This window comes from Pleurodeles waltl, chromosome 12, assembly GCF_031143425.1.
Source record: "Pleurodeles waltl isolate 20211129_DDA chromosome 12, aPleWal1.hap1.20221129, whole genome shotgun sequence".
NCBI lineage: Eukaryota > Metazoa > Chordata > Amphibia > Caudata > Salamandridae > Pleurodeles > Pleurodeles waltl.
Window position 1 is genome coordinate 198,974,523 of NC_090451.1, and position 72,089 is coordinate 199,046,611.

The following is a 72,089-nucleotide window of genomic DNA, read 5'->3' on the forward strand; positions in this document are numbered from 1 at the left end:
TGAATTAGGAAGGGGTGACTTCTTCAAGTGCGTGACATTACTTGGAGGCTCAATGTTTTAATTGAATCCAAAGAAGAAGTGCGGGACAAGTTCTTTTCCTTATTATATATTTTTTTTCTCTCTTTTTTTTGTTGCAACCTAGCTACAGGATTAATTTGCATAAACATCGGGTTTTAAAAAACCCTTAAGTGACTAGTGGTGTTCGTAGTCGGCCTGGGCATCCATCGATGATTTAGGTGGAGAATAGACAGGCGTTGGACTAGTTCTGCCCACCTGAGTTATGGGCAGGGACGGTCGTGGGTATTTTAGTGAGACTTTATGAGAATAGATAGGCAATGTGATAATTAACACTGTGTATTTTTTCTTTACAGTTATCCCGTCCCTGCTGTTCCTTCCCCTTCCTTCCCTCACCTGATGACTCCAATACACCGTGGTTTTTATCGGTGACTTGGTGGTGTCGGGAGGTGGACCTTATTTGCATCACACCGAGTCTGAGGAGTACCTACAACGTGACAGAATAACGCGCCCACGAATAATACTCCTCCCGCTCGGTGTAATGCAAAATGGCATCTATGGATGACGTATTACAGGCGTTGGTGGTGGTGCAACAAGAGTTAGCTAATTCTAGGGCCGAGACGGCGACCCTAAGGGAAAAAGTAGAAAGGCTTACTAGGAATCCCTTCGATGCCTCAACATCTACACCGCAGATAACCGTGAACGTCTCCCCTCCAATCCCTTTGGCCAGTCCGGAACGGTTTTCAGGGGACCCCAGGAGAGTTCAGGCCTTTTTAACCCAGTTGTCTCTTCAATTCTCTTGTAAGCCTGCGTCTTTTCCCTCTAACCTTTCCCGGGTAATGTTCGCTATTTCTTATCTCTCGGGAGACGCAGCTAACTGGGCAGTGCCGTTAGTCAGAAACGATGACCCCTTATTAGCGGATTGGAATGCCTTTCGGGCGGCCTTCGAGAGGGTGTTTGATCATAGAACAACCACCTTTAGCGCTGATAGGGAATTATTGGAGCTGAGACAGGGGAGATCTGACCTGGTCACTTATCTTACGACCTTCAATAGACTGGTGGCGGAATCAGGGTGGCCAGAGGAGAAGCGAATGTCTCTCTATTATCAAGGCTTACGAGACGACATGAAAGACATACTAGCTCAAATAGATCCGCAGCCTTCCACTTGTACGGATCTTGTGAATCTTACTCTAAGATTGAATCACAGAATAGCAGAACGAAGAGTTGAGCGTAGAGCAGGTGATCGGCGACCTGTCATTCCAGAAAAGGAGGGGCAACCAGTTCCTAATCCCAATGATTTGAGTGGGGAACCTATGGAAGTGGGAGCCGTTAGGGCACCCCTGTCAAAGACCGAGAAGGAGACCAGGAGGGTACAGGGGTTGTGCATGTACTGTGGCAGGAAGGGTCATTATGTGAGAGAGTGTCCCCAAAAACCAAAAAAAAGGTTATCCTACTTCCCCACTCAAAAGGCAGCGGTTACTTCAGGGAAGACTTCAGAGAAAGAGGATTTGTCTCGTATAGATTTTCAACCGGGGTTACGGTTAACTTCTTTAACCCTTGCTCCACAAGAGGAAAAGGCGTCACATCTCTTGTTAGCAGTAGAGCTGGGGTCCCGAGATCGAAACTATCCAGTAAGGGCAATGATAGACTCCGGAGCCACGGGAAATTTCATAGATGCAGGTTTGGTTAAGAGACTGGGACTTCCTAGCATTCCCAGGAAGGAACCCGAAATAGTACTGGCAGTTGATGGTACACCACTGAAATCTGGACCCCTTACAGAACAAACTGAGGACGTTGAATTGGTTTTTAAAGGGGTATCTCCTGCCCATAAAGAAAGGATCAGGCTAGATATAATAGAGGCTCCTCAGTATGAAATAATTTTGGGGATGCCTTGGTTAAGAATACACAATCCTGTTATCAATTGGCAAACCAAGACGGTTAGTTTTCAGTCCTTGAGGTGTGAGAGCGTCTGTTTCTTGTGCGACAATCCCCCCACGTTAGCATTGGCTCAAGGGCTACAGTTGGCCACAGTGGTGGAGAAAGCAGTGATATTACCCTCTGTGTATGCCGAGTTCAAGGATTTGTTTGACGAAGGTCAGGCTGAGACGTTGCCACCCCATCGTATATATGACTGCAAGATAGATCTGATTCCTGGAGCACTCCTTCCTTCTTGTAGGGTATATGCTCTATCCAACCCAGAAACCAAGCATTTGAGAAATTATTTGGACCACTTCCTGGAAATCGGGTTCATTAGACCCTCTTGTTCTCCGGCAGCCTCCCCACTCTTTTTCATAGCTAAGGCTAATAAAGAGTTGAGAACCTGCATCGATTATCGAATGTTGAACAAGAACACGATAAGGAATAGATACCCTCTTCCCCTCATTCCTGTGCTATTGGAACAGGTGAAAGAGGCAGTAATATATACAAGGTTGGACCTGAAGGGAGCTTACCATCTGGTCAGAATCCGCGAAGGGGATGAGTGGAAGACAGCGTTCAAAACTCGCTATGGCCTGTTTGAGTACTTGGTAATGCCGTTCGGGTTGTGTAACGCCCCGGCGGCTTTCCAGTATTTTCTGAACGATGTTCTCAAAGAATACATAGACCATTTCGTGATCGTCTATATAGATGACATTCTGGTGTATTCTACATCCTTGGAGCGCCACCTTGAACATGTTTCCTTAGTACTTCAAGCATTGCGACATCACAGTCTTTATTGCAAACTGAGCAAATGCGAGTTCCATGTCCAGAAGGTTGAGTTCTTGGGAGTGGATTTAAGCCCTGAAGGGTTCGGCATGTCGACAAGAAAAATACAGGCCGTTCAAGGGTGGCCAGTACCCACTAGTGTGAGAGACGTGCAGTGCTTCCTTGGGTTCTCCAATTATTACAGGAGATTCATTTGTCGTTTTTCCCACATTGTGTCACCTATAACAAGGTTGCTAAGAAAGGGTGTGTCTTTTGTTTGGTCAGAGGAGGCAGAGAAGGCCTTTTGCTTTTTAAAACAGGCCTTTTGCTCAGCACCTATACTTCAACATCCACAGCCAGACGTACCTTTTATAGTCGAAGCAGATGCCTCGGACATAGCGATTGGGGCGGTGTTATCCCAAAGAAACAAAACCACCGGACAGCTTCATCCTGTTGCATTTCTATCTAGGAAGCTATCCGCTGCGGAACTCAACTATACGGTAGCAGAAAAGGAACTGCTAGCCATAAAAAAGGCTTTTCAGGAATGGCGACACTATCTGTGGGGGGCCCAACACCCGGTCACGGTATATACTGATCACCGAAACCTTCAGTATATGAAGGAGGCTAGGCAGCTTACCCAGCGACAAATGAGGTGGATGCTGTTTTTTTCAGAATATGAGTTTGTAGTCACTTTCCGTCCTGGGGTTGATAATCGCAAGGCAGATTCACTGTCTCGACAAGAGGATGTGAAAGAAATCGCTTCAAGACCTGATGAAGCAATCATCCAACCTGAAAGAGTGATTTGTGCCCTTCATGTCTCCCATTTCCTAGAAAAGGTTTCGAAGCATAAGTCTGCTGCTCAATGGAAGAAATGGGCCGAAGTAAGTCAGGACCGTACCCTTAAGCATGGAATACCGTTGCAAGGTAATCGTTTATATTTACCAACACATGAACTCCGAGTACAAGCCCTCAAGTGGTGTCATGATGCAGTAACGGCTGGTCATCCAGGATACACCAAAACCGCGCAAATAGTTCAACGACATTTCCGGTGGGAAGGTTGGGCTAAAGACGTTGCGACATGGGTGGCTCGGTGTGAGATATGTGCTCGAGCCAAGGGAGAAAACGCAAAAAGCCAGGGCAAGTTGATGCCTTTGCCCACTCCGGAGAAACCCTGGCAAACCATCAGCGTGGATTTTGTGGTGGGATTACCAATGGATCAGGGGTACAACGCTATCATGGTGGTAATCGATAGTCTTACCAAGATGGGTCACTTTCTCCCTTGCAGAAACCTACCTACAGCAAGCCAAACCGCCCATCTAATTCTGTCGCAAGTGGTGCGGTTACATGGCCTACCAAGAACCATTATTTCGGACAGAGGCCCCCAGTTCGTCGCTAGGTTTTGGCGCATGTGGTGCAAGGTTCTGCGCATTGAATCCGCCCTATCCACCAGTTTCCACCCACAAACCGATGGCCAGACGGAGCGCCTCAACCAAACCCTGAAGAAATATCTGAGATGCTATGCAAAGGACGCCCAGGAATCTTGGGTAGCGTTGCTGTGGCTGGCCGAACTATCATACAACAATGCTTGGCATAGCTCAATAAAGGAGTCTCCTTTCCGTGCTAACACGGGATTCCACGCGGAGATGTTACCTTTAATCATACCTCGGAATGTCACGGATCAACCTACGGTCCATGCTATGATTAAGAACCTCCAATCCATGCACAAAAAGATACGATTCAATCTGGAGAAGGCCAAGGAACAGTATAAGAAATGGGGTGATGAGCACCGGCGTGAGGCGCCGGTGTATCAACCAGGGGATCGAGTGTGGCTTTCCACCAAGTATATACGCTTCAAGATACGTAGCGTCTTTCATCCTCGTTACATTGGTCCCTATGTGGTATCACGCCAGGTAAACCCTGTGGCTTACCGTCTTAACTTACCTGCTTCCTTAAGGATCCATCCGGTGTTTCACTGCAGCCTTTTGAAACCAGCTCTTTCAACGGCCCAACGGGCGGTACCTCCGGTGGTTAGAGATGGGCAGCTGGAGTATGAAGTGCGCAGTGTGTTAGATTCCAAGCGGAGAGGGGGTAAGTTATGGTACTTGGTTTCATGGAAAGGGTACACTGCCGAGGAGGATTCATGGGAGCCGGAGGGCAATATCCATGCCCCTAGGGCGGTGCAACGGTTTCATGCTCGCCATCCCACTAAGCCTGGCCCTAGGAGGCGCGTTGGAGGGGGGCGTACTGTCAGGGGGTAACAGGCGCCTACCTGGCCGATCGGGATTTTGTAGTCCTTAGGGACTACATATCCCATGACGCTTCGCGCGGGAAGACCGCATAACTCCGGCACTTCCCGGAAGCGGTTGCGCGTTATTCTTTCCGCATTCCCCGTCGGAGGCACAACGAGGGCAGGGTGGACGGCGTTCCCATGGGGGAAGTCACCACGTCAACAATGACGAACTGAAGGCATCCGGAACCCTCACGGAGATCAGCATTTCAAGGCAGCTGGAGATACGAGCTGCCTCCCTTCGGGAATTGGAACCGGTGGTAAGAGGCGAGCCGGTTTCTTGCCAGAGGCTTTCGCCTTCCGGTATGGTTTTGGATCTAGTGATCCGACATTTGGTGTACTTCCGAGATGGTGCACAAAAATTAGAGATCCTCGTGAAACATGAATGGTGGTAGTTCAGGACAGAACCTTGGTGGTAGTTCAGGACAGAACCTTTGTTTTCTTCGTGGCAACTCAGGATCAAGACGTACTGTTTGCAGAAGTCAAACAGCCGGGAACATTTGTCCGTTTATCTTATTCTATGAATTAGGAAGGGGTGACTTCTTCAAGTGCGTGACATTACTTGGAGGCTCAATGTTTTAATTGAATCCAAAGAAGAAGTGCGGGACAAGTTCTTTTCCTTATTATATATTTTTTTTCTCTCTTTTTTTTTGTTGCAACCTAGCTACAGGATTAATTTGCATAAACATCGGGTTTTAAAAAACCCTTAAGTGACTAGTGGTGTTCGTAGTCGGCCTGGGCATCCATCGATGATTTAGGTGGAGAATAGACAGGCGTTGGACTAGTTCTGCCCACCTGAGTTATGGGCAGGGACGGTCGTGGGTATTTTAGTGAGACTTTATGAGAATAGATAGGCAATGTGATAATTAACACTGTGTATTTTTTCTTTACAGTTATCCCGTCCCTGCTGTTCCTTCCCCTTCCTTCCCTCACCTGATGACTCCAATACACCGTGGTTTTTATCGGTGACTTGGTGGTGTCGGGAGGTGGACCTTATTTGCATCACACCGAGTCTGAGGAGTACCTACAACGTGACACCAACATCAGGTGTAATTACATCTGTCATAGAAATTTTGAACACGTAAGGTATCTGAATAATTTCTGTAGGCCCGTATATATCAAAGGGAACCTTGTCTCACACAATCCCATCAGAAATCGGTATTGCTGTAACATTTACAGGGGGCAAGTCTCTTCAGACTTTATGTGAGGAATGATATGGAGTTAATACTTCATCAAGAGGCTCAACAGAGGAGCGATCAGGAATATAGTGACCATTTATGAGCAAAAAGAAAACAGTCACAAAACTAATCCATAAAAATAATGCTGAAAATGTCAAACAGAACCATAAATAGTTCCATGGGTATATCAAATAGTTCTTTGTAAGCCATTTGTACAGCTTACTTCTTGTTGAAACATTGTCAATCCCAGTAGTGGATGAGTATGAAGAAAAGTCATCAATGTCATTAAAATAGCCAGAGGTAGTCTCTGCAAACATGGGAGCCGGTGCATTATTTGTACTTTGGTCCACTTCATGTGGAGGCTCTTGGTAGACAGTGTCAACAGTCTGTGAGGTGTTTGTGTAAAAAACAGCCAAATCTTGGACAGGAGTGGTCACTGAAGTGGTGACTGGAACTAGCAAGAGTTAATTTTCTGCCCTCCCCATGGTCGAGGAGGTGTCTGGAACAGCATTGGACATTGTTGCATAGTCCGTAGTAGTGTTGTTCATCCTACTGTGTAGATGTATGTCCTGTTGGGTAGTGAGAGGGGATCGGGAACCACCCAAGGGACCTTTTGGTCTACTGTGAAGGATCGGCCACATGGAGACTCCTTGTCCCAACCTACATGATTGCGGTATAACCCATTCAGCAGCATAGGCTTCTTTTTCTGCTTCAGGAACAAGGTCGGAGAAAGAAGGCAAAATGACATTTTCCCCATGCGGGAGCTTACGGATGTGCTCAGGTGGCCAGTCTCTTTTGGCCAATAGGATATCACTAGTAAGATCATCCCAAGATATCACACTAATCATGTGTTCCACGTCTCCCCCTATCAGAATTTTTAAGTCAAAAACCCTGTTGGGTGGGAGAACGCGGCCATCCGCAGTTTTGACTGCGATAAAATCGCTAGTTGCTGTTGCATCCAGATGATCTTTCAGACTCTGGCGACATATCGTGACCTCTGCTGCGCTGTCTAACAGAGTCACTGCCCATGTCTTGTTCCTCAACAGCATTCTCAAGTATACTGGCATTTTTAGCTGTCAGTGCTGCCACCTTTTTCTTTTTAAACTGTGGCTTTTGCTGAGGAGTCTTTTCTTCTTTTTTAATGGTAGACTGCTGCAAGTCTTTCTTTTGTTTCACATATTCAGGACGTCGATCTGGACAGCCCCCTCTCTCGCTACGTCTATCCGGTGTGTCCTGAAAGGAACGAGAGGGACATGAATCAGTATATCTGTCTGGAGTTTTAATGTTCTCCCTATTTCTGAGATTGTATCTCCTTTCAGAGTTCTCCGGGTGTGGAGAATCATCTCTCTTATTTCTCCTATCTTTAAAATCTTTTTGTTTGTCCCAGCGCATCTTAGGGCCCTCTTGTGCCTGCTTCGTACCCTCCTTATGGGTGGTACCTTGTAGCTCTAATTTCTTTGGCTTGGCTCCCAAACCATTCCGGCCTATACTAGTATAGGTGTCGGAAATCATTTTCGGTAGCTGTCTCTCTTGTTCCTGGTGTGGAGTTTCCTGGAGACCCTGGTGTATTGCCAGTGCTACCGCTTCCCCTTTAACATTACTGAGTAATATTGAGGAAACTGCGTCAAAGTTACGCATTAATTTCATCCCTAAATCCAAGGCTGGTGCAGCCCCGTGTTCATTTTGTATTTGTTTTAACACTTCTGGTAAATTGGCAAGTGTCGGGGTACCATGTGTGGTAGTGTATATAGCAGCGAAGATTGTACCCATGTTGCACAGTCATCTACAGAGGGAACCATCCCAAAGGGAAGCACATAGTGAGCAGTCTATGTTTTTCCTGTGGTCCCGTGTGGGGAAACACAGCTTCCAGCTGATCAGTTTTCTGGACAATCCAGAACAGTATTTTTTCCCGTTCTGCGGGTACTTTACCCAATATAGTATGCACTGTTTGTGGATTAATCCCAGTAGCTAATTGGTAACCACAAGGTACTGGCGGTACTGGCGGTACTGGCGGTACTGGCGGTACTGGCGGTGCTGGACGCGCTGGTGTGGTGTTCAATGTTCGCATTACGAACTGAACTAATCGTCTATATAATGTCACTAATTCATTATATACATTTTGCAGATCTGCTATTGTCATATTTTGTATGTCTGGGTGGGGGTGTATGTGGCAAACATAGGCCACGTTGGTCCGTCATTACTTAAGAGACCTAGCCTCACTCTCTGTAGTACATGTGGTAGGGCGCCTTCAAACCAGTTCTGGTGTTCTTGGTATGCGAGCGATATTTCATGATACTGGTATGCTCGGTACTGTGGAGGTACGTTTGCAATTTCATATGTGAGGAATGTATGTGTTCTCTGGTCCACCTCAGGAAAGGTGACCTAACAATAGAATGTTTCTGTTTGGTATGCTACATTAGCTTCTATTATAAGAGTAACATTCCCACACTCTTCTGTAAGGCCATGCACTAATAAGTGTTGTGTTAGTGCTTGTCTAGCATTTTCAGGAATGTCAATGGCAGCAGCCATTTTTGTTTAGAAACGGAAAACCAAAATGGGGAGAATAAGTCTTTTTATGAGTTCGAGCTCGAACAACCTACAGCTTAATGAGGTGTCACCTTTTCAGCTGAGGAGGAATTTCCCAAAGACCACGGACGTCTCCGTATAATGGTACTTAGTGTACCTGTGTCTGTGAGACAGTGATAGTCAGGGTATCCGTAAATTAGTGCCTAAACACCATTGTTGGTGGTGCCATGTTGTAGTTTGGACTCTTGCTCTAGGCAAGACTGCTGGTTAAAGGATGACAGTACTTTTGCTTGTAGGTGACTATGCCTATCCTACAACAATTCGCAACTGTTGTCCCAACTTTACCGGCTCACTAGCAGCACTTCACCAGAAACACAATAGTAAAAGGTGATTTGTGGCAGCCTTTACACATGGACTCGAAAATAAGACATCTCAGGGAATGTCATGGCTAAACGGAGATTACTCCTTTCTCACAGACATGTCATTTCTCATACAAACACAAGCATCGACAAAGATGCAGTAAAGTTGAAATAGTTTTTATTTAACACAACTGCACTTTGCAATAAGTTGCATGGGCTGCAATGATTAGGATAATGAATAATGCAAGAAACAGGATTGTGAAGACGAGAGTCATTATTACAAAGACCCCCACCATCTTGCAATGCATGTAAAAGACATACAAGATGTAATATGCCCTAATACCTTAATGTGATAGGCCTAACCTTCTACCTAAAGAAGAGCTAGGTTTGCTAAACCTAATCTGCCAATGCCATGTCCATTAGAGGAGCCCCAACCCTCGTTACCTTGGAATGAGGTCTCTATCTCAGACTCTGCAGGGCCACGAAGACTGGGTCAGCGTCAAGACTACGTGCAGCATCAATATCAGCGATGGTGGCAATGCCCTCTGGTCGGAATCCCTCTGATTATCTGTCTAAAGTGTGATGTATTTATACAGATCTACCAGGACCCCTGATGTAGGTGTGTTCCCAAACAATAGATAACAGACATGCTTGGGACGGCAATTATTATAAACAATCCCTCGAAAGTACAGAGAGGGAAAATCCCTACGTGTGAACACCTACTGTTTGTTTGTCTTTATTGCTTGATCTTGATGCCTTAGCGCAGTGGCACTGATAAGGCAAATCATAACAAGTGGCCTAAATATAAACAAGGCAGCCATCTTAGATGAATTAAATAATTAAATGGGCTAAGACAGAGCAAGCTAAGTAGGTTAAAAGTCACTAGGTGACGGAGGGACGAGTCTGCAAGCCAGAGGCTAAGCTAACTCCTATTATCCCAATAAAACAAACTAGGATTCACCACACGCTCCCGGCCAACCCCAGAATAATTCTGCACGATCCAAGAGTGGTCATCCAGGATGATGGTACAATGAAGCTTACTCCTCCTAATCAGGAGTCATTGCTGGAGGGGGGCTCAACCTCTCATGACAGCACAATGGTGATAGATGACTCGGTTGTTTAACAGGTCTATGTATGGTGAAGACTATTAGATTCTACTATGTATGTTTTCTCCTCACAGAGGGTGCTGCGAATGTGTTGTATTAATTGCTACAGGCATTGCTGTAAGTTAATCCTAGGGAGACATGATGGGTGTTTTTAAAACCCCTATACTGTTGTGTGATATGGCAATATCTTCTGTTGTGGTAGGGGAGGACATGATTGTGGTAGGCAATGATTGGGTGTTATGGGGTTAGGCTGTGAGTCCAGTCACAAATAACAATAATGGATTTGAAGCATGTCTTTTTGTTGTTTCACTGCTTATCTGGGGTGGAGAGACATGCATAGGAACTACCTATGGGGTTCGCTGGCAAATGGAGGCTGAGCTCAAAGTGATGGAGGGATGCCTGGCTGCCCTGAAAAAAATGGAAGCACACTCAGAGGAGGGCTGTGGAGACTTTTTGAAACAGCACAGAGAAACTCACAGGCACTGGGAGGAGCTTGACAAGCTGACTCTTATGACCTGTCATCAACGGTTACACAGGGAGGGTGACAAATCAGGCTGCTTACTGGCCTGGATACTTTAGCGAGAGGTAGAACCCCATCCAGTACTACACCTTAGGAATGCTGCTGGCGTTGGGGTTACCATTCGACAGGAGAGCTTAGCTGCCTTTGTGGAACACTTCCGGGTGGTGTATACAGTCAGTCCAGGTGGTCCAGAAGAGGTGTTGGTTGATTTCTTGCAGAAGGTTGAACTGCCCCAGCTGGGACCCGCCCATAGACAGGAAGTAGAGGAGGATGTATCGCTGGAGGAACTGGGAGAGGCTATACGAGCGCTCAGCAAATCTAAGGCTCTGGATGGGGATGGAGTCTCAGTAGAATTCTATCAATCATACTCTATTATACCCAAGGACAAATTATTGGAGGTAATATTTGAGGCAGGGGAGTCTTGCCAAAATGATGCATGAGGGAGTTGTCTAACTTATGCTGATTCTTTGGTGGACACAATAGATCCATCGTCATATAGACCGCTTACTATGTTAAATTTTGATATCAAGATCTTTTGTAAGGTCCTTGCAACCAGACTGAAGGGAGAAATATGAGGACTAGTACACAATGTGGATTTATGCCAGCATGCAGCCCACTTTTAAATTACACTGCCTGGCCCCTGTCTTGCTCAAGACTTCTGGAGATGTAAGGGAAATGGCACTTGTGTCCTTAGACTTGGAAAAGGCTTTTGACACTGTTGAATAGTGTTACTTGCTGGCGGTATTGTCGGGTATGGATTTTAGACCCACATTTTGCACCTGGGTATGGCTTCTTTGTACTGACCCCACTGTTCATATCGGGGTGGGGTGTGAGCTCTCTGAAGCATGGGTGATGGGTATCGGGACCAGGCAGAGATGCCCCCTGTCACCACTCCTATTAGTGCTGGTGACTGAGCCCCTTGCCCTGCTGTTGTGCTGACAGATGGACCACTTGGGAATCCAGGTGGGAACGTCAACACATGTCATCTACTAATATACAGATGATGCATTGGTGTATCCCAGGTCCCTGGAGGAATTGGTGCCCTTGTTGATGCACCCATTAACATGTTTTGGTGACTTCTCTGGTTTTGAAGTCAAGTACCAGAAGTCACTTCTGTTTCCCTTGGGGGGATTGACTGACACCACTGGCTCGGCCTACAGATGTAGGACTCTGTTGGGAACTGGAGGGTTTCGATACCTGGGAATATGGTTCACACAAACACAGGAGGCTCATCAATGCTTAAACGTGGATAGGGTGGTGTGGGGTCTTGAAAACTCTGTGGCATTCTGGAATAGACTTCCCCTAGCGAGATGGGTAGAGCGGCTGTTGCAAACATTCTTTCTTTCTTCCTAATTGTCTATATCTTGTCCAAAGCTCGTTATTCAAGCTCGCGACCTGTCTATTTTGCAGACTTGATAACCTGTTAGTCTCTTTGATCGGGGCTGGTTGTAGTAGCAGGGTATCCCTTAAAACACTTAAGAGGGACTTGAAAGGCGGGGTGTGGTGGTCCCAGACCTGCAATTGTATTATTATGCAGCACATTTGCAGCATGTTGCTAGGTGGATGATGGACTCAGACGACTAGGAGAAGAGATTATTTCAGGGCGTGCTGAGGGGCGACACATTAACTAGACTGTTGATGAAGGGGAGAAGATTGACATACTCAGTTCTGCACCCACACTGTGGGAACAGGTGGTACGAAAGTAATCCACAGGGCTCCCTTAAATGGAGAATTGAGTTTGTTGGACCTCACACCATTCAGAGTTATTGATGAAAGTATGTGCTCGGAGCAGTGGATAGAGAGAGGCTGTCAGGTGGCAGAGGATCTTTATCTGGGGGAATGCTTCCTCAACTTTCAAGAGGCTCAGAAGACTTTCAGAGTGGGGACAGGACACTTTCTACACTTTACTAAACTGTAAAGTGTCTCATGGGAGGTGTAGTGTGATTTCCTGGCTGCACTGCGAGCCTTGGAAGTGCTGGGAGACCTTCTTCGATAAGGGGTCATTTGACCACACTGTTTTTCAGAGCTCTTATGGGAGTTTTGTTGAAGAAACTATATGTAGCATGTAGGGCCTGAGATGGACCTGGAGGATGCAATATCTGCCTCGAATTAGACGCATGCATCAGAGCTGGTATGCAAACTATTATGCAATAATAGATTTAAACTGTTACATTTCAGTTTCTTGCATTGCACCTACATAACTCCACAAAAATTGAACAGAATTGACCCTGCCAGGGGTGCTCACTGTGCACGATGTGGGAAGGAGGATGTTACCTTTTTACATTTGCTCTGGGTTTGTACTTGGGTCCAGACTTTCTGGAGTGAGGTGGTACCTAGGATTGCGGATGCTACAGGTTTGGTAATTTCTCTATCCCCAATGGCTTACTGCTGGGTGTGGTGACTAGGCTCAAGGGTCAAAAGATTCTCTACAAGCTTACTCAGCTCACCCTTCTGTTGGCGAAGAGGAGGCTGGCCTTCAGGCGGATGGGAACCAGGAGGCCACGAGTGGATCACTGGTTAAAAGACCTACTAGAGTGGGGGTGACAGAGAAACAACATATGCACATGGTGTGCACGAATGAGGGTGCAGCGGCAGAGATTATGGCCTGGGGACAGCCACTGGAAAGATTTGCTGATGAGGGAGACTCGAGTTCTGATACGAAGGCAGATGATGAAGGGTGATGTACCTGAAGGAACCACACTTGCATAATTATTGCGACGACCAAATGTGCCAAAAATATGTATGATACACCAAGACTCTTGCTTGCTGGTTTGGTTCATGTCTTAATGTAACTTTCTCCACTGATGCCTGTGCTGATGTATGTGATGTAGTTTCCACTTGTGCTCCTTCCACCCTGCAGCTCTATGAAGTGAGTTCGTAGCCTAGTACTGCACGGTTGTACGTGTATATTATTATTATTTTTTTAATTTCTTGACGCGAAAATCAATAAAAAACAGTTATAAAAAATATCAGGGTTCCATGGACACCTGAGGGCTCTGGACCCTGGTGCATTGCACCTGCTGTACTAATGGTAGCCGCCACCCTGTATCATGTGTGACAACAACATCAAGTCTTGACTTTTTGTGGATAAAACCAATTGACATGTTGTAAAAGGGTAAAGTGAAACTACAAATATTGCATTGAACAATGGTGGTGGATAAAAATCCAGAACTGGGGTCAAATAGCGTGTGGCCTTTTGCAAACACAGCTGTATATGTGTTATGTGATGATATGGTATGTTACATTATGAATAACTAGTCCGGATAACTTCTTCTTTGTCCTGTGATTTTTTTAGCGATAAATAATTTCTGTTGTGAAAGAGAAAATCTTAGCTGACTCTTTGGCGCTTTAGACTAGACTAGAAGTGTCCAGCCTACATGTAGGAGGACCAGAAACTTGCATCCCTTTTAAATATATTTACCTACAATTAACGTGAAACTTAAAACCACTGTCAACAATTATCTTGAAACATTGACATTGTTGTTCCTCACCAGACATATTCATGTTATTTACCCCTAGTGTAGATGGGGAAGCGGTGGGCTGGGACGAAACGACGTGCTGTCTGTGGGTAGAAAAGCTGTGCGCAGGAGAAATTTGGGCACCTCAGACCAAAGCCCAACGCACCAAAGCTATGCAGCTCTCAAAGAAATAACACACAAAAAAGTGTTGGCATCGCTGAACAATCAGTTAATCCAAAAGCTGATTCATTGTTCAGGTTTAAATGCATACAGTACGCTGAGAAATTCTGCAAATAGATTGATAAGTCGTTAAAACTTCACTATTAATTCATTTGAATTTGTAATATTTCATCTTTAAAGCTTACAGCATGGTGCATTCACATGCCACCCGGACTAAGGGACGTGCTAGGCGCAAAACACGCCTGTTGGGAGGGAACGCAAGATATTTGTAATTAATTCGTGAGTTGGTTGCTATAAGTTTTTAAAGGTGACATATCACACATGAAAAGGAACGTTAAGGCAAGTTTTAAAACTTATAAATTATCTCAGAATTTTTCAATGTCCCTTGACCATGTGAAGTTGGAAAATGCATCAGCTTTTGGGTTTCCAAATTTAGGAGCATCCGTCCATTTTTTACATTAATCTCAACTCTTAAATGTATGTTCCACCATTCATGTGGTACATATCAATTTACCCACCTACCATCAAGCAAGGACTGTATCTGGGACGCTGAACAATAGACCGAGCCCAAGGGATGGCAAATTAAATTCTTGGGATAACATTTTGGCTGGGCAGCTATGACCACTCATTAATAAATACAGTTGGGAGTTTCCTGTTAATGCTCTAAATTTTCTTTTAATTTTCTGAAGGAAGGTTTGTGTGCTTGTAACTGACTTTTTTAGCAGAGCATTTTGTTCCACTCTCAGTAAAGCTGTCAGAAATTTCATTCTGACTACATTAACACTGTATTCAGACTTGGCTCCTGATCAAAACAGGTAGAATTACCTGTTTTATAATCTTAGATGTTTGCTGTCCTTACTCACATTCTGTGATTCATCACTATGGGTTGAGTTGGTATTCGCCTTTTATTCACGAGACTTTTGGGCTTTGCCTAGGCTTCTTGACTTGCTTTGAATTTTGACATCTCTCTGGGTGTGGCCCTCTCAAGGATTTCCTTTAACGAGAGTGACTTTCTGAGAAGTTTTCATTGTTTATTGCTATCATTGTGCATGTTTTGTAGTTTTGCGGTAACATTTGCTCTGGGTTCTACTGGTGCCTGTCGTACAGGGTCAACATGTTAGCATTCTTGGTCCACATTTCTCATTAGGTTAAAATGTGATTCTGTGAATGCTCTGTAAGTCTCATGGTTTTTTTCTGAGAATGTTCTGATTAGGTGCCACACATGTCCCGCCATCCAGTGTCTCCCGCCACCTCTTTACCTGGGCCTCTAACTCCATGTGTTGATGTTCATGTCTAGGGTGGCACTTTGAGGATGAGAGTCGATCTTTGTGATACTTTCTCATCTGACATGATTGCGTTGTGTGATGGAAATCCCTTCTAGTTGAATTGCTCACGTCAATAGATGTGTGTGTGTGCTAATTACTGCCACACGAGGCAACACCTTTCATACTGGCTGCTTTGTGTTGTTATTGCACTTTTTAAACTCCACTCCCACTTGTCTTCCCGCTGATGTCCCACGTGGAAGCATTTGTTGCACAGCTAGAGTAGTGACAATAATGATTTAGCATTGAAGCTGGACCTGTGAACCATTCTTGTATTGCATGTCCTTACTTGCCTCAATGGCCAGGGAGGGTAGCCACCGGGCTGTGGCAGTGTTTGTGTATTGATCCATGGTACAAAACGTATTTCGTATTGTTTGTCCCCTTCTTTACTTTGAATACATGTCCTTTGGCGACGTCTTTGAGGACTAACTTACCGCTTCATCTTCTTTAACATGACCGAGAGGCACGTTATTTGTCCTATTAGTTTGTAATTACCCTCTTTAACATCTTCATGACATTCCCTTATTGAATTTGTTTCTTGAAGTATTGGGAGAGTTTCCAGTTTCTATTTCTCAGACTATTTGCTTCCTTAGTGTAAAGTATAACTTATTATCAGAACCCTGTTCAGAGGCACACAGCGCAAGCAGGAGCTATTGGGCCCAACTGTGGAGAGGTTGAGAGTTTTTACTCCTAATGACCTGGGGTTAACCTACTATAGGCACTTAGGCCCTCATCACAACCTCAGCAGTCTTTTCAAAAGTCAAACGAGGCTGCGGGAGCCAGAATACCGCCAGTGCTGGCAGTATTTCTGGTTCCCTATTATGACTTTTGCGCTGGGCCAGCGGACGGTAACAATGTTACCGTCCGCAGGCCCAGCGGAAAAGTCACATCAACATTGCTGCTGGCTCGTAATAGAGCCGGGAGCAGTGCTGATGTGCAGCGGGTGCAGTAGCACCGGTCACACTTTTCACTGCCCTAAATTTGGGCAGTGAAATGTGCGAAGGGGCTATGCCTGGGGAACCCTGCACTGCCCATGCCAGGAGCATGGGCAGTGCAGGAGCCCCACAAGTCCCCCTTACTGCCAGCCTTTCCATGGCGGTGTTTACTGCCGTGGCCAGGCTGGCGGTCAGGGACTCATAATCCCCAGGACAGTGGTGCTTGCACCGCTGCCCTGGGGATTATGACCGCCAGGCGAAAGCCTGGCAGTATTGTGGGGGGTTCGGCGGTATGGCCATGGCTATAGTGCCATGGTCATAATAGCTGGCGGAACACCGCCAGCCTGTTGGCGGTGTTACCGCCAGCTTACCGCCCACCGCCAGGGTCATAATGAGGCCCTTAGTACCCCGTTAGCACTTGCCTCTCAGTTGTAGTGTGAATTGAGCAGACCAAGGCTTTTGGGTGTGGGGGGTAGGTATACACAGGGGAGGTGAACACAGGTTCACAACTCAAAATAACTTCAGCTACAGCAATAAATGATTGTCTGATCAAATACTTGCTTCTATGAAAAACGGAGTATTTATATACCAACACCCAGTAAAATACAAACAATTCACAAAGTCCCTGAGGTCCGGCATCTAGTGTTTTAGCATATAGGTTCCTCAGTCCCGCTCCCATCTCACTAGCTGTAGTGGTTATTCCTGAATCATTATAGGCAACATTTAGCTTAAGCCTCACTAGTAGTCCAAGTCTCAGGAGTCCCACTCCAAAGTGCTCAAAGGCCGAGGGACTATATGGCTGCCAAGTTCTCCCAGGGCTTTATGGCCCATAAATCAGTCTTAACTGTGCTGAAGGACCTGCTCGACCACAGCCTCGAGCGTGCCCCATTTATGAGTGCAGAAGCTGCAGCGACTGTCTCCGGTGCGTTCGGACCCTTGAGGGGCAGAGGTCGGGTGTCCTTGAGTTCCTCAATTATGGTCCTGGGGAGGCAGTGAACAGTGGGGGTCCTCAATGATCCTCTGGTGCTGGTAAGCTTCTGTATATCCTCCCCAAAGATGGGAGGGGGTTGTGATGCTCCTGGTTCTATTCTTCAGTCTGGGCTTGGGCCTGCATGGGTCTCAAAGTAGGCCTCCTCCTCTCATCAACGGTCTTGACCAGATCCTGCTTCTTGCCTTTTCCCGGTGTCCCTCCCCTAGCATAAGTGGTCACCGACTTCATTCTGCCCACGTGCTACGGCCAGATTAACACAGCAGTAATCTTTACGGTGGCATGACCCGGCATACAGGTCACCGACTTAAAAAGAAAACATGGGCTAGGGTCCAATCATCATGGCAGTAATCTTCACATTGGCCCCACCTGGCACATGGGGTCACTGAGTTCAAATTTGCACATAGACAATGACTGTCCATGCACAACATTCACAGCTCAATCTACAGCAGCCCTCCTCTGGCATCAGGGTGTCGCCAACTTTAACCTGCACACAGGCAAGAGCCTGATTGGTGAAGCAGCCATCTCTTCACATCTCGCTAAAGGGATCCATTTGCCTGGATCCCCACAATGAACCTCCATCCTCCAAAGCTCTCCTCTTCCTCTTCTTCATAGGGCTCACCGGTCTTGGCAGACAGCCAGCCACTGGTGCTCCATGCTCCAGGTGCAGGTGATCTTTCCTGGGTGGTGTCCCCTTACCCAGCTTGGAGACTGGCATGCCTTGGTCCCCAGTTCTTGTCACGGGCAGAAGTATTGCAGAGCTTCTCCTCCTTGCACAGCCCAACTGGCTTCTAGACAGTTGCCAATTTTGGGGGCCTTGAGTTCCCCTTGTTATGATCCATTTCCAGGCGCTAAATGTGATTTAGAGTCTGAGTCTTTGAGGTTTATGTTGGGGGTCTGCTGGCTTTTGATGTGCCTTCTTCTCTGCCCTGCCCTTTCGCCAGAAAGAAGTCTGTCACCACAGGAGCTTCTCCAACACACAACACAGAGCATGGGAGTGAATTAATGTTCACACCTGGCCAAGGAGTGATTAGAGGTTCACATCTGGATGCCAGCCACTGTAATGTGTTTAGAAAAAGTTTACCCCAGGGTCTCAGCCTTATTCTTTATTATTCTCTCATCAGCCCCATCTCTTTTCTGAGATTTGCCCAGGCCCCTTCCCTGCGGGCTCTCTCTGAATAAAAGAAGAGGCTTTGAAGTATACTGAAGAGCCTGGCTCTCCCTTCCTCCAGTGTGTCCAATCCCACCCACATGAATGCAGCAACCAGCAAGTCTTTCTGGGGTGGATTTCTCTACTTCATGTCTTTCCACTTTGTCCTGGATCATCCAAGATGGAACATAGAATCTTTCATGTTTCTACCATTGACATGCACACATACAGCCAGTATATGCATATAACACACACAGGCCCTCATTACAACATTGGCGGTATTGACCGCCTACCGCCACAGCGACAGGCGCCAACATACCGCCACCATGGCTACCAACTGGCAACGCGTATTATGACCGCCAACGGCGGAACACTGCCGACATCATGGCGGCAGATTGCAGTAAGGCGGCGCTGCTGATAGCAGCACCGCCACGGCAGCAAAACATCGCCGACCATATCATGAGCAATGATACGGCCTGGCGGTGTTTTGCTGGCGGACGCTGCTGCTGAGAGCAGAACTGTGGACCATCTCCAGCTGGAGGACCCCCTGCAAGCAGGTAAGTCGGGTTCTCCGACCTGAGAGGGGAGTTGGGGGTGCTGTGTGTATGTGGGGGAGAGGGTGTGTGTATGTTTTGGGATGCGTGCATGCGGGTATGAGTCACGTTGGATGCATGCGTGAATGAGTGATTGTGAGTGTTGTGGATGCATGTGTGTGACAAGGTATGTTGGTGTGTGTTGTGGTGTGTGGGTATGTATGTGTGCATGAGTGGGTGGAGGTGGGTATGTGTGTGTGCATGTGTGTATATGGGTGTGTGTGTGGGTGTGGATATGTGCGGGGCAGGAGCGGGTGGTGGAGTACTCTGGGGAGGGGGCGGGGCACGGGGGGACCCCTGTCAGTGCCAGGGAAGGGATTCCCTGACACTGATAGTGCCTACCACCATGGTTTTCGTGGCAGTACAAAAACCACGGAAACCATGGTGGTAAACCGGGTCATAATCCCGAGGGTGGGAATGTGACAGCTGCGGGCTGGAGACCGAAGTCTCTAGCCCAGCGGCTGTTACCACCCTGGCGGTCAGTGTGTTAAACTGGCGGTGTTGGATGGCGGTAACCGCCAGGGTCTAAATTCCCCTTTTTTTACCGCCGGCCTGTTGGCGGTATTACCGCCGCTTTAACACTTACCACCAGGGTTGTAATGAGGGCCACAGTGCCGAGCATTACATCTCCCATGCTAACAGGCTCACATACATCCAGTCATGTATATAAGATGCATGCACTGCTCAAAACTTCATTATCCCTATATTGTACCATTCACAGGCACACATACACTCAACACATGTATCACACATATGCACTGCACAGCACTACACAGTAAACTGATGTAGGCAAAGAGTGAGTTAAGCACATGCTAGAGCAGGTGTTTTCATAAAAATATTGATGAATATTCATGTATTTTGAGTAGTGGATGTGCGCAGAAAATGTATTAATCTAGAGAAAATAATGCACGCATTTGAAAGCGTTACCGGGTTGAGTGGCAACCAATGTTCACAAAGTGTACTTATTAATGGCTAATTAATATGAAGTGATGAGCTTTTGTTTGATTAATGTAGTAATATATGATATTAAGGGTTGTGTATTATGTAGTAGTTTTTATTAATTAAAAGCCTTAACTTAGCAGAGTTCTTCACCTAGTTGCATGGCCTCATGTCAAGCTGTATTTCTTAGGCGTTTAATGAAATATCTGCTTAGAGAATTAAATTGTGATTTTCCCCTGTGCTGACCTAATGTGCTTGTAGCTGAAAGTCTTTCCTATGAGAACTGCTTGCTAGAAAATGCTGTTCTTACTAATGCAATGTGTGTAAGACTGACTTTCTCAGGAGAGAACAATAGCCTTACTGACTGGATTCTAAGCTGCAACAATATTGATACCTGATGAGCCAGATGATGAGAAAAATACAGAAGGGGCCAATCATCAACATGTGAACAGTGTACTAGTAGAATTGTAGATTTTAAGTTTTAGTTTCATTGGACAAAGTGTGACCATGAAATCCTTTGACCAATAGGGACTTGGGAAGTAGTTTTAGGAAATCTAACTTAGCCAGACTGCACTGAGAAGAAGCTGCCATTGTGCTTTTGCCATTTGCAACTGCTATGTACTTTCTTGAGCGTCTTGAGAAGAGACTTGCTAATTTTAATGCTTAAAGGCTTTGCCTTTTCTGAACTTTGATGCTAAATCCTGATGCCTTGCTGACCAGACTGATGTCCTGATGATGAAGACAGTCACAGCTTGCTGATCCAAACTGAGGATAGGTATATCAACTATGAGATTGTTTTCTATGTCTATTTGATTTTCTTTCTATGTACCAACCGTGCTATTTTGATAGAGCCATATTTAGATGTTTTTCCAAAATTTGTGTTCACTAAATTGTTTTGCATGATGCCCAACATGCTAATTCTAATCTGGTGTTAGTCAGGATCCTCACTAATGAAACCCAATATATGGAGTAACATTTGATGTCTTTTCTTTGCTGAATCTGAAATGCATGTAATGTTGTTTGCACATTTATGCTTGTAATTACTTTGCACTGTAACTTTAGAATGTGTAGTAGCTCAAGCCTTCAATAGATTGCATTTCTTTCGCTGCTTCATTCAGCCAGTGTTGTTTCTGTATGTTTATCATTTGATTTTGAACTTATCTTACGTGACATTTGCATTGTTAATGTAGGGAAATTAGTATTCTAACTTTTACATAAAGGTGTAGTTATTTATGACAGCAAGGTCATGGTGTGTGTCATTTACTAACTCCTCTTGATTACCAACGTTATTGATTGGCAATGGTTATTGATCTGCATGTACTGGAATTATGGTGAGAACATCTTAAGTGAGTCCAAAGGTTCATCAACTTATTTGTGTCCCCTTGTAAGTTTACTTATTAAGGTGAGACGTGCCAACAGAGATAGTAGCAGACTGATGGTTTGTCTCCTAAAGAGTCCATCATAGATGCCTGGTACAGGTTTGTCTCCTTAAGAGCCCATCATAGATGCCCGGTACAGGTTTGTCTCCTTAAGAGCCCTATCATATAGTCCAGAAAGGGAGATGGTAACAGAGAAATAACAGGGGTTTCCAGAGATGGTAGTAGCTTGATGGTCTTGTCTTTTGAGAGCTCAACATTACTGAGATTTGGATTAATTTTTTAAATGATGCAAATTGGAGAGAATTTTGCCCCTAAGTCCTGAAATGACTTTCCCAGAATCTTGGAGCCTACCAATGGTTGTTTGAGGATGTTCTCAGCATTCTAGTGATAGCGTGAATGAAGTAGGTTTTGCGCTTGCACAGCTTATGCAAATTGCGGGTGAATTGTGATGTTTGTGAAGTTTGGGGAGTCTTCATACTCTAAATGAAGTTGTAGGAGGAGTGTGCGTACTCCGAAGTGTGAGAGTAGGGAAGTCCAGCACTTTGCTGGTCCACCCTCCACCCTCCTGCATCCTGGCTGAGTTCGGTTGTCGGACCACGAAGGAAAGTAGACCGTGACCTCTCACTAGTGAGACGAGCGCACAGCAGGTGCCTTGGCCCTCAGATTTGGGGGAGGGAGGACCTCTCTTACCCCCCCTGACATGCTCGCCACTGAGGAGCGGGACAATCGGCTGGTCATACTGAGTTGCAAAGAGAGGATCGCATCTCGCCTGAAGCTTTTACCACACGCTACTTAAGCCCAAAACCCTGCGATGCCAGGGGGCAGATCGTCAAATAAGCACTCGGGCAAACCGACAAGACAACTGCTCTTCTCTGAAGCCCTACAGCATTCCCGCACCTCATATCCTGCAACTAAAGTACATCCACCCGGACAGCCCTGCATCATGATGGACCACACGCAGGTCGCAACCATGGACCGCATCCTGCAGGAGATATCGGTGGTGGGCCGCAGACTGGAAGGAATGGACAGCAGGATGACCTCTCTGACGGAGGAAACGAAGTTGATGCATCTGGATATTTCCGGCTTTCAAACACAGGTGACAAGCCTAGAGCAACGGGTGACGACAGTCGAGGCACAAGCCGTCCTCGCTCCTGACAGGGACCATGAGCTCCTGTATCTCCGCAGTAAGATTATTGACCTGGAAAACAGGAGACGCAGGGACAATGTCTGCTTTCTTGGATTCCCGGAGAACATAGAAGGAGCAGGCATCCAGTCCTTCCTGAAGCTGACCTTACCCAAGCTCACTGGTCTGACTTTTGATCCCCCCCTGGAGTTTTAAAGAGCGCATAGACTAGGTCCCAAACGCCGAGACGGAGACAATCACCCCTGACCAATCATAGCCTGTTTTCTACGACACACACAGGCTCGACAAGTCTTGCAGACAGCCCGTACACATGGCCCATTCCGGATGAACGGACAAACGGTCCAGATGACCGCTGACTTCTCCAAAGAAACCAGCGAACGTAGGAAAGCATTCTTGGCTCTCCAACCCAGTCTATGTCAGTTGGAGGCAAAATTGCTCTATTTGAACCAGCAAGGATGTGGATCACTAAAAACAATGTGTCCAAGGACTTCTATGATCCAATGGACCTGCATCTCTTCCTCAACAGCTTACAAGCCCGTCCCATGGATACGGCCACACCATCCCAACCCCAGAATCTACCTGTGGGGGACATGACCCAATTGCCACTGGAGCCTACCCCTGAGAGCCCTGACTGCTGCACTCCAGATTTCCTAGCCCAGGGTAAAGACCTAGAAGGAATCTCGCAGAACTATGATGACAGGGGGCAGGTGCTGCACGCAGTGGCAATGCACACTCAAGTGACAGACAGAGACAAATCCCGCTCCCCCCTCAAGCCCTCCGTGGCTCCCACCTGAGAACGGGGACGATTGGTGCGTGATGTGAACACTACCACAGGTGGCACCGGTACCCTACAAGTGGCACAACGAACTATCCACTGAGCCACTGGTCAGCTGAGTACTGTTCCTCCTTATGTTCTGCCTGTCGTGAATCAGGGTCACTTCATGCTCTCACAGGGCTACCGGTCATGGCAAACGGATAATCCTGTGGTCCGCCCCATGGCCTGAATATGCGAAACTGCACCCTATACCACGTTGACCCTATGAGCCCTCCATGATTCATCCGCACTATGGACTCAGAAAGTTACTACGAGTTGCTGCTGTTTGATGTTTCTTCAAGCGCCACTGTTGTAGGATATGAGCAGCCCTTCCTTACTCTTCCTGGTTCAACACCCTCCCTCCACCCACCCTAAGATTATTTCACAAATCCTGGCAGATTCAACCGCGCCTCCCTCCCCTGCCATCTCCCTATTCCCCCCTCCTCCCCAAGCTCCAGTGCGGCCACAGAGTACTCTTCCTGGGCCCCATTGCCACTGCAGTGTATTGAGACCTCCGCCCAACCCTTAGGGCCTGCCAGACCCCTAGGAGAGGGGGACTACGAAAGCTGGGGTATTTAGGTACACTCCACACCTCCTCCTCTTCTCCTTGCCAGCGTGTCACCCCCCACCCTTCATCATATTTCCCCGCCGTCACTGCATTCATGCGTCCCCCTAACATCCCTACAGCACTGACCAGCTACCATACGCTCCACATACAGTAACCACGCTCTAGCCTGCGTCGTGGGCTATGTCGCCAGACACTATTACAGTTACATCGCTGAATAAAGGGGGCGATGACTCCCCTAGACCGTTCAATGCGCCATCCCCCCCTGGTCCAGGGACCCGCTGACTGAGGCCAGGGGCTCTATAGCCTTAGGTTTAGACCCGCAGACTACAGTCACCGGAGAGCAGGGCTATTGTGCTCTGCCCAGTACCTTCCTCCCCACCTCCACCACCTTCGTTATTTGCTCTTTCCCCTGACACCTTTGGGCTTCTCCCCCCCTTAGCTCCTCTCCTCTCCCTCTCTTACTCTCCCACCACCTACTTTCCTACTTGTTTCTTCCTCCCTCGGTCTCCCTTTTTATATCCTCCCCCTTTTGTTTTCCTTTTCTCACCTTCTGGCCTCCCCCCCTCTGCTTCACCTTCTCCCTCCATCCGTGTTCTCCCCCCCTCCTGCCGTCTCACCTTTTGTGTCGGTTCGCCCCTTATTTCAGTTATTGACACCCCTGTCATCCCCCAAACTCTCTCTCACATCCTTGTCCCATATTCCTTGTTCCCACGCCTTCCTAATTGCTCTGTTACTGTCTCACCCTTCCTCACATACACTCACCGCCCCCGCTGCCCAGCTTCACTTCCAGCATCTACACTATCATGGCCGGATCCCCTCTTACCCTGCCTGCCCCATTGTGGATCCTATCCTGGAATGTCAATGGACTGATCCACTTTATCAAGCGCAAGAAGATACTCTCATACCTCCACTCGAAATGTGCAGACGTAGCTCTGCTGCAAGAGACCCACCTTGACAGAGCAGAATCTGCTAAACTACATTGTGCTTGGGCAGGAACAGTGCTATACAGCTACAGCCCCCCCCCCCCCCCCCGGGAACAGGACAGAGGTGTCACAAGGAAGTGTGGCGTTGCAATACTCCTATGGAAAAATATCCCCTTCGCTCTCACTAAAACATGGATGGACCCGGAGGGTCGCTATGTGTTCGCCAAACTACAACTCGGTGACTCCTCCCTCTGCATGGGATCCGTCTATGCCCCTACAGGCTCTAAGCACCAGTTTTTTCTGCAAATCAACTGACTCCTATCGGAAATAGGGGCCACCAGATACCTCATAGGAGGAGACTGGAACCTGGCTAGGGATGCAGTGCTGGACAGGACTGGCCCTCTGGATGTGGCCAATAATTGAGACAGAGCCCTCCAGTCTGACGTGATGCAGGACAACAGTTTGGTAGATTACTGGAGATTAACATGCCTGACCGACAGGGACTATCCCTTTCTGTCACCGGTACATGGCACACAATCCCGACTAGACTATTTTCTCATCTCCCACAGTCTTGTGTTGCATGCCTCGGACTCTCGGACCACTCACCAATACAACTCGGTGTCCAACTGGGCCTAATTTCCCCGGGCTGCAAGCCCTGGAGACTTGCAGTTCACCGTTACTGCTCCCCGCAAGGTAAGGCACAATTGCAAGCCCATGCGTCCGCAGATGTTCTGGACAATCTAGGCTCCACCAACTCCAAGAGGATCCTGTGGGCAGCGGCCAAAGCAACCATACGTGAACAGATGATGAGAGACGCTGCGCTATCAAACAAAGATAGGAGAGCAAAGCAAGCTTTTCTGACGAGGTAATATACAGACCACCCATCCCGCCACAAGCATAGGTGCTTGGAATGCGCCCGCATGGCCTTAAATGACCTATATACCTCACAGGCTGAGTATGCACTGCAACGCATGCAGGGCAGACACTATGAGCAGAGAGAGAAGGCAGGCAGATTACTGGCGGCGCAACTCCGCCAGACGACGGCAGCCCTAGCCATATCAGCCCTTACTGCCCACACAGGAACGACACTCACGCATCCTCAGGACATAGTCAACAAATTTGCATCCTATTACCAGCAACTGTACACCCCTGAGTCAACCCCCACGCCTGACCAAATTGATACCTTGCTAGCTGGCATAACGCTACCCTCTCTCTCTGAAGAGGGACGCACCCTCTTGGAAGAAGATATTAGCTGGCTGGAGATAGCGCAGGTCATCTCTGACCTCCCCTACCATAAATCGCCCGGCGAGGATTGATTCCCTGCAGAATTTTATAAATGGGCAGGAGACAAGACGATCGATGTCCTCAACGGTGCATTGGATGAGGCCTGCCGGACGGGCTCCCTTGGCATGATCTCTAACTCTGCCACGATCGCCATTCTACAGAAACTGGGACGCGACCCCCTACTTTGCAGTAGCTATGGACCTATCTCCCTTCTAAACGGGGATAGCAAGATATTGGGCAGCGTTTTAGCGAACCGACTGCGCAAAGTTATACCTTCCCATATCCATCCTACCCAAGTAGGGTTTGTGCCGGGCCGCACCTCCAGAAACCACCTGCGTACCCTCTGCCACACCCTATGGGAATCTGGAAATGCACCAGAAGCTGCTCTGACCCTGTCTATGGATGCAGAGAAAGCGTTCGACTGCATAGAGTAGCCCTACTTGTTTGCAACGCTGGGGAAATTTGGCTCAGGAATGCAGTTCATCTCCTAAATCCCCCTCCTCTATGATCACTCCACAGCGTGGGTTAATTGTGGGGGCTTTCTTTTGGACCACTTCCCTATTCGCAGGGAGACCCGGCAGGGAAGCCCCTTCTCACCCCTTTTGTTCTTACTCGCTATGGAACCGCTCGCATCTGCTATCCGCACCTCCCCCTTGATTAGGGGCCTCACCCTGTCGGCTGGGGTCTCCAAAATCTACCTCTATGCTGACGATATACTTGTCACCGTGACTGATCTCTAGGGCTTCCTGCCGGCTCTACTGGGGATCATTGAGGACTTTGCACCTATATCTGGTCATAGGGTGAACTGGGAGAAAAGTGAGGCCCTCCCCCTTTTGAAGGTAACAACAAAGGCTGATAACCATTGTTTTCCATTCCAATGGACTCCAAAGCACCCCAGTGGGTATCAGTGGAGAAAGCACTGCTCTCACACATTGGGGGCCTCGATGGACTTTACTGCACTAGCTCCTCCCCCCACAACCATGAATCCGATTTTGAAGGCGCCACGTGCAGCGTGGAGGAGGGCCCACCATCTACTTGGAGTTCACCCTCACCTGCACGCCCAGGCCCCTCTGTGGAACAATGATATCTTGTGTATAGGAGGGAAGGTTTTTAATTGGCCACATTGGAAAGATACCGGCATCGTCCATTTGGGCCAGATCCTGCCCGACGGAGTGATTAAAACCTTCGCCACAGTGCAGGAGAACTTTAATCTCCACCCACGACAGAAATGGCATTATTTACAAATTAAACACTGCTTGCAGCATAATACGGACACCGTTCAACAGGGACTCCAATCTTCACCTGTGGTGCTTTACCTTCGGACGTGTGGGGAAGCACAAAGGAGCCATGGCAGGCCTCTACGAGGTCATTATTCAACATGAGTATTCACAGCTCCTCCTGGAGAACCTTTGCCTGCATTGGCAAACCCGTTTGAGGCGGCCCTTTGATGCAGAGGATTGGATAGACCTAATGAAAGCGCTCAACAGGTGCACCCGTGAAGCTCGCTTGAAAATCTGCCTCCACAAGATCATACACGATTGGTACTGGACTCCGGTGAGGTTGCATAGGGCAGGGCTTCTCCTGCGCACGACATTCTGACGCTGTCCGGAGACAAACTGTGATCTACTCCATATCCTAGTTGGCTGCCCGTCGGTCCAGCGCATGTGGGATGCTGTGGGACTCACCTTGTCTACCTCAATACTTCTCCCCACACCGCTGCCTCTCTACCTTGTCATACTGCATGATATGGATACCCTCCTGGCTTTATCACGACCTTTCCAGAGACTGCTGCATACGGCGCTAGCTACTGCAAAAATATGTATCCTCCGCTACTGGAGATCGGTAGACCCTCCCACCCCGGATGAGTGGATATCGACAATGACCCGCATAGCCAAACATGAGAGGATCATCTATAACCTACAGGATCAGGCTGCTCTGTTTCATCAGGTGTGAGCGCCCTTTCTCACAGACCCCCCATCACCGTTGGTCCGTTGATAACCCCCGCTACCTGTCCTACCCGACCCTCTGCCAATGAACCCATAACAGCCTATTTCCCACCCTCACCCTACCCTTGCTAACACACACTCTTACACATCTACTCACTGCGTTCCCCACCCCCTGCTGCACGCTCCTTCTGTCTCCCCCCTCGTAACTTCCCCTCCATTAACCTGCCCCACCTCCTTTTTGCCCCACCTTCTACCCCTCTTTGTCCCTGTCTTTGCTCCCTTGGACACCAGCCTCTAGCTACTGATTTCTAGTTCCTAACTCCTAGTCTCTTGCCGTTATCCTTTCCCACCCCTCTTACTCTTCCCCATACCCTTCCCTACTTATTTTATTTTATTATTTTATTTATTATTTTATTTATTATTTTATTATTTTATTTTATTTTATTATTTTATCTCTTCTTCTCCCCTCCTGCCTCGATGGGCCGGTGTGATGCTTAGCTGCTTGGTTGCCGAAAGATTTACCACACACTCCCCAGATACTCTTATACAGGAACACTGCCGCTCCACTTCTACATTCATTAACATCTGCAGTGCCCTACAGACTTGTCACCCAACATGCGTCCCTACCCCCTTATCCCCCGTTTTTATCTTTCCCCGCTCCCCCTCCCCTTCCTCTCTCTATCTTTCTACTCTGTTTCCTTACTGCTCTTCCTTTCCAGCTGTTCCGCTCCTTAGTTGTTACCATACTTTAAAGTGTACGAGACTACAATGGATGGTGTTTGACTCAACCTGTTCACCATACACTGCTGTTTGTACGTTTTATGAATTGATACGGGGACTCTGTCCTCCCCTCTTGATATGTACTTTTTAGCATTTCTGTTAATAAAAATAATTGCAACACAAAAAAAAAAATTGTATCAAGTTTACTGTTGGTGTCGAATTCCTCAAGGGTTTTCAGAGTCGCCTTCCATATTCAATCAGTTCTTGAAAAAAAAAATTGGAATCATTGGAATTGCCTTTCCAGTCTACCTTGGTAGAGTACATTGATTGCATTCAAAACAAGGGACGAGTGCAAGTATGACACGATTGCCTTACTGAACCATTTGGGAAAGAATGGTCATAAAGTGTCACCACTGAAATTACAGTGCTGTCAGAAAGAAGTGAAGTACCTGGGTCACCAGATTGAGAAAGGAATAAGGAAAATATCCAGAGAAATGGTCACAACCATATTGCAGATGAATCCCCCAACCACACAGAGATGTCAAGATGTTCCTAGGGATGGTAGGCTATTGTCGCCAATGGATTCCAAATTTTTCAGTCATTTCTAAGCCTTTTCAGAAGCTGACCCACAATCTACATAGTGTTAGACCAGGCTGGTATAAAAGCATTTTCTGAATTGACAGAGAGTCTGTGCAAAGCTCCGGCTTTGGGTATGCCTGACTACACAAAAGCTTTCACATTGTTTTGTCATGAGTGTGATGCATGTTCTTTGTCTGTCTTAACCCAGGTCCATGAAGGTGTAAACCGCCCAGTAGCATATTTTTCAGCTACTTTGGACCCAGTTGCAGCAGCCTTACCAGGTTGTTTGCATGCAGTTACAGCAGTTGGACAGAGCCTCACTCAGTATGAAGGCATTGTGATGGGACATCCCTTAACTATCATGGTGCCTCACTCCACTGAAATCCTACTTACAAGGACCAGATATCAGACGAATATTCTAGGGTCACCAAATGTGTCATTGAAAAGATGTACAGTCCTGAACCCGGCAACCTTACTTCCAAATGAAAATGTTGAGATTGAAAAATTGGAGGACATTGATAATGATTGTCTTGAAGTAACTGACTTGTGCACAAAACCGAGACCTGATATTAGAGACACTTGATTGGAACAGAATTACCTTATTATCTTTGTTGATGGTTTCTGTCTAAGAGACAATACAGGGGCACTGAGAGCAGGGTATGCCGTGTGCACAATAACTGGTATCCTGGAAGCGTCTTGGCTTCGAGGAGTGTATTCTGCACAAGCAGCGGAACTGATAGACCTTACTGGAACGTGCCATGTTTCTGCTCAGCTGAAAGTTACAATCTATACAGATAGCCAGTATGGATTTGGAATAGTCCAAGATTTTGGCCAATTATGGTCACAGAGAGGTTTCATGAACTCTTCTGGTTCACCAGTGAGAAATGGTGAAATAATTAAAGAACTGTTGCATGCTACCCAAATGCCTAAAAAGATTGCCATGGTGAAATGCAGTGCACAGTTGAATTCACAAGACTTTGTGCCAATGGGGAATAGACATGTGGATCAAGTCGAAAGGTTTTGCGCGTTGAACTGTATATCGTTCAAAGGCAAGTGGGAATTGTTACCTGAAGAAGATGAAACATGTCCGAGTTTTGCATTGAAAGTAATTGATACATTGGAAGAATTGAAAACATTGCAGACTAATGTTAGCAGGGAGGAAAAATGTTCATGGAGCAAAATGAAATGTGTGCAGCAACAAGATGAAATGTGGGTTACAGAAGAGGGTCAATAGGTTTTGCCTAATGGTCTGTTGTCTCAGATGACTAGGTATTATCATGCACATGTTGGGAGGGATGCCATAGTTCATTGGTTCAAGCACAATTGGTTCAATCCAAAGTTTAGACAGGTTGCTGAAGCAGTTTGCCATTGTTGCGTCATTTGCCAGCAAATGAACGTGGGAAAAGGGACAGTGATTAATTTAAGCCACATTGGAAGAGCAGGAGGTCCACTCAGTAGAATGCAATTGGATTTTATTGAGATGCCTGTGTGTGGAGGTTTGAGATATGTGTTGGTGATTATCTGCATTTTTAGTCACTGTATTGAAGCGTACCCTACACGAAGAAATGACAGCCTCACAGTAGCAAAACTACTCCTTAGAGAACTGATATCACATTTTGCGTTTCCGATCTCTTTAGAATCAGATAGGGGAAGTCATTTCAACAATGAAGTATTTAAATTACTATGTGCAGCACTGAACATTGAGCAGAAGTTGCATTGTAGTTATCACCCTGAAGCATCAGGATTAGTGGAACAGATGAATGGTACCTTGGAGTCAAGGGTTGCAAAGATGTGTGTGTGTCCGAATTTGAAATGGTCCGATGCAACTTTAGAATGTGTAGTAGCTCAAGCCTTGATTAGATTGCGTTTCTTTTGCCGCTTCGGTCAGCCAGTTTTGTTTCTGTATGATTATCATTTGATTTTGAGATTATCTTATGTGACATTGGCATTGTAAACATAGGGAAATAAGTATTCTAACTTTTACATAAAAGTGTGGTTATTCATGACTGCAAGGAAATTGTGTGTGACATTTACTGACTCCTATTGAATACTGATGTTATTGATTGCCATTGATTATTGATCTGCATGTACTGGAATTATGGTGGGGACATCATAAGCGAGTCCAAAGGTTCATCGACCTATTCGCGTCCCCTTGTAAGTTTACTTATTAAGGTCAGACGCGCCAACACACACACCAGAACTTTAAATAAGTGAGTCTCTGGGCGTCACTCCAGTGACACAGGTGAAAAATTACTGCTCTCTCATGGGGCCAGAAGTAGAAAGCATTTTGCATGGGGCAAACTGCGAAAATCGCAGTTTGCGCCATGCAAAATGGCGATTGCGATGCTCATTCACAATTTGCGAGTCGGTACCGACTCGCAAATTGTGAATGTGACTCGCAAATAGGAAGGGGTGTCCCCTTCCTATTTGCGACTCGCATCGCTATGCTAAATTGCTTTGTGACCGAGAATGCGGTCGCAAAGCAATTCTCAGTTACCATTTGCAAAAGGGAAGCTTTGTGAATGTTGCCAAAAAGGGTTTTGCAGAGCAGGCAGTGGTCCAATGGACCACTCCCTACTCTGAAAAACCAAAACAAAATGGTTTAATTATTTTTTTTTATTTTGCAACTCGTTTTCCTTTAAGGAAAACGGGCTGCAAAATAAAATTAAAAAACTGCTTTATTTAAAAAGCAGTCACAGACATGGAGGTCTGCTGTCTTCAGCAGGCCACCATCCCTGTGAGTGCAGGGACTCGCTATGGGGTCGCAAAATGCGACCCACCTCATTAATATTAATGAGGTGGGTCTTTGCGACCCCATAGCGACTTGCAGATGGTGTATGAGACAACGTTCTGCATCCGAATTTGCGATTCGGATCATGATACATCTGGCCCATGATCACTAAATGGTATGCTGCCAACACCACCCTTGTGCTACCTAACTCCTGGCTGAGGCAGTGGCTCTTTACCACAATGAGGGTAGCACTTTGGGCACCCCTCCTGATTGTAAAAGACCACAATCCAAGAGACAGGCCAAAGTCATGGACCTCATGCATGATCCGTGTTCACCCACAACAGATATCAGGGATCCAGACATCATTACAGTTGGGGCACCCAGGGCAGGTGTGCACATCATCCATCACCATGCAAGGGGCTTTTTTGTCCGAACACTTATTGATTGTGTATTCCAACGTCTCATTCATTTATTCAGATATTCTGCCTTTTACATGCTTCTGAATGTCTGCTTGTAGTTTATTTAAATTGCATAGTGTGGCTGATATGTGCTGCACCCCCCCCTTTACTGAAATGGATGCTGCCTGACTACTTAGGTCCCAGGCCCAGACAGGTCGCCTTGTGCAGAGCCCATGTGCTTAGTTCTTTCTCCAGCAGGTCAGCCGGCATTTTTGACTGTTTAAACCAAACAGCCTGTGTTACAGGTCACATTGTGTAACCATTAGTGTGACACACATCAAAAAATACATTGTACTTAGGTCCTTAAAAAACGGTGCTTATGTTATTGACCTCAACATAATGAACAGCTGCATTATCTCCACTAAGATATAATCGACTGGCAGCACACTGATCTGTTCAAGCTGTTCCATGTGAAGCATAAGGAGCTTGCACAAACCTGGGTTTTTCTTACTATTCGGGTATATGTAGTTTAACTGTGTATTGTATTCAGGTATATGTATTTTAAGTCTCCATAGACCGAGAACACGGGTGAGCTATTCTCACCTGACAGACGACTCAGTGACAATTCTGCTGGCCAGCATTTTGAATTCCATTCATTGTCTTTATTCTGTGACACTGAAAATGAGGACAAAGTAACATTGTTTTTTCACTTTGTTGGCTATGCTTAGTTTAAAAAAATGATTACACTCTTCCTGTTTTTGAGTAAGACGAAGAAAGTTCCCTTGGTATACTCATGCTGAGGCACATTTATGACTATTAAATGGTCAGCCACGTCTATGGTTTAACGAATGCGGTGTAGTTATACGAGTGCAAATTGGAGGTCACAGCTTCAAAGTGGCCTTTTATTATTGTCTGTTCGACAAACTGAGTATCATTTCGTTTGAAACAGGAATACATAACATTTACAGCAGCGAGAAGCCACAAGGCTGTCAGGGTGCAATCTATAATTAATATTATTATTAACGATCATTAAGGTGAATGCTTTCTGGACAGATCCAAAAAGAAGAAAAATAAATAGTTTCAACGTATTGTGCATGTTGATTAAGGATCACAAGCAGCCCTGTAAAAATAAGAATGGACTATATGATATTTAAGTCATAAAACCTACACATGCACTAAGTTTGGAGCCCAGCCCCATTACCTTGTTTTAAGGTAATATTCACCTTCATTGACACAGTCCATAGCAACCATCACTTCAGTAGCACTGATATTCCATAGCTTTTATTATGAAAGGCCAATGCTCAGTTTCTTATATAAGGACATCCTTTTAGTCTGGCTTGACAGCTCAGGTGTCACCAGACAATTATGTGCAAATCAACACTAGAGGGGCTTTGGCTCTACCCACATTTTGGTTGCCAGGAGTACATGTTTTGATTGGGCAGAAGTTGTGCACTTCCACAAAAAAGTGTGTGACCTCCACGTAGCTGTGATCATTTTGTTTATTTATGCAGCTGCCTGAGCTTGAACTTTCAGGTCACACACACACGCATCTCATGGTAATGCTATTAAAGTGTTGGATTGGTGGGTCCCCGAGCAGAACAGGAACAGACAAGGGCCCTTTAAAGTGTAACATCACATGAAGTGACATGAGATTCATTGACTGTTCATTTTCTAGCATTATTGAAGTAGCTTTGCAAGAAGTTGCTTGCATAGTGTGGATATCATTAAAAAGGCTAAAACATAAATAATAACTCTAATATAGTAAGTACATATATTTAAACTTGTATTAAGTGGAAAAACATCACATTAATCAAAATGGGTGAAAAAGCTAGGCCCAGATCTCTTCAAAACTGATATGATGACTCTCAGATTCCCTAGTTATTTTCAGATTAGTACATGATTAAAATTTCAAGACAGATTGTCCCAGAGCTGTACAGGTGAACTCTTATGTTTTATGTAATAGACTATAGGTTTGCTCCATCAATAATAAATATCTGACCCACATACAGGGTACACAGGAAGCCTGACAAGCCTCTTATTTCACTAATACCATTATCATCAAGATGGGGACACAATTGTTTCCCAGTTCACGTTTAAAAACCATTACTTTTAATAAATACAATGTAGTGAAATATTCTGATGTACTAAGGAAAACTGCTTTTTTGAATTTTGATGACCCTTTATCATATTCTAAAATTATGTTTGTTACATGATTTACATGCCAAATATTATCAAGACTTTGCTTGTGCACATGCTCTTAGAGCCGAATTGACCCTTGGTTAGGTGCTGGCTTCGCTCAACCTGTTAATTTGTTGTCTTGTCCTTCTCTACATGCCATATGGTACACCTCATCCCTCTTCAAGTGGGTATATTTACTAAAATGGCATGCAACGCAAAGCAGCAACCAATAATGCTGAGCTGCATTGCACGAGAGGAAGAGAATGGGACAGTGCCACAGAGATATGGTGCTGTGCTGCTCACTCCCCAGTTCTGGCGCACAGGGAAGAAGGAGTACCTCAAGGAAGGAAGGGGAAAATAAGCTTAAAGGGAGAAATAAGCTTATGCCTTCCCTGAGGTAATATTTTAAGGTTAGGCCTGAGGTAGTTAAGCTTGTGCCTGGACAGGCAAAGACTCAGACCAAAGTGGAGATGGAGGCCTTCGATTTACAGTTAACTGATTATCTTAGTGATGTCAGGGGAACTGTTGAAAATAACGTGCCTCTGTCCTCTCAAGCTAAAGGATGTTATAATGAGGGTCATGTGTTGGGAAAGACATATCCCCCTGCGCAGACTGGTAGGAAACAGCCTGCCTCCCTGCAAGTAGTAAGTTCAATCCCAGCGGTTTCTCGGATACAAGATCCCCCAAAAGCATCAGAAGTGGCAGCCCCTTTAGTCTCTGAAGCCCCTACTTTGTTTCAATGTTCTTCGCTTGAGGCATCGATCCTTTCCATCTCAGTGGATGTAAAGAAAGGTTTTGCAAACTCTGAAATAAATCAAGGTGAGAAAAGGGAAGCTTGCGAGGTATTGGAAAGAAAGATTGATGGTTTGACGGAGAGAACTTAGGCTCTTGAAGATGCTATGGGTGGTATGAAGAAGGAATTGAGTCGACATAGAGAAGAGATTCAGGCGTTAAAAGGGAAAGAGCAGATGCTACAAAATAGACTAGAGCAACTGGAGAATTATTCACGAAGGAATAAGTTAAGACTTTTGAAAGTACCAGAAGGTGTGGGAGGGGGCGATTTAAAAACCTATGTGGTCTCTCTCATTTGCAGTTGGGCTTGAGGAGAGTAATGAAGAGTTTGGAAAGGACATCCAGAGAGTTCATCTAGACCTTTTCAAGAGGCGAATGAACAGTAGTAAACCTCAAAGAATTTTGATAATTTTTTTTACTTATGAGTTGAAAGAGAAGATTCTGTCTAGAGCGTTAAAACAAAAAACTTTAAGAGTAAATGATGTTATACTTGAGGCTAGGTCTGACCTGTCTAGATCTACCATGGACAGGCAGTGGGAATTGGGAAAGCACTTGGAGGAATTTAAGAGTTTGTGAGTTTCGGCCCAGTTGGAATTCCCAGCATTTCTCTGAGTCATGTATAATAACAAAATGCATAACATTAGGGATATACACTAAGCGGATGAGTTACTGGCAGTTATTAGGAGCGGGCAGACCGTACATTAGTGAGGTTTGGTTTCTTTTGTTCATCTAAGTACACCAAGGAACATAGGGGCACTCTAAAAATGGGACCAACATCGGTCTCTATATTGGGTGGGTTCTCCATGGGAGGGATGGGGGCGGGAGGAGGTTGGGTGGGGAGAATTAGGGAGGGGGGAAAAAAGAGCCTTGTTTACCCCGGTTACTTTTTGCACAGTATTTGAGAGATAGCTAGTAAGGGGAGAGATCAGGGGACATGGGGAACACTATTTCAAATTCTGTCTTGGAATGTTAATGGTTTGAGAACCAGAGGAAGAAGAGACAGAATATTGTAGTATTTGCGAGATTCAACTGCACAAATGTTGGTGTTGCAAGAGACCCACTTAGCAAAAGTTGAGTGTATGAAGTTATTTAAGACACAGAGATGGGTCCAAACCTGTATATGTACTGAGCATAACTTTCATACCAAAGGTGTGGTTATTTTGGTTAAACGGTTACAACAAGCAAATATAGTAATACTGGATGTAAGATCAGACTCAGCAGGGCGCTGGGCTATAGTCAAAGTACAACTTAATGGCAGAAACTGTGTTTTGGTTGGGTACTATGACCCTAATTGTGACGATACAGAACCTCTTAGATGGCTTTTGTCCCAGCTTCTTGAATTTTCAGATCGGGTTATCATGATGGGAGATTTTAATGTTGTGCTAGATAATAAGCTTGATAGGATGGATAACTGCAAGTCTCTAGGTACTCCAAAGTCTCAACAATATTTAAGGAGGACGATGAAAGAATTTGGCTTGTGTGTCATATGGAAAGAGAGAGTTGGAAATAAAAGGGGGTTTTCTTTTTTTCAATTAAAAAATATAGACACATCTCCCAAATTGATTACTTTTTGCTAGATATACGATTGAGGGAAGCTGTGGAGGAGTTAGCATATTTGCCGTCTCACTTATCTGACCATCCGGCGATTGTATTAGATATTACCTTTTTGCAGAGGATAACCAGTAATATATGGACTATTGATCGCTCATTACTATTAGATCAGGAAGTTGTAACGCAATTATGTAAGGAATCAGAGATTTTATTTAGTGTTAATGTAGGGTCCGCTTCGCTAAGGGGGAGGATAATGAGTATCTCACATTATAAGCATAAGTTGTTAAGAAATTAATTAAAATCCCTAGAACAAGAAATGTTGAAGAGAAAGGTTGAGTTGATGGAGATGGGGGAAACGGGTGAGATAGAGGCTTTGAGGGCTAGTTTGGATGGTTTGAGACAACAGTTGGTGAATGTATTACATGGTAGAATTATAAAAAGATGGGAGGCAAGTAAATTGGCTCATTTTGAGTATGGGGAAAAAACAGGGAAGCTATTAGCCTGGAAGTGCAAAGTAGACCAAGTTAGGAATTATATTAAGGAAATTCAAATGGATCAGTTAGGGAAAAAAGTGACAAATATTAACACCATTGAATTGGCCTTTCAGAACTTTTTTGCACAGTTGTATACAGACGAGTTGGAGGTGGGAGATGATATGGTTGAGGATTGGCTGGGTCTGATATATTTCCTTGTGTTCTACAGCAGGAAACACTGAATGCTCCAATAACACGAGAAGAAATCAGGAGAGTTTTGAACAGTAGTAAGAGTGGGAAGGCCCCCAGCCTGGATGGCATTCCACTGGAATTATATAAGGCCCTAGGGGACACGATTATTCCAGCCCTAACTGAATTGTTTAGGGGAATTCTCGAGAATGAAAGTAGCATACCTGCTTCGTGGAATGAGGCTATTATTACATTAATTCTGAAACCAGATAAAAATCCTGTAAAATGTGCCTCGTATAGGCCTATATCGCTGTTGAATAGCGATTATAAACTATTTGCTAAAATATTAGCTGATAGGCTGAGCAAGATAGTGAATAATCTGGTCCATCCTGATCAGAAAGGCTTCTCTAAAGGAAGATATTTGCATGAGCTGACATTTGATTTGATTGGGGCGATAGATTTGGCTACATCCTTTGGGTCCCCTTTGGCAATTATCATTATGGATGCAATGAAAGCGTTCAATCAGGTGAATTTGAATTATTTAAAATCAATTTTAAGGTGGGCTAACTTAGGGGCCAAGTTTTGTAGGGTTACTGACCAGATATATAAAGCTCCTTCAGCTAAGGTTCTGGTAAATGGGAACCTTTCAGGGTCTATTGCAATTACTAGAGGTACTAGACAGGGTTGCTCGTTGTCTCCTGTTCTGTTTAACTTGTATATTGAACCACTTGCCAGAAAGATTAGGCAGAACATATTTATCTCTCCTTTTTGTTGTAATGGTTGGGAAAAAAAAGTATCTCTATATGCAGATGATCTTTTGGTATACACTGATGATTTATCGATAGCTTTTCCTACAGTTATAAAATTGGCTGAGCAATTTGGAAGTATATCTGGATATCGGGTTACTGTGGAAAAAACTGAAACTATGTCATGGAATTCGGAGGCAGAGTCGATATTGGGCAAGCAGGAAGTAAGGTTCTTAGGTATATTAGCGACTCATGATCTTAAGTATTTAGTTGAAAGGAACTTACAAAAGTTGTTAGCAGAGTGCAAGGGTATGTTGCAGAAATGGGCACACCTCCCATTGACTATACTTGGGAGAGTTAATTTGGTTAATATGTTTATTTTGCCTAAATTGAACTTTTTGTTCTCAGCTATCCCTCTTATAATGCATAAAGGGTATCTTGATAAAATGCAGCAGGCGATAAATGTTTTTATTTGGAGATCAAAGGGGTCAAGGATATCTTGGAAGAAATTACGCAGAAGAAGGGAAAAGGGAGGTCTGGCACTGCCAGATTTGACATACTATGTGTCAGGAATAAGGCTATGCGCGGTCCAGGTCTCGCTCGAAACTCCGCTGCGCGGCTCTGCAGCAATGTACGCACACCACTTGTCATCCTCTCTTGTTCAAAAGGTGGCCATCAGCGTCATCTGCCCTGTGGCAAGGCTCATAGAGCTGCAGGTTCAGGACATTGATGGACAAGATGCACTTATCAGTGCTGTTCCATGAAGGGACTACAATTCCCATGTTTGTAGAGGCAGCAGCCATCTTGGGGTGTGGCAGGCCTATAAAGCCCAGCCACACCCAAGCACGTTGCATACTATTTTGAAGACTTTGATGCAGTCAGACCTCGTGGGGGTTTCTCTGAAGAAGAGCAAAGTTCCTGAATGGCAGAGTGACATCCAACCGAAGTATCCTTGTTTCCATGGTGAATTAAAAAACAAGTAGGTCGTACTCGTAGCGGTAAGGCCTTGATGAATCCAATTTTGGAGGAAGTCGTTACTTCCAAAGGTAAAGCGCCCCTTAGCACAACGAGCAAAGCATTTTCATTTTCCAGAGTACAGCAGCCTTGGCGCAAAGATCAAAGGCTTTTCAGTTCACAGGTGGAAAGTGCTCTTTGCACAGCAATTCAAGCATTTCAGTTCACAGAGGTAAAGCGATTTAGGCACGGCAATTCAAGCGCTTCAGTTCACAGATGTAAAGCACTCTTGGCACGGCAATTCAAGCACTTCAGTTCACAGATCTAAAGCGCTCTTGGCACGACAATTCAAGCGCTTCAGTTCACAGATGTAAAGCGCTCTTGGCACTGCAGTTTAAGCGCTTCAGTTCCCAGTTGTAAAGCGCTCTTGGCACGGCAATTCAAGAGCTTCAGTTCACAGATGTAAAGCGCGCTTGGCACGGCAATTCAAGCGCTTCTGTTCACAGATGTAAAGCGTTCTTGGCACGGCAATTCAAGCGCTTCAGTTCACAGATGTAAAGCGCTCTTGGCACAACAATTCAAGTGCTTCAGTTCACAGATGTAAAGCACTCTTGGCACGGCAATTTAAGTGCTTCAGTCCACAGGTGTAAAGCGCTCTTGGCACGACGATCAAAGCGCTTCAATTCACAGGAGTAAAAGATTCTTGGCACAACAATGGAAGTGATTTCAGGCCTCTTGAGTAAAAGCGCCCCCTTAACATAATGAGTGTAGCGCTTTAAGGCAAGATAAGTAAAAGCACTTCCTGGTATTATAAGTGAGGCGCTTCAAGTTCAATGAGTAAAAACTTTTCGGCCTTTATAGTTGTGAATGTGAAAGCATTTTTGGAGATAAGCAAATCATAGTTTTCATTGTTCTTTGAAAAGCTTAAGATGTGAAAAGCATATTTAATTCTTTGAGATTTTCTAGGTCACGGTCAAAGGTTTATGTTTTGAATACATAGATGTTACAGGATTGATGTTCTGAGTATAATCATAGCCCAAAGCTCTTGCCATCTCTTGATTCTGTGGTCCTAGTTTACTCTTGTTCCATGTTTCAAAGAAGGGGCTTTTCCCTCATTTCAAAAGGGGTCTCCTTCTGATATCTCAGAGACACATTTAGTCAAGAGTCCATTGATGAGTTACATTTCTATGAAGGAGTAAATGCACATTTGTTCTAACCTTTTCTTTTCAAATCTCTCTCCCTGCTGTTCCCTACCCTAATACCCTTCCCCCGGACTGGCTTCATCATAACTCTGTGCTATAATAGCTTTCTGAGTTGGTGACGCCGGAAGGTGGGCCTTTTGTTCAGCAATGTGCAGATTCCAAGGAAAGGACACTGTGACACTATGCTTGGGCATTTTTTACTTAAGAATTCAAGGATGTTATTTTCATGTCCAGATACTTCAGCAATTGGTGTCATGTATAAGGCTATGGTCTCAACTGTCAAAGAGGCCTCAAGACATTTTTTTCTCAAATTTGGTGATCCCAAGTTTTTCAAAAAGGTTAAGCTGAAAGTTTTGCAAGGGCTTGCGAAGTGTTGGTAACAGTTGAAACAAGTAGTTAAAGCTACCTATTATAGTTATAATGTGCCTATCTGGGACTCTCTGGGTACTCCAGATTGTCTTAAAGATGTCTTAGCATTACCACTTAAAAAGGCAGGGTAGAAATTTGGGGGGTCTCTCTCAGGATGGAACTTTGCTTTCATGGGAAGAGCTGACAGAGAAAACGGGTGGATCCCTGCCTAGATTGAAGTTCTTGCAGATAAAGGAATGGGCATTGGGAGTTAAGGGGGGTCTGGGTGCAGTCAACGTTTTGGAGGATTCTCTCCTGGAGCTCTCTTCCACTACAAAGAAGCTTGCTGCTTGGTTTTGGGAAATTGCGGATACTCTAGACAGGAATTTTACATTGCCCATCGATCTCTGGGGCAATTTTATGCCTAGGGAAAAAGTTTGCGGATAGTGGAAGAAGTCTGTGTTGATTCTCTATGAAGTAGTGAAACCAGCTTCATTTAGGAAAAAACACCTCTATACTTTACATAGAGCCTACATCTCGCCAGATAAGTTGTCCAAAATTAAAAAAGGAGAGGTGATCAAATGTTTAAAGTGTGGTTGTGAAGGAGCAACGGATGTTCACATGTTTTGGAATTGCCATGGTATCCACTTATTCTGGGAGGAAGTATGTAACACAGTGTCGGTTATATTGGGTTGGGAAATTACAACATCTCTTCCTTTGATAATATTTGGACAGCCACAGGAGGAGCGAGTAAGGAGTAGTATGAGTAATGTAAAGGTTACCTTTCTGTTTTATGTAATCTTGTTGGGTAGTAAGGAAATTTGTAAAAAATGGATGGCTGGTTCCCCTCTGGCATAATCAGAGTGGCTTAATGTGGTTTTTCGAACTTTGGACTTGGACTTGAACTCACGAAGTGCTAGGAGGACAAGGGCGGCCCTTTGGGCACCCTTATTAAACTGGAGGGAAACCATTTGAAAATGTTTCTTTTTTCTATGTTCTTTTTTTCTTTTAGTGTATATAATGATGAGGTTTTTTTTTTCTCTTTCTTTCGAGATGGTTATCGATGTCCAATGATTACATGCCGCTCTCCAAGATCTCCTGTTTGAAAGAGGCTTTGTCCCTCTTTAGGTGGGAGATTGTATGGGAGTTAAAACGGTGTCCCCTTGCCTGGGCCTTTCTCTTATTGAGAGGGTGAGGATGGTGTATGGACAAAGAGGTAGTTCAGAGTCAAGTGTGAATGAGGACTAAAAAAATAAATAAATATATATATTTTTTTTTAAGTGTATACATAAAGTGTAGCATAGAATTTGTGCTGGAAGTGTACCCTTAGACTATCTTTCAAAGTGTTCCTACTTTATATGTGTGCTGTACAGTGCAGCACACATGCAAAGCCGGCAAAGATGGAGAAATAAAAATATTTCTCCTTGATAAAGCCAATGCCAAAAGAGTGTTATTTTTTATGCAAACCATCTATACTTGTTTTTGACTAGATAGGGTTTGCATCAAAAATCTTGGTTGGTTGCATGAGAACGCCCATGTACCCACCAATGGAACGCCACTTTGATACAGTTATGAAAATAAGCATTGGGCACTGCTGTGCATCACTTTCAGGTGATTTTCCAGCACTAAACACGTTTTGTAATCTCACAGCAGAACAAACAGAAAATGGAACACAACACTACTTTTTAAGTGGATGTTTTGCAATAAATCCAGAACAGTCAGGAGCGAGGTGTAATTAAACAGTGAAGAACACGTTGAATGAACTACTGCCCTATTATTACTATGCAGATCATGAAATGAAGGTGTTTTAACTTTCATCTAATGGCACTCTGGTTTGGGCATTGAAGTGAGTGAGAGGAGCTGGTTATGAAAAGTAAATTCATATTCTTGCTTTCTGAAGTTTACAGATATTAGAAGACGGTGACCCTCATTCAAAGTGCAAATGAATATTTTACAAATAGAATCAAAATGAACCAGTAGGTGCACATAAGCCAATAACTATTCTAACTTGTGTTGCTCTAAAGTGTTCTCATTTTCAATAGAAATAAGCCCTATTACACGGACATGTGCAAAATATAATTCAATCTACTTGTGCAAAAGGCCTGATATTTAACTGTGCATTCATATTCGTATTGACACTCCTCATATGTAATATGACTCAATGAGAAGTAAACATTTGTGGGAATAGACCTTATCCCCTGGTTGGGGAGTGGGCAGTCTAGGGTGGGGAGGCCCGGAAATTCATAGCCACAAATCTGTGAGTTATTAGGGGGTCACAAATGTTTTTCTGCCTATTCTCACTTTCGGAAGGGTCTGAGATTTACTCCTTCCAGTGGCAGCGTGGGAATGGGAAGACGGTCCCTTAAAACTGGCAAGGGTGTTATCCACAGCCAGGCTCTGAATTACTCTTCGCATTATTGTCACTGTTATTATACAGACTGTAGCCATTTGTTACAAATAAAGAAAAACTATATCATATCACCTGCTGAAGCTGCAGAACCTTGCAAAATCTGTGCATTTGAGTTCGCTGTTCATTTAAATAGCTCTCTAGTGGCTAACATCTGTCTGCTGCTGATACTTCTTTACAACTTTATAAACAGGTGACCCTGGTGTGATTTATGAAGCAAGCATTCAGATAAAGCTGACTTGTCATCGGATAACAACAATGTAATACATTCCAAAATATGGTCCATGTAATATTCTATAGCACACTATTCCATAAGCGTGATCTCACCCCGACATTTGAGGGTAATTGCTTCTTGTCAAAGAGTTCATAGTGGCATTATTCCCCTACACTGCTTCAATGTGGGGTAATGTACACAGTATTCCTGATGGCTATTATTTTTCCTTCTATAAAATGTGTGACGACTATTACGTTTACTCTTTTTCAGTTTTTGAGTTCCACATATTCTCCTTGCTCATTCTCTTGTCCTGGATCCAACCTTCCAGTAAATGACACAATGGGGGTCATTACGACCCTGGTGGTCGGTGTTAAAGCGGCGGTAAGACCGCAAACAGGCCGGCGGACAAAAAAAGGGAATTATGACCCTGTCGGAAACCGCCAACAAAGACAGCCACTTTAACACACCGCCCGCCACGGCGGTACAGACAAGCAGCGCTGCGGTCACCGCCAACAGACAGGCGGGAGACAATGTACCACCCATAGTATTAGAACATACCAATCCGCCACCTTTTCCGGGGCGGATTCACCGCGGATAAAAACACGGCGGAAACAGCTTTTGCTATGGGAAAACGCTCACCTGAACACATCCCACGAGGAACGACGACTCCATGGAGCCAGAACTCCAAATACTACCTGCCCTTGTCTTTCTGCTCCTCTACGACCAACAGCGACGTAGGCGCCAAAGATACCGGTGAGTACTGCACCTACGACACGGGGGAGGCAAAAGTTAGGGGGACACCCACCAAACACCCCCACCCTTGCATATCACAACATACACACCAATGCAGTCAAAAATATCACATGAACAACCCACAATCCCCCCGGAAGAATGCAAAGACAAAGCGAATTGCAGTCAAACATTGTAATGTGCCAATATACATGTCATACAAAAATATACTGATATATATCTCGAAATCTGTCATAATTATATATACAATACAAGAAGTAGTGCAGATATGTACACAACAATGTCCGTGCACCAACAGTCCAAAAATGCATGGGCGAGGCCCAAAATAGATACCTGACCAAAATCCGAGAGAACACTGCTGGGGCATTAGATAGAAACACTACAGGCACCTCAGGGGGAAGGGAAGGGAAGGGGGGGCACCTCAGCCACATGAATGCGAAGCCAGGTCCACGACGGGGCTCCATGCCCATTGATGTATCCTGGGGAGTGCAAAGCCACAGTCTCTCAAGTCTCTACAGTGGGTGGGTAGCCCACTGTGCCATCCTGGGGAGTGCAAAGCCACAGTCTCTCAAGTCTCTACAGTAGGTGGGTTGCCCACTTTGCCATCCTGGGGAGTGCAAAGCCACAGTCTCTCAAGTCTCTACAGTGGGTGGGTTGCCCACTGTGCCATCCTGGGGAGTGCAAAGCCACAGTCTCTCAAGTAGATGCAGTTCTCTACTGGTACTGGGTGGGACTGGTGCCCAGACTGGATGAGTCTCCCCGTGAAAGTTCCTGTCCTGTCACTGTCCCAGCTGCACATGGGATAAGGATGCCTGATGTGGCGGCCTATTCATACCTACACGGTCTTTGCTACGTTCAGTGGTGCTTTGCCATGGCGGTCTTTGCCCTGTTCAGCGGAGCTTTGCCATGGCGGTTCAGGACTGTTCAACAGTGCTTTGACATGGCGGTCTGTGCCCTGTTCAGCGGTGCTTTGCCATGGCGGTTCAGGACTGTTCATCAGTGCTTTGACATGGCGGTTCAGGACTGTTCATCAGTGCTTTGACATGGCGGTTCTGATACTGACATTGGTGTGTGGCATGACGATCTCCACACTGGACATTGGTGTGTGGCATGACGATCTCCACACTGGACATTGGTGTGTGGCATGACGTTCCATCATTGCCCAGTGGGGCTGTGGCATCCTGGCCGCTCCTGGACTGTGACTCCGGCGGTGGTCTCTGGACCAGTGACGATACTTGGGCCCTCCTGGACTGTGACTCTGGCGGTGGTCTCCTGACCAGTGACGATACTTGGGCCCTCCTGGGCACTGACTCCGGCGGTGGTCTCTGGACCAGTGACGATACTTGGGCCCTCCTGGGCTGTGACTCTGGCGGTGGTCTCCTGACCAGTGACGATACTTGGGCCCTCCTGGGCACTGACTCCGGCGGTGGTCTCTGGACCAGTGACGATACTTGGGCCCTCCTGGGCTGTGACTCTGGCGGTGGTCTCCTGACCAGTGACGATACTTGGGCCCTCCTGGGCACTGACTCCGGTGGTGGTCTCTGGACCAGTGACGATACTTGGTCCCTCCTGGGCTGTGACTCTGGCGGTGGTCTCCTGACCAGTGACGATACTTGGGCCCTCCTGGGCACTGACTCCGGCGGTGGTCTCCTGACCAGTAACGATACTTGGGCCCTCCTGGGCTGTGACTCTGGCGGTGGTCTCCTGACCAGTGACGATACTTGGGCCCTCCTGGGCTGTGACTCTGGCAGTGGTCTCCTGACCAGTGACAATACTTGGGCCCTCCTGGGCACTGACTCCGGCGGTGGTCTCCTGACCAGTAACGATACTTGGGCCCTCCTGGGCTGTGACTCTGGCGGTGGTCTCCTGACTAGTAACGACGGTGCTGGCGGTTGTGTCTGGACCGCCGGAAATGATGGTGCACTTCTCCGCCTTGACACTCACAACAGGCTGGGGAGACTTCCTCAGGACCTTCCCCACCTTTTTTGGAGTTACAGCTGACTCACCAATCGCCTTCGATCCCATTTCAGTAGTAGTCCCACCAGGAGTCTTGACACGGTCCCGTCGTCCACTCTCCAATTTCAGAGCCTTTAAAGGGGGTGGGCTGACAGTGCCTTGGCTCCGGGTCCTACTGCCTGCCCTGGTGGACGGTGCACTCCAAAAACCTGGAACACGCACCACTGGTACTGGAGGCTTTTTGGCTGAGGCGCTACGACGGGATTGATGAATTGGAGGGGGGGTGGGCGCAAAAAGGTCAATTTGACATAGGGACAGTTTCTGACGGACACTGGGATGGGTAGTTGGAGGGGGTCTGGGAGTGGAGGAAGAGGAGGTGGTTGTAGGAGGTGTCACTTTAGGTGTTTTGGGTGCAGGCACAGGTACTGGAGGCTGTCGTGAGGTGGATGGATGTTGGGTGAGTGATTGCCGGCGTTTGTGTACTTTGGGAGGGGGCATCACAGACACACTGGGAGAGGACACAGGGGACGTGTAAATGGCAGTGGGGGTGGTGAGTGCAGGTGAGCGGCTTGTGGTGCTGGGTGTCTTGGTGCAAGTCCTAGTGCCTGTAGATGTGGTGCATGCAGGTGTGTGTGTAGACGAGACTGGGAGGGAGGAGGGAGAAGAGGAGGAGGGGGACACAGTGGAGACAGTGGATGTTGCTGTGTCTGTATGGGTGTGATGCTTGTGTGAGTGCCTGTGGTGTGTGTGGTGCCTATGTTTGCTTGAGCTACTTTTGGGTGTTGACTTGTGTGCATGCTGGTCTGTAGGTGTGCTTGGGATGGGCTGGGGTACAGGGGATTGGGTCTGGGTGGAGGAAGTTGGAGGGGGGAGGCTGGACACAGGGACAATGGCTGCCATCAGTGCTGAGGCCAGAGATTGCAGGGTTCGCTGAAGGACAGCCTGACCAGAATGAATGCCCTCCAGGAATGCATTACCGTGTTGCAACTCTCGTTCTACACCCTGGATGGCATTCACAATGGTAGACTGCCCAACAGTGAGTAACCTGAGGAGGCCAATGGCCTCCTCACTGAGGGCAGCAGGGGTGACAGGGGCAGGGCCTGAGGTGCCTGGGGCGAAGGTGAATCCCACCCTCCTAGGTGAGCGGGCAGTGGGCGAACGCTGAGGGGCTGCTGGGAGGGCGATGCTGGTAGGGGAGGTGGCGGCTGTACCTGTAGAAGTGGGGTGAACAGATGGTGCCGCCACCACAGGGGAGCTCACATCGGCGGATGAGTCAGTGTCGCTGGTTGGTGATCCTGTGGCCGACGTGAAGCTCCCCTCGCCCTCCGTCCCACTGGTGCATTCAGTCTGTGGTGTGGCCCTCCATGGCCATGTGGGATGCAGCTCCCTCGTGCTCCGGTGCCACTGTACCTCCGCCTGATGATGCTGATGTACAAAAGGACAGGGAGAGCAGGAAAAGGGGGGGAGACAGAAGAAAGAGAGTTTTAGTGCATGGCATACCGCTACCGTTGGCGGACAAGACAGATGCAGCAGCCCCATGCATTACGCCGTGCTCCTGCCCTCTGCACATCCAATTTCTGGGATATGGCCTACATGGCAATGGTAGAAATCTGCACACATGGATGGCAAAGGGGCAACTATACATCAACTTGCCACTGTTCTGAGCTGGGGTAGAGTGCCACATGGCCCACATTACGGAGGGGCCTTGCCCACCTAACTCGCCCTGGCCTAGGGACACCCACAGCCCACCTCCCCCACCCAGACACCTCCACTGCAAGCAAAGCCCACAGAATGAGGTTGTACTCACCCCCTTGTGTCTGCTATGATGTCCTTAAGCGCCCATCCAACTCCGGGTAGGCCACCGCCAGGATCCGGAACATCAGGGGGGTCATGGTGCAACGGGCACCCCTCCCACGTTGGGAGGCCATCCCCAGCTGAGCCTCCGCCGTCTTCTTGCTGCAGTGGCGAATGTCCTCCCATCTCTTAGGGCAGTGGGTGCCCCGTCTCTGGTGGGCCCCCAGGGTCTGGACTTCCTTGGCGATGGCACACCAAATGTCCCTCTTCTGGTGGGCGCTGACCTACATGACATGCACAAGGAAAGAGGAACAATCATTACCTACTGCACCGTCAATGTGAGTGGCCCCCTCCCTACTCTGGCCATGTGGCCCATTCATTCCCATGCATTTATGTTTTATGAACTCTGCACCCTTCTCTCTTCCAACCAGCCCTCTCCACCCAGGCATAGCCCATCCAACGTGCTCCCTGTGTACTGACCTGTTGGTCTGGAGGACCGTAGAGTAGCATGTACTGGGGGAGGACCCCATCCACAAGTTTCTCCAACTCATGTGCAGTGAAGGCAGGGGCCCTTTACCCAGACGCAGCAGCCATCGTCGCTTCCAGACCGAGGTCACAGCAGCACTAGCAGTGTAGGTCCTCTCCTGTCGAAGGTCAGGTATCTAGTGATTGAAGAGATAGAAAATGGCGGTGATGTCCGCGGTGGTGACGTCCGCGGCGGGGTGCATCATCCCCGCCGGCGCACCTGTTCATTGGCTCCTGGGACCCATAGGGTCCAATGTTAACCAATGCAGCATTGCGCCGCGCTCTACGACCGCCTACCGCGACGGTGTCCAACGCCAGCGCAGTTACCCCACAATTACATTGTTCCATTTTAGAGGTCAGGCAGCCGCCATTTCAGGGGCCCACATGGCTTCATTTACTACTGCGTCACACATAGCTAGGCCTATAATCAACACACATACAGGAAGGGGTTTTGTGAGTGGTGTAGTCTTGTGTGTAACTGTGGGTACATGCCTGGAGGAATAGTGACTGGTTCTTCGCTGTTGTCCTTCTTAGGCACCGTCAGCTGGAACATATGAGAAGAGGGCGGAATCCTCCGGTGTACCGACCGCTGGTGGACCTGTTGACAATGGAAGAAAGACATTTGATCGTGACCTACCGGTTTGACCGTGCCACAATCCAGGAACTATGTACCCAGTTGGAGCCAGACCTGATGTCACCAATCCGCCATCCGACTGGAATCCCCCCTGACGTGCAGGTGCTGTCAGTGCTCCATTTCCTTGCAAGTGGGTCAATTCAGACTACTGTGGACATAGCATCAGGGATGTCCCAGCCTATGTTTTCCAACGTTTTGTCCAGCGTGTTGTCTGCCCTGCTGAAACACGTAAGGAGATACATCATTTTCCCTGAGGTGGAGGATTTGCCTACAGTTAAAGGTGACTTCTATGCCCTTGGACATATCCCCAACGTCATAGGTGCTATTGATGGGACCCATGTAGCTCTGGTCCCCCCCCCAGATGAGTGAACAGGTGTACAGGAACAGGAAGAGTTATCATTCGATGAATGTCCAGATGGTCTGTTTGGCAGACCAGTACATCTCACAGGTAAATGCAATGTTCCCTGGCTCTGTGCATGACGCCTACATCCTGCGGAATAGCAGCATCCCTGATATGATGGGTCAACTCCAGAGGCACCGTGTATGGCTATTGGGGGACTCTGGTTACCCCAACCTTTCGTGGCTATTGACCCCAGTGAGGAATCCCAGTACCAGGGCAGAGGAACGGTACAATGAGGCCCATGAGTGGACTAGGAGGGTGATCGAACGCACCTTCGGCCTCCTGAAGGCCAGGTTCAGGTGCCTCCATATGACAGGTGGGTCCCTATTCTACTCACCGAAGAAGGTGTGTGACATCATCATCACCTGCTCCATGCTCCATAATTTGGCATTGCGACGCCAGGTGCCTTTTCTGCAGGAGGATGATCCAGATGACGGTGTTGTAGCAGCTGTGGAGCCTGTGGACAGTGATGAGGATGAAGCTGAGGAAGACGAAAACGACAACAGGGAGTCAGTCATACAGCAATATTTCCAGTGAGACACATGTGAGTACATTTTCAGGTTTAACATTACATTAACTTTCACACGTCTACCTCTATCCTGTACCTACATTTCACTCACTATTTGTTAATTGAGTTGTCCCCTTCCATTTCAGTTTCACAAATGTGGTAACCTACGTGTCAACAGCTTGCACCCTTGAAAGGCTTGTGATGTGTGACATTGGTATGTTGGCCTTCCAATGGGTAACCCTTTTTGACACTGTAATTGACAATACAAAGTTCAAAATCATAGACTGACTCCAGTTTTATTAGTGTTTCAAGGGTGTTTATTTAAGTGCAGAAAAATGAAGAGGGGTTGTGAAATCGGGATGGGTTATGGTGGAAGAATGTCCATGGCAGAGTCCAGTCTATCAGTCTATTAGTCTCACATGTACATTGCACATCTGGCCATTGGAAGTGGAGCTGGGGCAGTTCCAATCTGGACAGGGTACCAAAGTGGGACAGTTGGGGGACAATCAGGGTAGTCTTATTTCCTGGCGGGGGTCTTGCCATCTTGCTCTGTCCTGTTCCTGGATCTCAGGGACCGCTTTCGTGGTGGATGTCCATCTGCAGGGTGTGGGGTGCTGGTGTGGTGGTCCTGTGGCTGGGCGTCCTGTCCACTAGCGCCGGCGGAGGTGGTGGGCATTTCATCGTCGTGGCTAGTGTCAGGGGCCCCTTGGAGTGCTACGGTGTCCCTCAAAGTCTTTTGAATGTCCGTCAGCACTCCTTCAATGGTGCCCAGGGCGGAGGCGATGGTCCTGAGCTCCTCCCTGAACCCCAAATACTGCTCCTCCTGCAGACGCAGGGTCTCCTGCAACTTGTCCAGGACCGTTGCCATCGTCTCCTGGGAGTGGTGGTATGCTCCCATGATGGAGGAGAGGGCCTCGTTGAGAGTAGGTTCCCTTGGCCTGTCCTCCCTCTGTCGCACAGCAGCCCTCCCAGTTCCCCTGTGTTCCAGTGCCTCCGTCCCCTGGACTGTGTGCCCACTACCACTGCCCCCAGGTCCCTGTTGTTGTTGGGGTGGTGGGTTAACCTGGGTGCCCTGTAGTGGTGGACACACCGCTGATTGACCTGTCCTGGGTAGGGAGGTATGGGCCCGCTGGGTGGGTGCTGTGCTGGTGTTACCAGAGGGTGGAAGTTCGGTGTTGGGCTGTGGCTGGGCAAGGGGAACCGACTGTCCTGAGGCCCACGATGGTCCGGGATGGTCATCAAGATCCAGTAGGGCAGAGCTGCTGTCGTCACTGTGGGCCTCTTCTGGGGGTGGAGTGGTGTTGTCTGGACCCTCTGGTGTGGTGACGTTCCTTCGGGTTTCTGCGGGGGTATAAGTACATGATTATTGCATGTGTGTGTTTCATGGTGTGCAATGGTTGGGTGTGTGTGTACCCCAGTGCAGGCATTCCTGTGTGGGGGCTCGTGTGCTGATGGTTGGGGGGTGTTTTGGGTATGTGCAATGGGAATGCTTTAGTGATGGGTATCCAAGCTTAGTTGTGTCATGCAGGTCTTGGGGTTGGGATGGGTGGTTGGTGTTATGGGTACATTAGTGAGGAGTTAGGGTGATAGGGGAGGGTGTGAGGGTGGGGGTGTGTGATTGCATGCAGGTAAGGTGGGGGATATGATAGTTAAGATTTGACTTACCAGTGTCCGTTCCTCCAACGACTCCTTCGAGGCCCTCAGGATGCAAGATGGTCAAGACTTGCTCCTCCCATGTTGTAAGTTGTGGGGGAGGAGGTGGGGGTCCGCCGCCAGTCCGCTGTACCGTGATGTGGTGCACGGATACCGTGGAACGCACCTTCCCCCGTAGGTCGTTCTACCTCTTCCTGATGTCCTCCCTATTTCTTGGGTGCTGTCCCACTGCGTTGACCCTGTCCACTATTCTTTGCCATAGCTCCATCTTCCTGGCTATGGATGTGTGCTGTACCTGTGAGCCAAATAGCTGTGGCTCTACCCTTAGGATTTCCTCCACCATGACCCTGAGCTCCTCCTCAGAGAAGCGGAGGTGTCTTTGGCGTGACATGGGGTGGTGGGTGAGGTGTGGGGTGGTGTATGTGTTGATGAGTGTGGTGAGTGTAGTGGTATGTGGTGTTTTGTGCGTGGATGTTGTGTGGATGATGGTGTAGTGTGCCTCTGTGTGATGGGGTTCTCTATTCTGTGCTGTCTCTCTATGGCGTTCTCTCTAATTTTGGGTCGTAGGGGTTTGTGGGTGATGTGGGTGTGTGTTTTATATTGTGTTGGATGTGTGGGAGTGTTGTTTGTATGTGTATCAGGTGTGTGTATTTTGAATTGTCCAATGTGGCGGTGTTTTGCAGCTGTGTGTGTATTTTGAGCGCGGCGGTGTGTACCGCCAATGGAATACCGCGGTTGAAAGACTGCCACGTGGATTCGTGGGTCGTAATGGCATGGGCGTGTTTCTGTTGGCGTGGAGGATTTGTTTCCGCATGTTTATCGCTGACCTTTGGTGTGGCGGTGTTGTGTGGGTGTCTGAATTTCGGCGGATTCCGTGATGTGTGTCATAATAGCTGTGGCGGGCTCCCGCCGCCGCCGCGGTGTGTTGGCTGTCTTCTGCACGGCGGTAAGTGCCTTTTACCGCCAATGTTGTAATGACCCCCAATGTCTCTTGAGACTTAGTTAATGTTTTTGGAGCTGCACTTACACATTGTGGGTATAGGGATATAATAAATCACCTCATTATTAGGTTACTGTTTTGATATTATCAAATGGAAAGTATTTAGTGAGTGAATCTATGCTTATAAAAAACAAAGTATGGGTAAACGAATGTTGATCTGTGTTTTGGATCATCAGGAGCTAATTTTAGTTCTCTCAAACATTTCATGTGCTTGTGCTCTAGGTATTAACAGTAGTAAGTGTTGTGTTATTATCAAGAGCATAGCAATAATGCATCTGGTTATTCTCAGACGCACAGCCCTGAGTCAGTGTGGGGTTTTAGAACAGAGCTCGTAGCAAATCTGGGTATCTGGAGCAAACCTTCAAGTCAATCTCTGCTGTGTATCATGGTTTTGAGTTTGAAGCACCGTGTTTTGATGGGTCGCTGTAAGATCGGTCTTTTTCAAAGTCACCATCTTGCTGGAAGTTGTGAAACTAAAGATATTGTGCTTTGGTTCCCAATTCAGAACTTCTTTGAGTTGAAATTCTAATGGTTGGTTCAGTAGATTTTCCAAAATAAAATGTCATTTTATTAGAGAATGTGAGCATTCCTCACTACATGCTATTTATGTTTATGTATGTCCTTTACAGTTCACCATTGTACCCTATTCTTTCCATAAAGTGCCATGATTGTCAACAAGAGGGACACATGAGTCACCGTTTCTCGACTAAAGGATTGGCTTTGGCTACTTATAACCTTTCTCGTCCATTACCATCATCAGTGCTTAAGGCTTGTGAAGTTGAGGGAATTGACCCACCTGCCAGCACCCCCACTCTGAAAATTGTTCCAGCATCACTGCCCTGGAGGATAACCTGATTTGCATTCAGGCAGGGCTTTTTTCACACACAAGTACCCATCTAATTACCGTTTTCATGCAGATGCAGTGATTAGATCGGAGGCACTTAGAAAATGGTTTTGAAGCCAGGGGGCCCTCTCAGAGGTCCAGGAGAAGGGGGGGCTTCCCCTACTCCTAATAGCGCTGCACCACTCTGCAGCCTGGTCCTGATCACAAATCTTTTAAAAGATAGAGCACTGCTGTGAGGCCCCTTGGATGTGAGCAGGTGAGGGGCCATAGGCAGCTGTCCGCACTGCCCATGGGTAGCCCCGGTCCTGGACCGAGAGTTGTCGCACACTAGATCACTGTGTCCCAAGGTCACTTCATCCTCTTGACATACCCCCTCTCCCTTGTTTAAATGTGTGAGCTACCCCTCCATGTGTCAGTGCATGTCTTTGTTTGCACGTGTCTGTGTGAGTTTACAAAGGAGTATGCAGGCGACTCGTCCACCTAGCAATTTCTCCCAATCTAACAACCTTACACAGTTTTGGAAAAAAATGCCGAGTGATAATGAGGCATTTGCATTAAAATGGTGTATATCTCTTGTAATTTGTGTGGTGTGCTGCACTCTTTTTCCATTGGTGGAGGAATTTCATATGCATTTATCCCACCTCCAAAATGCTCTTTTGAGCTCAGCATGCATGGTTGCATCACTAAATGAATCCACATATGTATAGACTTAGGGGCTTGTGTAATAAAGCAATGATTGTGCATAATTCTTCAAATATAGATCATATTGTGAATATCCATGTCACTTTGGCACCCACTCATTATATAATTCTGGCTAGGGAAACGTGATGATAATTCTTTATATAATGTGTGCTTTCACGCATTTCTTGGGATGGCCCCCACCCCTGGCAAAATATTACCCCTAGCATAGAATGCTTGGGTTTTTCGGGGAATCCAAGGTGTATTGGCGCCCACCCATTGTGTAATACTGGTCTTTATAAAATGGTGGCAAGTCTTGGCATATTGTGGACATCCATGGTATGATTATGCCATCCTCTTAAATAAAGGTAGCGAAAATATCTGTCATGTAATAGACATTCCGTACATGTAATAGTTACACATGCAAGTAAGGCAGAATCTATCTAGGTGTAACGCACTGATATTTAGAGATTTACTAATAAATAAAAAAAGGTCTTATTTCATACTTTGCAATCTCTTGTATAAAAGGCAATAGTTTTCTGAACAAGGTATACTTTTATTAGAACTTTTGCATTTATTTCCCCAAAACAAAAACTTGTACTTCATGACAAAGTGTGTTCTTTAAACTGAGGAGCTGATGTTTTACAAAAAAATAATTGTAATTCATGCTGAGTTCGGGACGCTTACTAAAGAATATTTTTCTTTCTTGTTAGGGGACGCCAGGCTTTTATTCCATCATAGAAGGAATCTCATCATATAGACTGACTAATCTGTTTTGACATTTTGGTTACTGCTCTTTGAGGCCAGAGAATGTAAGATTTGTAGAGGTAACTCGGTGTACGAGTCTCTAGCTATATCATACTCTGCTACCTATCACCTGAGATTATGTGTTCTCTGTAATTTATGTTTTTTACCATGCCCCTCCCGAGTTGGTAGAAAGTCATAAAGTATGGAAAGGGCAGCATGGAAAAATGCAAGGAAGCAGAATACAGAACTGAAAAAAGGCTAGATACATTTTAAAAATGAATTGGCTATGTGATATTCTTCTCTAAAATGCCTTATTTCGCCACACTTGACATGGTTGTGTGGGAGGGAATCTTTGTGAACCCTACTGAATCATCATGTTACGCTCATTTGCTGTCTACAGTTTGTACCAGATTTGTGCCCCAGTAATGTTAGACTGTACTAGCCACTACAGATCACGGCTCCCATTTATGTTACAGCCCCACCCATATCTTGAGAGTTCAGCACCTGGAACTGACTATGCTGCCTCCACCACTGAACATTTGGACATGTGATGTGACATGTTTTTGATTCTGTCAGTACTGATATCTGAGCAGGAAAGAGCTTTATTATTATTATAGAAATTGACCATCCTCTTTGGTTCTATCTTAACCATGTCATATGTTTTTCATTGAAGTCTGGAAAGAAGAGAACTGTGCACCCTTTCATATTTAGAGGCCATGTTCACTTGGCTGCTTGCAGAATAGCATCACATACTCTACAGTTAAGGAGATGTTCAATGATGGCCATAGGCCGTGCTCCAGGTCTCAGTGAAGGCACTGGCGTGCCATAAGCTCTCTCAATGAAAAAAAGATGATAGTGCATTGGGTTGAAGTGCGTCTGAGATGAGTGCCTCAACAAGCACCTCCAAGAATGGCCCCATTCAAGCTCTTACACTAGACAAATTATATTCATCGTGAGCAGCTCTCGGTATCCACTACCCTGACAGTCAGGAGTCTAATACATCTGTATACAAATATATGTAATAACTGCTTTTAGCTGTTGATTTCATCCTTCATGCCCTGTTACCCGAATAGTCTGTAACTTTTTATCAGTTTCATGAGCTCTTTCTGAGACTTTCTTATGGTCCATCCTTTAACGTTTCCATTTAGGGTTAGTACTGTATGGTCCTGGCCATTTCTAGATTCCCGAACCAGTAACAAGGCTTCCCACAGTGAGGATTCACTGGTTATTCCTGCCTTTCGGACCTAGATGTCATGCCCTGCATCTTTTCCATCCTGTCTTGGAGCATATCTTTCAAATATTGCTGAGGAGGAATATTGAGTTCACACAATGTCAATACCAGAATATAAAGACCACACCATTGACAGGTAACTATCTAATTTATATGCCAAATTCCACATATCTATCTATCTATCTATCTATTGCCTAGTGGTGGTCACCACTAGGTAGTCACAGTTAGGGCCTTGTTTCTATTGAACATTTTTTTTTTTACTTGGTTATGTCTTTGGAGCCGCTTGACGTATCTTAACAAAATGTTCCCCAAAATTCGACAGTCATGTCAGTTGCTTCTACAAAGTTTCAGGGTGATCTGTCAAGCGGGGGACGAGAAAAAGGGAGGTTCCAAAACACTTTTTCCCCAATGCATTTTTCCATAGGGATTTTGAACAGGAATAGCGCCCGAACCACTGGACAGAATTACACCAAATTTCAGAGAAAGGTAGCTCTTGGTCCAGAAAGCGACCTTTTTAGTATTTGGTGTAAACCCATTCAGTAATGTTTGAGAAATCCCAAAAATGGGAAACATCCTGAACAACTAGGTCCAAACCACTACTTGCCTGAACCACTACTGCTAAACAACTAAAAAGCCTCTACAACTAAGTACTGAACAACTACTGTCTAAACAACAATTGTGCCTGAATAACAATTGCCTGAACAACTAATTTTAAGGTAAGGTTTTCTTTTTGGTTTTTATGGTTTATTAGTTGTTTAGAATATATATATATATATATATATATATATATATATATATATATATATATATATATATATATATATATATATATATATATATATATATATTAGTTGTTCAGGCAATTGTTATTCTGGCGCAGTTGTTGTTTAGACAGTAGTTGTTCAGTACTTAGTTGTAGAAACTTTTTAGTTGTTTAGCAGTAGTGGTTTAGGCTATAGTTGTTTGGGACCTAGTTGTTCTGTCACATATTCCCAAAAAATATATAAATTTGCATATATAGGAACGCAAAGGCTCTGCAAAACCTTCCAATCTCGTAATGAGATCTGATTGGCTGCCAAGACTTCAACAAAGAAATGTTGGCAGCCATGTTGGGACTCAGCTTCACCGAGTCCCAGGAAAAAAGATGAAAAAAAAGAAAAGGGGCCAGGGTAGGTACACCCTAACCCTTTAGATATAGTGCTGGGGTCTGAGAGGGACCCCCCATCCTCCCAGAGCAAAAACAATTTTTTGTTTACAAATTTCAGTCAGAATCGCCACAGATCCGATAAAGATTAAAAATTACAAAAAAATTGTGCTGGCTCCCGCTCCTGTTTCACTAAAGCCCTGGGTGGGCCAGGTCCCCGGGGTCATTAAAATTTGAAGGGAGGGGTCCACCTGGCCCTCCTGCAGCCCCGGGCACTGCCACCTCTCTAGGTCTTTACAGAAAATGGATGCAGGGGGCCACCGACCCTCCCACAGCCCCAAGGACTGCCAACTCCTTGAGGTTTTATAGAAAATGGATACGGGGGACTTCCCAGCCCCACTAGCCCTGGGAACCACCACATCCCCAAGGCTAAAATACAATAATGAGGGGGGTCCATTTTGGACCCCCAGGGACCACCACCTCCCTGGGGCAATAGTCAGTGGATGGGGGCCACGCGGCCTCCCTCAAGAAGGCAAGGATGGGCCAGGGGACCACCCCCACCCAGGGCCGGCTCCTGCTATGTCCTAGCATGCCCACCTCTTGGAACATAGCTGTTTGCTTTTGCTTGGTGGGAGCTGGCAGCTCCCACCAAGCAAAAGCAAACAAAGTCCGCTTTCTGCCAGCAGGAGCTGCAAAACAGCAACTGCTGGCAGAAAGTGGAGTTTACATCTGTTTCCCTGCACACAAACATGTGTGCAGGGAAGCAGATGAAAACAATTGCCCCCTCAAGCACGAAGCTGCTATTTAAAGCAGCTCCCTGCTTGTGGGAGCAATGCTGACTCCAACAGAATGTGGGGAGTCGGCTAGGACCGCTGGGGTCTTCAGGCACCCCCAGCGGTCCTGTCACACACACACACACTCTCTCTCTCTCTCTCTCTCTCTCTCTGTTTCTCTCTCCTCCCTCCCAACAAAGGGATGGAAGGGAGAGAGAGATTGTCACTGAAATAGTCTCTCCATAAAATGACTTCAAAAAGTAAGACTATCAAGATGTTTGGCACGAATGTTATAATTACGCTTGGATGCAGAGTGGAACAGATCCACTTCTGGGTTAATGGCCAAGTGCTTGTGCTGTCACTCAGTAGTCTGAAGGTTCAAATCCTAGTATGGCCTGGCAGTGTCTTTATTTACTAGTGTTTTGACTGTTAAACCTTCCTAGTGATGGAACATCAGGTTTCTTTCCAATCACATGCATCAGTTGACTGTCATAGGTATGTCTGGAAGCATCACAGTAACGAGTGATCTATGGCCTAAAGGTTAAGATCACAGACCCTCGCACTGAATGTTGAGGGTTATACACCAGGTGTGTTCATGGTAATTTTCTATCTTTTAAGCTTCAAAAGTTTAAGGTTCATACTGAAAGGTGATCTCACTCTTTTTAATTGACAAATGCATTTTCTTTTCAATTTGTCCAGAAAAATCTCATTCTAAGTGTAACATTTATCAAAGTCTAAAAGAACTCTCAATCTCTCTCCTTCTCACTCCCTTTCTCACTCTCTCTCTCTCTTAATTTCTGTTTTTCAATCTTTCTCCCACTCACACACCCACTCAGGTCCTTACGCGCCCACTCACAAACCCACTCACACACCCACTCCCAGACCCACTCAGAAACTCATGCACCCACTAACAGACCCACTGAAACTCTCACGCACCCACTCACAGACTCACACAGACACTGATGCATCCATTCAAAGATCCACTAAGACACTGATGCACCCACTCTCACACCCAGACACTTTCACAGCCACTCCCACACCCAGATACACACTCTCACACTTATTCTCACACCCAGAGAGACAGGCTATGGCCAACTCCCGCCACGTATGGCCAAAGGCCGTATGCAGCATGTGGTTGAGTGGTCAGCGTGTTTGGCCACACTGGTTGACCGCAGGCCAGGCCCTGCAGCCAACCCCTGCCACACAGGGCCAAAGGCTGTGTGCAGTACAGGGTTGGGTGGTTATAGGGGGTAGGCGACCAACCCCACTGAGCTCAACCAAAGACCATACTCAGCGGTGGTTGGATTAATGTATAGTAATAAAAATTACTTTACGTTAAAAAAAACATAGAAAATCATTGAAAAAAAAAGGTTACATGGAAATTATAGTTAGGTAATGGAATTTAAAAAAGCTTAGAAATTCATTCAAACAACCAAAGGTTACAGGGACGTTATAGTTAGGTTTAAATTTTGAAAAGATCAGACCATAGAAATTCACATGTCATAGTTAGAGTTATCTCAAGTAACTATAACTTGTGCCCTAATGTAACTTTAAAACTCACCCTCACCATGCACTGCTAATTACTCCATAAATTACGGCACTCATGACATATTTGATGACATACTGTGCATGGAGGGGGCGCGTGTTTTAGTTATCTTAGGGCACAAGTGGATTTCCATGTTTTAAAAAAGTTCTATTTCCTAACTGTAACATCCCTCTAAGCTTTGTTATATATATATACATATATATATATACATATATATATATATGTATGTATATATATATATATATATATATATATATAATATATATATATATATATATATCTTCAAAGTACACAGGTGTAGTGTTACGAACAGTACAGCTGCACCTCCATCTGTGCACTTGCCCTCTTTATATTTTGGTCCTGTGCTTGATTTTTATGGTCAGGATATTGTGTGACCTCAGAATTCCCTATCACAAACTAAAAAAAACATACATTTCCAGTTTCTTCTGCTACGAGGACTTTGCTTCCTTCTTTCTACACATGATCTGTTCACAATAGCTGGAACAACCGAGTAGCCGCCATTTCAGGTAGATTTATTCCCATAATTCTCTAGGATGGCTAAACCCAGTCATAGTACAAAAGTTGTAGTTATTTCTTTATACTTCTGCAGGAATATGTCAAGGATTTAAAACTGTCAATGGCCCTTCTCCCATGGAACGCACAAAAGAAGAGACTACAGGACCCCTGTTGCTAACACAGCATGTGGTCTGCTCCCACTCGTTTGACAGAAGTACCACCCCTCCCAGAGAGTGACGAGAGTTAGGGCTCTTCATCCATCTCTCATCACTTCTCCACAGCCTCGGTTCACGGCCGTTAGAGAAAGCCCCAGCTCCCGCGCCCCTCTGCAGGATCAAAGTAGAACTAGGCTGCACACTCAAGCCGATTCCTCACAGGGCATTGCACATCCATGAGCCTTTCATCCCAGCACGGTTCTCCCCCAGCTTCCACTCATCCACTTCACATGTTTAATGTGATCGTTCCCCTTCGCTGTGCGTGGCCTGCACGCTGTTGTCTACAGGTAGGAGGGGGCAATAATTGTGGATCAGTCTGCCCTGTGAAGGAGACATATCTTTCATTGACCTTCAGGGCACAGGTGCCTTTACCCCAGTTCACCGCACTCGCACCAATTTTTCTTCCATTATACGACTTTCATTTTTTTTCTTCTTTTCACTGGGTCAATCATGCTTGGCCGAGAGCTCACACCAACTGGCCATCTTCATTTGCAGGAAGCCACACCCTAACATGACTTATTTTTAATCTTCAGATCTTTGCCCACAGCAAGAGAGAGAAAAGCAGAAAGAAGGAGGAAGAGAAAGAGAGGACAATAGTAACGAAGGTAAAAAAGAACTTTCAGAAGTGAGAGAAAGACAAGAACTGGAGGCATCAGGAGTAGGCAGCCCTGCTATTCAGCAACCCTGGAACTCGACAATGTCAGCATCAGGATCCTAAGAAATACATTGGGCCCATGCAGTTTTATTTATTAATGTATTTATTTATTCATTAATTCACCCATTCACTAAAATTAACCGCTGCCGATCTGTTTGGTCTCATTGCTGGCCTACAGTGCACGTGTCATGCAATCGACGGTCAAAAATGAGCCTGGCCGACATAACTCTGCTCCCTCAGCGGTAATCAGCCCGTGCACGTCTGCGGGTAACTCAGGCATCACGTTAAAGTGAACAGTGGTACAACGAGGCAAGCGCAGCTGCTGTGGTCCTGAGCAGAAGCCGGACTTCCTTTCTCTCATTTCAGGACTTGCACCGGGCGTTCACATCCCTGATGCTCGAACAGTCCTGCAATTACGGCCATGGTCCAACTCTCTATTGACTGTCAAATGCGTTTAGGTCAGGCCTGGCTGACATTAATTAAAAGCCAAGCAGCCATTACTTTGCGTATCAGCATCAACGAGTGAGCTGACACTCTGCATATTAAAGGCCTCTCCGCTCCATCACAAAACAAATGTAACAGAAGTGGGATTAGCTGTGGGCACGCTACCACCGGCGATAGCTATCATAGCGGCTGCGCGCCTGCTTGTTTAAACGTGTGAGCCACACACTACAGGGCACAGTGTTTTACCCACGGGAACGCCACCGTCTTACATGTCGTCATTGATGCCTGACAAAAGCGTAAAGGCAGAGCACCTGGTAAAAATCACAGTTAAAGACGATTTGTCAACATTCCAACATGATTGTCCATAGTCGGAATTTATTTTAGGTCTGGCTGGACAGCGCACCTGTCTGAAGGCATATTGTTTCCAATTCTTTAGAATATACATAGAGTGGGCTTTGTGGCACTCACTTTCCTATCAGTCTCTTACCTCATGCTTCGGGCTATTTTGTCGTTCATTCTGCCTGTGCGAAGCATGAGGGACTATGCTACATTTGAAAATACACTCAGTCATCACACATTCTTTATCTCTTGCGATCAATTTATACAGAAAGCATGTTCTTTCTTTTGTAACTACAGTAGGTTTTCTTGTTTAGTGTTTTTTTTCTCCGCACCTGCGTGTGAGTACTTACCAACACCACCAGCACCACCAATGCCAGCATTACCATCACCACTAATCTTCATTCCTGTCCACATCACTTGCATTGCCTGCCTGCATGCTTTACCACATCAAATCTAGACATATTGGCTTTGTCAAAGCTTTTTCGCGCCAAAGCTAAGGTTGCCACAACAAGTAATTTACCAACCTGACTTTTATATTCATATCAAGGCAGGTAAAAGAATCTGGAAAACCATCAAAATGTTTTACCCTTAGAAATATCATCAACCCAAAAATAAGTATGAGATGAAAACACGGAAACTAATTCTGGTGTTTTCTAAACGATTCCTAAGAGATTTCAAAAGCAAATCGAGCAGAATTGCCCTTTTAAAACCAATTCAGAGGATTTTACACTGCTAGTTCATGGCCATCTCATGGCCTTTTCAAAAAAGAGAAAGAAAACGTACAAACGGCCAGTATTTTCCTCCGAGTAAGATGGCCTCATCTGACGAGAGGTATATCTTAGACACACCATCAGTGGTGGCTGGTGACTGAAAGCAGTGGTGGGGCACAAATACAAGACGGAATTGCACCTTGTGAGAGAGCCTCACTACCCACGTATTTCCATTCACCTACTCACCCACTGCCTTTGGTCACCTACCCATTTACTCATCCACATTGTCATCCACTGCCATTCACACAAATCTTATACACAGACACCCACATTTTCTCAGCCACTCTGTCAAGCCCTGCAAACACATTCAAACAAACACACATTGCCTCACCCATCCAGTATCCAGCAGTTTCAGTGATCAAAGGTACACATTTATTTGAGCTGCAGATTACATGTTTAAAATGGCATATCACGTCATTAGTCTGCAGAAGAAATAAAACAATAACTAGCCATGATAAATTACTGGAACCATTACTGCCTTTGAGAGACAAATCACCTACAGAGGCAGTGAAAGGAGAGGAGAGCTGAGAGAACAGATTCTTTTCTTTTTGTCTGTAAAAAAGATAGAGCTCCAACTTACTTGTGTGCAGGGTTGTCTTTGGCATATTTATGACTTGAGGTCTTCAGGTCACACTCCTGTCTCCCAGAGAGCCCTGGATGGAGTTATTTATTCAATTTCTCTGCCACAGACTGGGGATTTTCTTTGCACAATGCCACATTCTTTTAATAAAATGTGACCTCTGGTAGTAGACCCTTCTGATCACACCCCACCCTTTGAGTAAATAGGAAAGGGCATGGAGAATAATATCAGAGTGACATGAAGTTTTCAGAAAGCTGGGCTGAACAAAAAACGCTCCAGGCTGTTTACAATCAGGGCTTCTGGTGGAGGAGGAGATAAGCCAGGGATGTCACTGCGTTCTGAGAAAACGTAAGGGCTTTGCGTGGGCAAGCCCTGTCAGCCCTACTGTGCAGCTTTCAGCCACATACTGACGCAGGCGCAGTGGGGCTTTTCAAAGTGCACAACTTTCACTCCGAAAATGTTGTGCAGAAAATGTTTTACTTTCATCATGTAATTATATGTGTGCTTCACTAGAGAGGCCAGAAAAGGCTAGGGGCGCAGCCCCTTAGCCCTTGAACACCAGCCGCCACTGCACACCATGTCAAGTCCTGTGCCAGTCATAAACAGAAATTAGAGTACACAAATGGTCATTGCCAGGTACAGAATGCTGAGAGAGCCCCTCTTACCCAGGTACAGGAGAACACATATCAGAGAGTGTTTTGTAAACAGGGTAGTTGGTCACAGTGAACAGACATCGTCCCATCCCTCAGTGTACGAAATGGAAGACCCAGCAAAAATCAAGCAACAGTGACGTCGAGGTGAAGGTGGCTGGTGAATGTAGAAGGCACTTCCTAGGAGAACTTTGCCCTTGGGGACCCCGAGAACGGACGATGCAATGTCCTTTGCAATGACAGGAGATCATTTACATAACTTTTATGATTTATTTGAGGCACAATTCCGATTTTGCACTTGAGAAACTGAGCAAAAACTATTTTTGTGCTGACCAGTTTTTGCAAATATTTGCATTGACCAGCTGGTGCAAACCTTTCCTCTGCGCGTCCCTTTCTTCATTGCATCAAACAAAGAAACCATTCACTTTATTTTCTATATCACATTCTTCCTAATATGTTTTTGGGTTGTAGTCTATTTTCTTCCTCTATATTCTAGTTGTTACATTTTAGTTATTTTCTCTTTGTATTTTTTCACGTTTGTTGCAGACTATTATGTTTGATTTAATTTATTATCTCAACTCCCTTTTCACATCACTCCTTTCTACTGCAGCACTTAAATTCAAAACTCTTCAGGGCTGTAATATGAAATTCTTCATGAAACATTTTCATTTTGCAGCTTGTTAGTTTGCTGTTCTGTTTGGATGCATATAACCCTGTCTAAATTTTGCTTGTGACAATAAAACAATGGAAATGTTTGTGATCGTCAACAAGTGGGGGTAGTAGGGTTGACTCCAGTCAAGCAGCATGAGCAGGAGATGGCGGCTGTAGTAACAAGCATTTGCAATGCAATAGGTCTCGCATTTGCTTGAGTTAGAGCAATTGGTGTTGTAAATTAATAACTGGACATTTCTTGCCACATAAATTGATCAACCCTGCCTCATAATTTGGCATTTTCCTGCCACATAATTCCAGTGGCCCTGCATGTAACTAAAGCACTTCCATTTACCTTCTTTCTCTATCTGCAGCAAAAAATAAAAATGTTGCGATTTTGCATCCTAATTTAAATCTGCCATGCTTATTCTAATAGAATACCACTTTCACCACCCCACATCAGAGTTGCTGACTAGCTAACACAACACCCCCCCAAAAAAAGACACAAAACACCCACTGAGGAGTAACAAGAGAAATAAACTAAAAGGGTCACCCAAAAATATCAAGAGTGTTCAAACAATCAGAGTGTAATAAGGATGTTAAGTTGGCCTGAATCATGGTCATAATTGCAATAGGGACAGATTAATAAAACATATACAATTATCATATAAACCCAATACAAAAACTTTTCCAGAAATAAACCTTTGGCATTAGACTGCAATTATAAATTAAGCACTGTAAGCTAAAGGGGTTAAAAATGCCTGAGATGGCTTTAGAATATTGGTACCTCAGTATTCACATTGAACTGCAACAACTGCGTGTTGGAAAGGAAAGGTTTGAGCACCTTCATGTGATTTTTTACAAATTAAGCTCTGAGTGAGCTAAGGGCATTAAAAGTGGCTGTACATATATAAAAAGTGCTCAAGATGGCTTTAGAATAATGGTGCTTTAGTATCCACATTGAACTGCAACAGACGCACATTGCAAAGAAAAACTTAAGCCACCGGCATGTGATAATTTACAAATTAAGCACTGCAAAAGTGAGCTAAAGGGGTTAAACGTGGGTATACATATATTAAAAATGGCTGAGATGGCTTTAGAATCATGGTGCCTCACTATGCAGCAGCAGCGCGTTGCACAGGAAAGCTTTAAGCATCTGTACATGATTATTTTCAAATTAGGCACTGCAAGATTGAGCTAAAGGGGTTAAAAGTGGCTGTACATATATTAAAAATGCCTGAAATGGCTTTAGAATACTGGTGCCTTAGTATTCACATAGAAATGCAAAAGCCGCACATTGCAAAGGAAAGCTTTAGGCACCGGCATGTGATTATTTACAAATTGAGCACTGTGCTAAAGGGGTTAAAAGTGGCTGTACATATATTACAAATGTCCGAGATGGCTTTAGAATAATGGTGCCTCAGTATTCATATTAAACTGCAAAAGCCAGCAATTGTAAAGGAAAGGAAAGCTTTAGGCACCAACACATGATTATTTACAAAATATGCCTGAGATGACTTTAGAATAATGGTGCCATAGTATTCACATTGAACTTCAACAGCCGCACGTTGCAAAGGCAAGCTTTAGGCACAGGCATGTGATTATTTACAAATTAAGCTCTACTGTCACATATTATAGACATGGAGTAAGATAAAAAAACAAATCCTACGATTAATGGTAATAATTTGAATTATAATATAATATAATCAATTAACACAGGTGAAATCTTTTAAACTAGAACTTAAATAATTAGATTTATTTTGCGTAAATATGTAAACTCAAAGATCGCTGTTAAAAAAAGCTATACCATACCACTATCACAAAATTCCTCACCAACTGGAAAACTAACTATGCTGCCACAAAATGCCAGACCAATACACCATAAAGCGCCATAATGTAGCAGCCCTTTCTGACGCTTACAAAAACAATTTCAAAAGAAAGCACTGCTACATTATAGTGATTTATTACGGTTGCTACAGAATAAAATTATATATGTTGTTTGATGTCGCGTTCTGCGTAAATGTATTTTTAAAAGCAATCTTTTAAGTGTTTATTTTTTACTTAACTTTTACTTTACTTATTTTTTTCACTACGTAGCTCCAATTACCGTATAAGCACACAAAAATGTGTTGTTTAACATTTATTTAAACACCACTGCAACATTTAGCGCTTTATCACTTGTGCTACCACCAGGACAAAACCAGTGTTTATATTCAGCAATGTGAGTGCAAAACATGGACATGTTCCAAAGTAACCTCAAAAGACTATAGTGCTTTATTATAGTTGCTATATGTTATATTATAATTTTATCATGTGCAACTGAAATAAAGTGCTATAATATAGCAGCACTTGATTTTGAGATTGTCTCAGGAACATGTACTCGTCTATGGTGTGCACTTATGTTGTTGAATAAAAACAGTGGGTTTTATTCCAGGTAGTAGCATAAGTGAAAAGCGCATAAAGCGCTATAATGTAGCAGGGTTTTTTTTGTGTACAAAGGCATTCACAAAAGAAAGCGCTGCTACATTATAGCGCTTTATTACTGTTGTTACATTATAACATTATATTTTGTTTGATGGCTAGTTCCACGAAAATGTATTATTAAAAGTAACCTTTTGTGTGTTATCTGCTTATTTTGTCACTATGCAGCTCCGTCTACCACATAACACACACAAAATATTGGTTTTTAAAATACATTTACACACAACTGCGACATAAACAAACAACTGTGACATAAAATAAAAATAAACACTACCTAAAAACAATGTAAAAACAACAACAAACACGAGCGAAGATACACAAGCAGTCATATGCTTTTAAAAATGCCTTTACGTTCATCTGTGACAGAAACAACAAAAAACAGGAATAAACAATGGAAGTAAACTGATCATTATGCAAATAGCTCCAATACTGCTGAGCACAATTGTGCTTTTTAGGGGATAAATGGAAGAAGTAATCCAGAAACCATGGAGCTGCGTATGTTTTCAGTAGTTGGCCAGTGCTCTCGAGGAGGGCAAAACACTGGAAAAGGCATGACGTCTGCATGCCTTTCGCAGATAAAATCAAGAGGATTTTAAAAGGGAAGCCCGCAAATGAATGAAAGGGATGGGCATGACATGGGCGTGGTTAAAAGCCCACATAGATACCAACACGTTGGAAAAGCAGCGCTTGTGTGCTGCTATGCTCAACCTAAATATTGAAGGCAGATGAAGGCGGAGATAAGTGTTAGTAGGAGGAGGTGGTCTTGAAACCTGAGGCAAAGGGAACAATCATAACCCTGGAGTAGGTGACAAGATAGAGGAGATGCTGTCCAAATGTGGGGAGAGGATTTAACAGTGAAGGAAGAAGTCAAGGTGTCCAGGAATCATCCACTCACCCTCTTTCACTTTCCTATGCTCCCAGTTACGTGATGTACCACTTTTTCACAAAGGCACTTTCAGTCATAAAGGACATCAAAGCGTAGACGCCTTCATTTAGCTGTGACAGAGCAGCACGGCTGGCTGGAGATGGTGCACCTTGATAACTTTTCACTAAAGTCTTAGGCGGTCATTCTGACCACGGCGGGCGGCGGTCGCCGTCCGCCATGCGGTCACCGCGGAATGACCGCACCGCGGTCAAAAGACCGCGGCGGCCATTCTGGCTTTCCCGCTGGGCCGGCGGGCGACCGCCAAAAGGCCGCCCGCCGGCCCAGCGGGAAAGACCCTGCAACGAGGAAGCCGGCTCCGAATGGAGCCGGCGGAGTTGCAGGGGTGTGACGGGTGCAGTGGCACCCGTCGCGATTTTCAGTGTCTGCAAAGCAGACACTGAAAATCTTTATGGGGCCCTGTTAGGGGGCCCCTGCACTGCCCATGCCAGTGGCATGGGCAGTGTAGAGGCCCCCAGGGGCCCCACGACACCCGTTCCCGCCATCCTGTTCCTGGCGGTAAAAACCGCCAGAAACAGGATGGCGGGAAGGGGGTCGGAATCCCCATGGTGGCGCTGCTTTACCGACGCGGTCAGAATGGCCCTGGAAGCACCGCCAGCCTGTTGGTGGTGCTTCCGTGGTCTCCGGCCCTGGCGGTCATGGACCGCCAGGGTCGGAATGACCCCCTTAGTGTGGTGAAGCTAATGATGTATTTACACAGTCTAAACTAAATAATAACAAAAACATTGAGAAAAACAGGGAAAGAAACTTGCTCTGATCAATCAGTTGAACACAGGAGGAAAATTACATGGCTCAGATTTTGTTGCATTTAGTGCATATTAAGGTTTTGACAACACGTAATTATTGTTTATATTTCGTCACCAATATTGAGTTGGTTGTAATGTAAAATTTTAATGATGTCATTGATGTTTCCTTTACTTTGTCGATTATAGTGTTAGTCCTTAATATCAATGGCACGATATCAATAGTATTTAACACTGAACATTTATAATTTGCAATATAAATATATATATATATATGACCCAGTGGCGATTGCCACTAGGTAGCTATAGTTAGGACCTAATTTTTGTTTTGCTAATAACTTTGGTGCCGTTTGATGAATCTTCACAAAATTTTCCAGAAGACAACGGCGGTCACTTCAGCTGCTGTCTGGAAAATTTCATGGTGATTTGTCAAGTGGGGGCCAAGAAAAAGGGCGGTTCTAAAGCATGTTTTCCCCATTCATTTTTCAATAGGGATTTTGAACAGCGATATCGCCGAACCAACTGGACGGAATTGCACCAAATTTGGAAGAAAGGTAGCTATTGGTCCAGAAAGAGGCGTTTTTGTTATTTGATGCAAATCCATTCAGTAGTTTGAGAAATTAAAGAAAATTCAAATTTGTATACAGAAGGACGCACAGGATTTGTGACCTTTCCGATCTTGTGCTGAGACTTGATTGGCTGTCAATACTTCAACAAGGAAGTGTTGTTAGCCATATTGGGACTCGGCTTGAGCCAAGTCCCAAACAAAAATGCCAAAAAAAAGAAGAGGGGCCAGGGTACAGACACCCTGACCCCTTAGCTCTGGTGGTGGCGTCCCAGAGGGACCTCCCCCTCCCAGAGCATAAAAGCATTTTTTTTTTAAATTACAGCAGGAGTTGCAACCGAGCTGGTGAAAATAAAAAAAGACAAATGCACTTCATTCCTTTTTTTAGCCACTGGATGAGCCACGTCCTGGGGGCATTGCCTATTTGTAACAAGGGGGCCATCCATCACCCTCTGTGGCCCTGGGTCCAACAACTACCCTGGGCAAAGAAGGTAATATGTGTGGGGGGCCTGGGGCCACCACCTCCCTGGGGCTTAATATTTTATTTGTGTAGGAGGAGGTCCGGCGGCCTCCTCACATCCCTGGGGCTTTCATCAACATTAATAAGGGGGGCACCACCTCCCTGGGGCTTCAAACAAATAAAAAGTGAGGGCACCTTGCACCCCCCATAGCCCTGGAGACCACCACCTCCCCAGGGCTATAATAAAAATAATGATACGGGGTCTGTTTGGGACCCCAGTAGCCTGTGGGGCACCTCATCCCCAGGGCCTTGTTTGTAGGAGGTGGGCTGCGCGGCTCCCCTCAAGGAGCCACTGATAGCCCTGGGGAGCGCCACCACCCAGGGCCGGCTCCTGCTATGCCCGGGGGTGTTCACCCCCAGGGACAAGCTGTTTGCTTTTGCTTAGTGAGAGCTTACCAGAGTTTTCATTTATCTTCACAGATATGTGTGGAGGAAAGACAGATGAAGGCATTGCTCCAGAAAGCAGGGAGCTGCTATTAAAAGCAGCTCCTTGCTTGCTGGAGCAATGCTGACTCATGCAGCAGTAAATGATTTAACAAAAAAACTGCATGGTGGGGCGCAAGTTATAGTTATTTGAGATAACTCTAACTATAACTGGTGAATTTATATGGTTTCGTACAGTTAAAATATGAGCCTAAATATAACATGCCTGTAAGCTTTGTTTTTTTAGGTGAATTTCTGTGTTTTTTCAAATTTTATTTCCTAACTTTAACATCCCTGTAAACTTTGTTTTTTTTCAGAGTATATATATATATATATATATATATATATATATATATATATATATACACACATTACCTAGTGGTGTTCGCCACTAGGTAGTTATAGTTAGGATCTAGCTTCTATAGAAAAAGCATTTTTGTTTTGCTAACAACTTAGGTGCCGCTTGACGAATTTTCACATTAACAAATTTCACATTTTCACATTAACACATTTTTCCCAAAACTTTCATGTTCACATCAGCTGATGTCTGGAAAGTTTTGGGGTGATCCATCCTGGGAGAGTGGTGAGGGGGGGGGGCTAAAAAAAGGGGGTATATCCTAAAATGCGTTTTTCCCATTAATTTTTACATATGGATTTTGAACTGTAATAGAGTCAAAACTACTGGACGGAATTACTCTAAGTTTGGTAGAATGCCAGCTCTTAGTCCAGAAAGAGTCCTTTTTGTTATTTGTGTAAATCCGTTCAACAGTTTGAAAAATGTAATAAAATCCAAATTTTTATGTATAGGGACGTGAAGAATTCACAATCCTCCTGATCTCGTGCTGAGATCTGCTTGACTGACAAAACTTCAAAAGGGAAAAGTGCTTCAACGCCTTGTCAGGGGGTAGTAAGCACTATATAAATACAATTACAATAATATCATGGTAACCATAATATCGAAATTTTGAACATTTCTGGTGAGCACATAATTGTTTAAGAAATAATATTTAGATATTACATATCTACAATTTAATATTACCTTTTTTAATATCAATTTTATGTATTTAATTTTTACTGCGGTGTTTTTAATGTTCGTTTAGTTTGATATTTTTTATTTGAATAACATTTGTAATTGTCATGTTTTTATGTTATTGGGCTCTATCAGAGTTGTGGATGGATATTATTAAATTGATGGCTTTTATTGTATTATATTTATTAAAAATAATTCATTATTTTGTATATTTTAAGTCAAAATGTAAAACATTTTTTGTTTAATGGTATTTATATATTAGGATGTACAGTTTTATAGCAGTTTATGAAGGGGTGATTTAGGATAATCTTTTTAATATATTTGAATTTAATTTTCCTTTTTTTTATTATTTGACTTAATAATCAAATATATACCGATTGGGTTGTTGGGTGTCATAGGGGCTTTTGGTGGGTGGTGTTTTACAATTTAAAAATGTATTTTTTGTTTTAAATATGTGTTTTAATTTATTTTGTTTAATCTGTTTATAAAAACATGTTTGTACTTTCTTAATAAATACATTTTTTTTGTTTAATACATTTGTTTCTTATTTTTAAAAACATTTTTTATTTAAGAAAATTGTTTGTTTCAAATTAGGTTTTATGA